The 72,089-nt window shown below is 40.8% G+C and overlaps 1 protein-coding gene across 1 annotated transcript; it reads left to right on the top strand.

Moving 5' to 3' along the window:
• Nucleotides 1–20,434: 20,434 nt before the first annotated feature.
• TFAP2D (transcription factor AP-2 delta) lies at nucleotides 20,435–66,966 on the top strand (the record flags this gene model as incomplete). Its single annotated transcript, XM_083349290.1, has 8 exons — nucleotides 20,435–20,473; nucleotides 21,510–22,007; nucleotides 25,397–25,457; nucleotides 46,177–46,342; nucleotides 46,807–46,925; nucleotides 56,188–56,329; nucleotides 60,584–60,697; nucleotides 66,747–66,966. 8 exons carry the CDS (start codon nucleotides 20,435–20,437, stop codon nucleotides 66,964–66,966), a joined length of 1,359 nt encoding a protein of 452 aa, XP_083205416.1.
• Nucleotides 66,967–72,089: the final 5,123 nt, after the last annotated feature.

Genomic DNA, 72,089 nt, shown 5'->3' with positions numbered 1-72,089 from the left:
TCCTGCAGATGCTGCAAAAGATCAAAAGCTGTTCAGATCGTATTTACAGTGCTAAAGGCACAATGTGTGTCACTGTAAATGACATGTAAATTACTGGATGATGATTTTACTTCAAGTCAGCTTCTGAGGATGAACTGAAATTCTATTTTAGCTGGGAGATATGGTTTTTCTGATGCTTGTACAAAATCAGCTTTAATTCCCTTTAAATGTCATTCCACAGGTTCTTGCTGTTCAAAAGGCACAGATGATTTATCCTTAATTTTTTTTTCTACTTCATTTTTCTTCCAGAGAACAGTCTTAGGAATAAATTAGATCTGGAATAGCCAAGCATTAAACAGGTTAAAAGAGATTGTGGGAAATTGGCATTTTAGACACTGTGGATCAGCTCATATTTGGTTACTTCTTTTACATTCTTTTTCTTGATGGGACATCTAAGCTTTCTATAGTCAATAACCAGACTCTGTGAAGAGCAATTTCCATTAAACAGGAACTGAACAATACTAAAACATTTAATTCTTTTTAGTATCTACATTGAGATGGCGCACTCATGGTATACCACAGCCTTCTCTAACTTAGTAGCTTTCAGAAGATGAAAATAATAGTTCTTAAAATTTCTAGGCACACTAGCTGAGAATTTTATCTCAGCATATTTGGAAGCCATTAAGTTGGAGACCTCAGATTTTTCTTTTTCTTTTTTTACTTAAGCATGTCCATTTTTTGGTAGCTAATGAAACGTAGTTGTGTTGAACCTAATTGCCTTGTAAGCACTGAAACTGCACTTGAGAGTTCACATGGAGGAATGTTCTTCCAAACAAATGGAATGATATGGTTCATGATGGGTTGGTCTAGATCAGGGGTCAGCAACCTGAAACAGTGAAAGAGCCACTCAGAACCGGTTCCCTCACAAAAGGAAAAACTGGGAGCCGCAAAAAATGTGTGCGCATGCGCGTACATGCGCACATGCGCAGAACAGGGTTTGACTGAAGAGTGGAGCCAAGGCAAGATATGCACCTACCCTGCATATTTGAATTGATTGCTTGGAATTTTTTAGTCCCACTTTTTTTTTTTGGACTGCACATGGCAGAGGACTGGGAGCCGCAGGAGACGCCTGAAAGAGCCGCATGCGGCTCCGGAGCCGCAGGTTGCAGACCTGCGGTCTAGATGATTATTTCTTTTGCAAATCAGCTTTCTATATTTGACTATATGGAATTTCCATGTGTTACTATGAGAAAGTAGCAGACTGTTCTTTTACAGAATATTCGAAGTAGTTGAAAATAATAAAACGATAGATTTCCAAACCATGGCACAGAAATTAAAATGTGTTTTTCACAACCGTATCCATTCTTCATGCTTTATTTTTGTTTACAGATACATTTCAAGGCAAATCTTAACATGCAGAATGAGCAATACACTTCTTACTAGGAAACCCATCTTTGGCCTGATACTTTCATTTTGATATGATGTGACCTGCATTTCTGCCCTAATGTAACTCTCTTATCTAGTCTATAAGTTTTCCCATGGGGAGCAGGCTGAGCGCTCTGAATATGAGAAGCATTTCTGGGTTTTAAGAGAGTAAGAAAAGCACAATAGTGGGATTGAAAAAGCTTCAAGACAGGTGCAGAGTTTATTCCTGCATACTCAAAGTTGAACTCCTCTCTCCCTCTGTCTCTCTCCCAGATATTTGGAAACAAATCTAGTACATTATATCCAGAAGCTAAGGTAAGCTGAAGTAAGACCTACATTCCAGTAAATCAGGGGCTTTTCACCTCCATCAAACTCCCAAACCAGTACTTGTAACAGGATAACTGGGCAACAGATAAATGTTAAAGGGGCAACCATTAGAGAGGGTGAATGGACATGCCTGGGGCAATAGATTTTGAGATATTTTTAAAGACCAGCAAATTGTCATTTATTTAATGCTCCCATGACATAAAGCATCTAAAAAGGCTGAAAGGTCGGGGGGGGCGGAAGCTTGACACATGAATTAGTCTCATTATTTCATCTCATCATGGTATTCTCCTGCTCCCTCTTTACATCTCCTGGAGTCATCATGAACTATCTCATCCACCAATTTTGAGCATGGCCGTTTTCAGAGAAGTCCCTTTCAGTGGTGATTTATTCTAAGGTCTCAGGTTTTTTTTGCAGGGGGCTAGTATTTTTTATTATTATTATTATTTTAATTCCATTTATATCCCACCCTTCTCCGAAGACTCAGGGCGGCTTACAAGCTTAGCAGTAGCCTTCATTCTATGTATATGCCTGCTTATTAGGGCTTTCGGGGGCCCCCAAGCGGCATTATTACAAAGTCAGCTTATTGCCCCCAACAATCTGGGTCCTCATTTTACCTACCTCGGAAGGATGGAAGGCTGAGTCAACCTTGAGCCTGGTGGGACTCGAACCTGCACTAATTGCAGGCAGCTGGTGTTACTTACCTACATGAATGAAAAATGTGGCTCAAAACATGCAGGAGAATCTCTAGCAACATTGTTCTGGATGGCATTGTACACTGATTTGGGGAAAAGAAACATTTGGGTCTATTTGAATACTGTTCGTTTCTGTTTTCATTTACCCCCACGATGAATGTAGATAGAGGGGAATTAAGTGACACTATGGGAATCATGAGGGACGCGGTGGCTCAGTGGGTTAGGACGCTGAGCTTGTCGATCAGAAGGTTGGCAGTTTGGTGGGTCGAATCCCGAGTGCCGCGCAGCAGAGTGAGCGCCTGTTACTCATCCCAGCTTCTGCCAACCTAGCAGTTCGAAAGCACGTAAAAATGCAAGTAGAAAAATAGGGACCACAACGGTGGGAAGGTAACAGTGTTCTGTGCGCCTTTGGTGTCTAGTCATGTCAGCCACATGACCATGGAGACGTCCTCGGACAAGCGCTGGCTCTTCGGCTTTGAAACGGAGATGAGCAACAGTCAGAAACAACTATCACGCACGTGCGAGGGAACCTTTACCTTTACCTTTACTATGGGAATCATAATGCTCCTTATACAGTGCTATCATTTTTTCTGATCCACAATAATAACATCAGATTTATAGATAGATGATATTCCTCTGACTTGCTTGTCAGTGCTATTTTTCCACACCTGGCTGTGCTTGCCTTGAAGGAGAGATGGTAGCAAAGTAGAATACTTGTGACAGGAAATCTTCTCCCAGATGTTCTCTCTGGCCCATCTGATATTCCTTCTGTTGTTGCTTCAGAGGTCTATACCAGTGTCTCTCAACCTTGGTCCCATGAAGATGTGTGGAATTCACCAGCCAGCATTTCCCAAGCTCTGCTTGTAGATACAGAAAACCAAAGCCAGGAGCTTTTATACAAGGTGTGTGCTTTATCACTACATCGTGGTTATTCCTTCCTATTAATGATCCTTAGTGACTGGATTTTTAGAAAATTGTGTTAAGTAGCATTGGGCACCCAGCCTCCTGGCATATGGATTCTAATTAAACACAATTATTGCAAATACAAGATAAATCATATTTGGTGGCTATGAATATAGATGAGATTGCATTAATGCTCAGAATCTTGCTAAAATCCAGTTCATTAAACAACTGAATGTCCTTTATTTGAAATTTGGTGAAGGAGGGCTAAAGGAAGTCAGTAACTCTGATGTGGCAAGATGGTGGAGCAACAGTCAAACCTTCTAACATTTCAAAATTGTTCTAGCCACTGAGCTCCACTGCCTCCCTGGGCAACTTTTGCAGATCCCTATAATCAGTCAGAGTCAGTCTGCTGTAGGGAACAAAGGATTCCCACTAACATCTTTTGTTTTACTTGAAAAGGCCCTTTGATATTTCTATGCATCCGGCTCATTTTTTTAAAAAAAAGCCTCTTCCCTCTGGATACATGGGATATTAATATGATCCTTGTAACAAGCAGAAGAAGAAATAAAACATCTAGGTAAATACGGCAAATGAGATTAAAACCCTTAGCTTTCTGATCAAACTCTGTGACACAGAGTTTCGAGCAAATTAAACTAAATATGCCAGTATTTAATGACTAATCCTTTTAAGTATTTTAATGCCCAAATGAAGATTTCTTGGGGGTGGGTGGGGGGAGAGGGGAAGCATATGTGGTTTCCGTTAGAGCTTGCCTCCGGGCGTAGAATTGAACAGATTGTTCCTCTCTTTCTTTAGCTCTCTTAATTAATATTTCACTGCTTTTGTTTTTTCGCGGGCAAGCACCACGTGGTTGTCTGGTTCTGAATGGACAGCTCCCTGCTGAAGCGGGGGGGGGGGCTGGCAAACAAGAGGCAATCTTGTGTTGCAGAGCTAAGAGGTTTAATAAAGGAATTGCTCCTGCAGAAACCAATGGGGATGTGGCCTTGTGGGAGGGAGACCGACACAGGCATCTTCCAAGGATAAGGTTTAAAGGCAAATACACCCAGCAGACTTCCATCTATCTACCTACCAACCAATTTACTCCTCCACAATCCTCAATCAGGGCTGGTGTTTCTTGAAGACAAGAGAAGGGGGCAACTTTTCACACTTTTGGAAATATTCTTCCAGAAATGAAATGGCTTGACAGGGTCTCAAAGGCAGGAAGGATGTTCCAGAATGAGCAGATTTTCAAAAAAACAGAGTTTTTGCAGACTGACCTTTTGTTTTGGGCTGGAGAATTAGAAGTAAAGTTGCTTTTCCCTAACAATCTCTAATCAACAAAGCAGGGGTTGGAGAAAGCTGGTTGTCAAATTAAATTATCCACAGCTTGACTGTTGCAGCATGCTCTGTCTGGGGCTTCTCTTGAAAAGTGCCTGAAAGTTACAATTGGGGGAAAGTACCATATGGCAGTTTGGCTGCTAACTTCTGCAAGGTAAATTGTCTCATGAAGTCTGTTCCGAAAGATACACTAGTTATCAAAGGTTTGTCAGGCACAATTTAAGGTTTTGATATTGACTTGAAAGGTGGGATAGAAATCTAAATCATAATAACAATCTACTCTCTTGGCAGCTCCTTTTGTCCTTCTAGCTTTCCCTTGTTCCTTTCCTTTGCTCAATTCATTTCTCAAGCTTTCTATTGCTAAATGATTTGGCTATCAGTTTTGTCTTAATTTTAGTATGTGGGTGTGTATTTGAAAGTTCCCTTGAGCAAGTGCTAGAGTAGAATTGTAGTTTATGAATTAAACACATAAATAAAGGAAAATATGGACAATTTTAAAATTACATGAATTTGATTTTTGTCAGGGACCAGATGAACACACACATAATCTCTCACAGACACACATAACAGAAGCATGTGATTTCATCACTTAGGTCCCAGTTCATTAAGTAAACCAAATTTTATATTTGCAAGTATATAAACATGTAAGCAGGTTTATACTTCCTCTGAATCATTCACAATGACTCACTCTTGAGGAAAGTGTCACACATGGAATGAATTTAGACAAAAATAACACCTGGATTACAAGTGGATTGTTGTTGTTGTTGTTGTTTTAGAGTGGGGAACAGTGGACAATTTGCATAAGAAAGCATTTGTGTTGGTAGAAATGCGAATTGAAATGATCATCTTGAAAATGATCGTGTAATTTTCTTTAATTTTCATCAATTAACATACATCTAATTTTTAAAATATTTCCTTCACTCTATTTCCGAGCTGTAAGAACACATTCCCATGCACATTTGACACACCAGGTAAATAAAACATAGTCCTCTGAATAGATAGTATGTGCTTATGTTAATTCCAGGATTGCACATGTTTATCTAAATTTCCAAGTTTTATTAAAAAGCTGAAGTTATTACCACTTCAGTGACAAAGCTACAGATCTCCAAATCTGTATTAGACACAGAAATTATCAAGACTGCATATTACTTTTGTTTTTAAGATATGATCTGAAGGTAATTCTATTGAACCTTAGAATCAGATTGACTTTCCAAATCAGATCAGTGAATCAAATTGAACACCCTCAGATCAATATAATGATTCAGAATGGTTTTGTGCTTATTCAAAAGATCCTTGTTAAAATCTATCTGGAAAATCAAATCACTGCTTCAAATTGACTCAATTTCTAAATCAATTCAAATCAAGACAACAATTAAGGCTAAAATGAAGCCAATCCGCAGATCCTTAAAATGATAACATCTTCCAAAATATTTCCCCAAACTGATTATTTTTTTCCCTTGTTGGTCACTTCAAGTGGTAAAGTAATTGGAATATCAAACACAACTGTAAAATATTTTCTTTTCCAGTTTTTCAAAGATCTATGTAAGAGACTGGTAAAACTTTAATGCAGATAATTTTGTAGCTGTCTCTAGTTTATAGTTTAGGATTGTAATATATGCACAATAGGTACCTTTCTTCCATTCCCCCTTTTTTAATTACAAGAAAAGCAGAAAAGAGGAATGTATTATCTTTTGACGTTTACATTTCTTAATGTCATATATTTCTCTGTGAAATTCCATCTCTATCAGTAATGTAATTTTCTTTCCTATGAAAATATTATACTATATTGTAGACAAACAACATCTGTAATATAGAAAGATGCATCTGCATTCTCCGTTGCCATTTCAAGAGATACCCTTTTAAATATACCTATAGCAAAGGAATTAGAGATCAAATATTTTTGTTTGTGTGTATGATATAGCCTGTTCTCACCAGATGGCATGTCCAAGTTTAACTGTCATGTAAAATTACTTCCAAATGATGTGACTGGTCCCCTTAAAAAAATCAATTCTCAGATATTTATTTTCTATTTCTTCTTTCACTCTAGCACAGAATCTCAAAGACATGATTGCAACCCCATCTTGATCCCATCTCAAATCAGTGGAAAGAATTCTATTTAATATGAGCTTTGGCCAAACCCTTCAAGACTGAGATTGCTAAAGTTCTAAGGCTTTGATCATTCAGCCTTCATTCACAAGAATCCACCAGGTTGTCAACAAGACAATTGGCTTATCTACTGACATTACAAAACTGACTCCATAGTTTGTATTGTCAGCACACAAAATAAGATATTGCTTATTACCCCCAAAAAAAGTTATTTTTGAAGTCCTTCCCTTCTTCCTGTTAAAACAAAAACTCATATTCAGTAATGATCACTTGCTGATTAAATGAAATTTTATTGCTGGGTCGCTGAAGATGTGGTTTTTTTCCATATTGTATTTAATTCTTAATTTTAAGTGGTAATTCTCAGGGAATATCTTGATTTTATTCGTGAGTTATGATCAATGGGGAAATTAAAATATGTTTTAAAAACATAAATACATATCCCCTGATGGATTCCACTATCTCTGAAGTAGCTGGTTTCAGTCTGGGAAATGCAGCATATGCATTTTAAAAGCAAAAAGTCAAGGAAAATATGTGCTATATATCTTGGATTCTTGAATCAATAAAAGCCTCATGTTTCAAACCATGAATAAATATGTATTCAAATTTTGACAAAAACACCACCTTAATCATAGATTTATTCAAGCTGCTCATACCCTTGGGAGAATAATAGCTTAAAAATATTAATAGCATTGCCCTTCATGTAGTGAGCACTTACTGACAAAGCCTATATCTAGAGCAAAGCTACAAAAATCTGGCAAAATACATCCTTGTGTGAAATATTGCAAATGAGTCATATGCAAAATGCAACTATTTATTTGAAAGGAAGACACCCCTGAATCTAACATGATCCTCCAAATAAAAGATTGGAGAAGAAAAATAATAAATACAGACAAAAACCATATACAATGCCTATTTTTTCCTACTTATCATGTTAGCTTGGCTAACTTATGTCACACTTGGGTGATCATGTCTCTATTGGACCTATCTACTGTATGTACTGTACTTGTTAGAAGCCACAGCCCAGAGAGAAGAGAGAGGGGGAAAGAGAGGGGAAGGAAGGAAGGAAGGAAGGAAGGAAGGAAGGAAGGAAGGAAGGAAGGAAGGAAGGAAGGAAGGAAGGAAAGAAGGAAGGAAGGAAGGAAGGAAGGAAGGAGGGAAGGAGGAAAGAAGGAAAAAATGACTTTAAAATAAGACATCTAATTGATAAAATTAATTGATCCCCTTCTGCAAGTGCCAATCAGTCTCTTTCACAAACCCAAGCTACTCTTACATACAGAAATACACCAAAACATTGTATTCCTTTCTTCCCACAGAAACAGCAAAAACAAGAAAGTGGGAGGAGGGTGGGAACCCAGAGGGAGGGAAGGAGCAGCTGCAATGAGAAAGAAAATAAAGAGAAAAGGGAGAGCAAAACTGGATGGAAATGAGGAGAGAGGAAAAGGTAGTTAGATGGAAAAGGAAAGACAAGAGAGAGAAGCCCTCTCTTTAGGGATTACAAAAAGGGTTAAAATTCACCAGGAAAGCAACCCTTCCCAAGCAAGGGCTAATCTTCAAGTTAATCTTCAAAGGCATCTATGCTTTTCATCATCTTTGCACTTATAGCCCAATCCTTTGTTTTAAATAGCTTATCTATTTTTAATCAGGTAATAGATGGTGATCCCCTCCCCAAAATACAATTCACAGGTGATTGTTTGAGAGGAAAAATATTATGTGTTTTTTATATTGCCAGTTAACAGGGCAATATCAAAATGTTCCATATTTATGGATGACTGATAATCTCAGACAAATTATGGAAATCATAGCATTCTTTCACCTGTGTGTTCCTTTCCTAACTAGATCTCAATTGGTAGACTTATATGTAGGTGGATCTCATTATTCACTGAGATTCCTTTGACTCCTACCACATTTACCTGCTGCCAACAAACATTTGTGAATGCCAGTACTGAGCCAGTATCTTCAAATGAATTATTTTAAATTGATGCCATAATTTTGATGGTGTATGAGCATACCGCAGTGCTATGAATTTAATTAGGTATATGGTTTGTTATTACTGGTAAGCATAATTCTCAATAATCTAAATAATCTTACGTTGATCACAATTTACAGATGTTTTTCTTCTCAACTACCACAGAGAAATGTAAAAAGTGGATCCTTAAATTGCATCTGGAAAATAACATCAGTCTACGGAGAAATCTATTACGAGAAGTATGACCAATTTCTAACTGAGAACTTGAAAGAGTCTATGTGAAATCTTTTGTTATGACTCTAAGTTGGTTTTTCATTTTGAGTAATTGGGTCCTTCCTTCCTTCCTTCCTTCCTTCCTTCCTTCCTTCCTTCCTTCCTTCCTTCCTTCCTTGAATATTAAATAAGTCAAGATAAGAGCATGTTCTTCCAAAAGAATTGAAAGCCTTTCTAGATGAAGGTCCTTGAGAATTTAAGGGCAATGTGTCAGCACATCAGCACCCACTGATCAGGTTCCTCTGCTCTTTCTTTTTGGGAAGTATGGGTAATGTCAAATTCTTTTATTAGTTGATAATCTTGAGTGACACCTTTCCTTCTACAATTGCTTATGGCTTGGCATAATGGATGAAACAGTTATCCATTAGTGGGTTTCTTAGAGCATCTTCTTCTTGTTGTTGTTCCATATCCATTATCAGACACTGGCAATCATGTTGGCAATCCTGTTTTTTATCAGTAGCCACACAAAAAAGTGCTGCTGAGTTTTGTCCAAACCAGTCCTTTAGATTTTGAAGCCATGATGTTCCTCTTCTGCCTGCCTGGACCTTGTTTCCCTTCAATCTTTCTCTGAAGGATTAAATGGAGTATGCCGTATTTTTCTGGGTGTTGCATCACATGTCCGAAATATTCTAACTTTTGTTTTTTAATTGTTTTGATGATTTCCCTTGGCTTTCCCATGCAGCTTTTCACCTCCTCATTTCTTAGAGCATGCCTATGTGATAATTCTGAAAAAGGCTTCCATATTTGATGTATATGGACCTTCACAAACCTCTCTTGAGTAGATCCTTTGCCATTTTTCACTATTCCAAGTCTCAGCTATTGGATAATGTCAAACTGTTATTCAAACTGGGCAATGTCAAGCTCTTTTATTACTTGATAATCTTGAGTGACACTTCCTTTTCTTCAATTGAATAGAATAGAATAATAGAATTGGAAGGGACCTTGGAGATCTTCTAGTCCAACCCTCTGCTCAGGCAGGAAATCCTATATCATTTCAGACAAATGGTTGTCCCATCTCTTCTTAAAAACTTCCAGTGTTGAAGTATTCACCACTTCTGGAGGCAGGTTGTCCTACTGGTTAATTGTTCTAACTGTCAGGAAATTTCTCCTTAGTTCTAGGTTGCTTCTCTCCTTCATTGGTTTCCATCCATTGCTTCTTGTCCTGACTTCAGCTGCTTTGGATAATAACTTGACTCCCTCTTCTTTGGAAGATATTGGAACACTGCTATCATGTCACCCCTCATCCTTCTCTTCATTAGACTACACATACCCAATTCCAGCAACCACTTTTTATATATTTTAACCTCCAGTCCCCTGATCATCTTTATTGCTCTTCTCTGTACTCTTTCTAGAGTCTCAACATCTTTTTTACATCATGGTGACCAAAACTGGATGCAGTATTCCAAGTATGGCCTTACCAAGGCATTATAAAGTGGTATTAACACTTCACATGATCTTGATTCTATCTCTCTATTAATGCAGCCTAGCACTGTGTTGGCTTTTTGGCAGCTGTAGTACACTGCTGGCTCATATTTAAGTGATTGTCCACTAGGATTGCTCATGGATTAGCATAATGGCTTTGCTATTCCAATTCTCATCTTGCAAATTTTGAACTAACCTGCATTTAGCACTGTCATAGAAAAGGCTACATTATGAATTCAAAGAAGTATGATTTACAGTAGGTTTTGTGACCAGATTACTAGTAGTATCTTAGAATTAGCAATTTAGAATCTTAGGAAAGATTCCCAAGGCCCAGAAGATTTGGATATTTTTTTTTTAAAAAATCTTATGCTGGAGGAATGGAATGTCCAGACAACCTAGAGAAAAGATGCCAAGAATCACATGTAAGATAAAACATGAAGAAATATGCACTGATATTTGCTGCAGAAGAAAACAATTAAAAACCATTAAAAGTGAAGCAATTTTGTCGATAGTTATAATCAGCTGAAGGAGGGACCTGAAATAATACAGGTTAAGAAAAGCAGTGACATAAGCAAGCAAGTTAAGCCAACAATTGATGTAGATGGAAAATGAACAAATGCGGTTTTCCCACATTTACTGTATGTAGATGCTGTGGAAACATGATAACAGTCCTAACGCACTGAGTGGGCATTAGCATGGGAAAGACTGAGCAAATGCATACAGGAAATATTTTTTCTTTATTTTTCTAAAATTGTTATACCTGAAATCTATTTCTATCAACCCAGTCTGGCATTGCTTTAATGTTAATCCATATTCAGGAACAGAATTGTATTTTAACTGCTATCAATGGACTGTGTTTATGTCAAACCTGCAAGGTAGAAGGGATGCTAACCCCAGCCAAGCATCAGACTGTACATTCTGCATCTGTCAATATTCCTAAGAACAACTTTGCTGAGGAGCAAAGAAGGAGGAGGAGGAGGAGGAGGAGGAGGAGATATAACCAGCAGAGGAAAAATTGGAGAGATCAGGTTAACTGTTTTTTCACTGATATATTCAGTGCTTTAGAACAGAGGTCCCCAACCTTTTGGGAACCAGGAACCAGTTCCACGGAGAAAGGTTTTTCCATGGACCAGAGAGTGTGTAGTTTTGTGTGCTGCCTGCATCCCACAGATGGAGCTTTGCTTGTTAGTGTGGACCGGTTGCTGGCATGCCGCGGCCCACTACCAGTCCACAGACCGGGGGTTGGGGATCCCTGCTTTAGAAGCTTAAGATGTATCTTCTTTGACTCATTGCAGTTCCATTCCTCCCAACTACTTTCTCTTTTTCTATATTGCATGGACCTTCTCTGTTTACATCATTCAGTGTACACAGAATGAACATTTTCATTTCATTTCTATGATACAGTACCTCTAGTTTGACTTTATAGACTGCATTCTTTTGCTCTTTTTATGGTCTTATCTTGGCTTTATTGTACACTATTCTCATCCATTTTAAAAATATTTTCTCCAGTTTATTGACTAGAATTAGTAAGCCACAAATAGATGAATAAATACTGCCTCAACTGGTGATGTGTGTTATTTCCCCCCCCTTAGGGTGAACTCATGGGTTCTGTACACTTTATTTAATTGAAGCAAGATCTGCATAGAGTAATTTCATTGTAAAACCTATAAAGTAAATTCCAGATGTGAATGACCATCAATCTCAGCATCACGTCATCCACATCACATTCTCAAAAGAATTTAATTTTTACTGCACATCATAAGTCATGCATGTCTTTCAGTGAAGTGCTCTAATTCATACATCATTCCATTTGTTCATCATACAGCATATGATGTGACATCCCTTTATGAACAGTCTGTGAAACCCATGATGTAGGGCAGAGATGGCAATAGGTGAACCTAAAAAAAAAATATACTGATTTTTCACACTCCCATCCAAAGAAGAACAAATGTTATTGCATAGTACAACTATTACTCCTAAATAAGATATTACTGATATACTAGTAGAATTGATAAGAATTAGGTGAGAAAATCTCCTTTGCTTTCTTGGAAAAAGGGAGAGGTACAGTCAGCTGGGGAGGAAGAATGATCCTATTGCAAAATATAAACTTATGTTTCTAGAGTTACAATTAATCTTATTTCTGACCTTTTCTCTACTAAACAAACCACTCTTTTTATTATAACTATGAATATATATATATATATATATATATATATATATATATATATATATAATAACTATTTATGTATGTGTGTGTGTGTGTGTGTGTGTGTGTGTTGGGGTACACACACACACACATATACATACGTGTGTGTGTGTATGTATATATATATATATATATATATATATATATATATATATATATATATGTATGTATGTATGTATGTATGTATATATGTATATATGTATATATGTATATATGTATATATGTATATATATGTATATGTATATGTATATGTATGTATATGTATATATGTATATATATGTATATGTATATGTATATGTATATATGTATGTGTATATCAGGGACGCGGTGGCTCAGTGGGTTAGGATGCTGAGCTTGTCAATCAGAAGGTCAGCAGTTTGGTGGGTCGAATCCCGAGTGCCGCGTAACAGAGTGAGCGCCTGTTACTTGTCCCAGCTTCTGCCAACCTAGCAGTTCGAAAGCACATAAAAATGCAAGTAGAAAAATAGGAACCACTAAGGTGGGAAGGTAACAGCGTTCCATGCGCCTTTGGCGTCTAGTCATGCCGGCCACATGACCGAGATGTCCTCGGACAAGCGCTGGCTCTTCGGCTTTGAAACGGAGACGAGCACCAGCCCCTAGAGTCGGAAACGACTAGCACGCATGTGCGGGAGAAACTTTACTTTTTTTTATGTGTATGTCTCCCTTCCATTCATTTGTATCCTATTCTCTGACTCCCTGGAAGTTTTCTTGGCAAGGATTTGTAGAAGTGGCTTGCCATTGCTTACTTCCTAGGGTTGAAAGAAAGTGACTGGCCCAAGGTCACCCAGCTGGCTTTGTGTCTAAGGTGGGACTATAACTCATGGTCTCTTCCATTTTTAGTTTGATGCCTTAACCACTACACCAAACTTGCTTTCCAAATACATTTATTGGGACACGTGTTTCATCCCAAAGACATTTGCTTAAACAGAGTGCTCATACGTGACAACATTATCGAAATGGTGAAATCTAGAAATGCCTGAGGGAGAGATGGAGTAAGTAAAGAGTAGTGCAGAAAATTCAAGGAGAGAGTATATCCCCTCTAGTGCTGTAGGTACATTAGGTATCTCTTCAAAATGACACCCTGCCAGTTTCACATTATGAAATTCATATACTTGTAATTTTGAAATAGATTGTTTAATAGATTGTTTAACACCAGTCGACATGAAAAGGCTTGATAAAGAAAGTATTACCTAAATAATATATCCAGCATAATCTGATTTTATGAGAGGACATCAAAACTCATATAATATAAAACTATTGGGTGTTATAATACCTTTTTTCTGTTAAACATGAATCAGCATTTCTAGCATCACAGAAAATAGGAAAATCCTGTCATGTGATGACAATTAACTTTTAGGATCTAGTGATGATGCAGTTTAAATTTCCTATGTAATTTATTTATTGGATAATAATAATTTAATTTAATTTAATTTAATAATATTTCTATACCGCCCTTCTCCCGAAGGACTCAGGGCAGTGAACAGGGCAAGAATAAAAATACAGGATTACAAAAGTTAAAAAAATGATTAAATAAATGCCCATATACTAAAATACATCTTAAAACCCCAATAAAATAACAATAACAACCCCCCCCCCCCAATCCCCTCATCAGGCCAGGCCAGCTTGTTCAAAAAAGTATGTTTTTAACTCGCGGCGAAAGGAGCGAAGATTGGGCGCCGTCCGAAGCTCAACCGGTAGCTGATTCCATAGCTCCGGGGCGCCCACAGAGAAGGATCTCCCCCTGGGGGCCACCAGTCGACATTCTCTGACCGGTGGCACCCTGAGGAGTCCCTCTCTGTGGGAACGCACAGGGCGGAGGGAAGTCGATGCCAACAGCAGGTGTTCCCTAAGGTACTCCGGACCCCTGCCATGTAGGGCTTTGAACACCATTACTAGTACCTTGAATCTCACCCGGAAGGCAACTGGCAACCAATGCAGCTCACGGAGCAAAGGTGTAACGTGGGAGTATCGGGAGACTCCCAACACAACTCTCCCGGCTGCATTCTGTACCAGTTGGAGCTTCCGGGTGGTCCTCAAGGGCAGCCCCATGTAGAGAGCGTTGCAGTAGTCTAGTCAAGAGGTCACGAGCGCGTGAGTGACCGTGCATAGATCATCCCGGCTTAGATAGGGCCACAACTGGCGCACCAGGCGAACCTGGGCAAAAGCCCCCCTAGTCACAGCTCCTATGTGGTCTTCCAAAGTGGTCTTCCAAAGTAATAACTCCTCCAATCCTGAGGATTTCCTAATCAAAATGCATTATAAAATGAGTCAACGATACCCTTTATCTCCTTTAATTTTCAGCTTCATATGAATTTGGCATGCCTAATAAGGCCAATTGGTGGTATCTGGAAAAAACATGATTTGCTGCCATAGGCAGACCACATTTTAGGTCTTCTATATCTCTACGTAAAGATCTTTTACATAACTTTATAATTCCTGTTTTTAAATACCTGGTTTTACTTTTTTTTTCCGTTCAATTGCTCACAGATCAAAGCTTTCATCTGCCAAGCAGGTTGATGTCGCCACTAAACAAGAAACTAGGAGGAAGTCAGTGCACTTGTTTGCCCTCTTTTGTTGGAGTTATTTTCTCGTGGCCAGGGTGCTTGGACATGCTTAGGCCATCACCCTTAGACCCGGCTTTCTTTTCCTAGATATTAGTCAGGAGGGGCCCCTCGAGGGAGGCCTTACATTTGCCTTTTCAGGCTTCCTTCAATCAAGGGAGATGTTCCCTGTTGAAGAGCATCCATGGATCCCTCCCCGCTTGATGATTGTAAAGTGGTTTCAGTTTTATTATTCTTGGTCAAGGCGGTCAAGCGGGTGGTAGCTGCACCGCTCCAGATAATTCTGGATGAAATATCTGAAATGATACTTTAATATCCTGATTTCTGCTCAGGGTATGATATGGAGCAGCGTTGATCAGGTGGACATTTTTTGTTCAGGGGGTATGAAAGTGGCAGTGATTTCTGGCTTGTGCTTCTTGATCTTTGGACAGCTTTGATACCGTTGAGTATAATGTTCTCCTGTACCACCTTGTGGACATGGGGATGGAGGTGTGATTTTATCATGGTTCAGCTTCTTATTTTTTATTTTAATTCCATTTATATCCCGCCCTTCTCCGAAGACTCAGGGCGGCTTACAAGCTTAGCAGTAGCCTTCATTCTATGTATATGCCTGCTTGTTAGGGCTTTCATACACCCCCCCAAGCGGCATTATTAAAAAGTCAGCTTAATTGCCCCCAACAATCTGGGTCCTCATTTTACCTACCTCGGAAGGATGGAAGGCTGAGTCAACCTTGAGCCTGGTGGGACTCGAACCTGCACTAATTGCAGGCAGCTGGTGTTACTTAAGGAGGCATTAGCCCACTGCTCCACCGAGGCTCTTGCTCTTCCATGAGGATAGACTTTCTGACAGAGAGGATCACTGCTCCACAGTCCTTGAACCACAAAACCACAAGGTTCCATCCTTACCCCAACCCCCATGCTTTTCAATAACTCAGTGAAGCTACTGGAAGCTCTTAGTGTGGATATAGAGTTGTGTGCCATCTGTACGTAGATGACTCTTACATCTGCTTCTCTTTTCCATCTGAATTACCATAAGTATGGCAATTGTTATGTGGGTCAGCATGTGACCATGCCTGATTTTCTGTAGCAGTCATTAAATGAACACAGCAGTCATCAAACAAATGCCGTGATCATTAAGGAAATGCTACAGTCATTAAATGAATCCATTTTATCCAATGGCCTTTTTTTTTGCTGATAACTGGAAGTAAACATTGGGAACTGGCAAAAGTGCAGAAATCATTGTTAAGAATGTTCATCCCATACATTTAAGTTTGAAGTGAGTCAATGTATTGTTTGGATACTGCTAATATTTATGGATTGTGTAATGTAGTTCGGGGTAGTAATATATCTTTGTAATTTTTGAACTTTTATGAATGTTTTTGATTTATGTTGCTGGTCTTCTCAAGGAGTCAGTGGATTATAAATTTGATAAAGAAACATAATAATCAGAAAGGAAGCAACACTAATATTTTCCCCACTTAGTGAGACTACTTTATCTTCCTTGGATTGCATGTTGATGTATGTTTGCTTATTTTTATCCTGCCTTTATTGCTTTATAAATGATTGAAAGTGGTGAACATACCTGATACTCCTTCTTCCTTCTATTTTCCGCACAACAACAACAACCTTATGAGGTGGGTTGTGATTGAAAGGCTGACTGGCTCAAAATCCCCCAGACAGCTCTCATGGCTAAGGTGGGACTTGAACTCACAGTCTGCTGATTTCTCGGCCAGCACCTTCACCACTGCTTCAAACTGGTTCTCACATGTTGTTCTGATAAGAAAAAGAACACCCAATCGGATTTCCATTTCAACACCAACAACCAACACCTTTGCCACCGAAGCACAGGACTCCCTCACACAGGACCGTGCTGCTCCCCTCCTCATCCTCCTGGTTCCTTCAAAGTCCCTTCTCAGAGGCTGCCCAGATGAAAACTCTGAAAACTTCGGGAGAGGCTGCTCTAAAGTAGGCCATTCATTTATTACCACCGATTGCGCGTCCCAGCTTTGCAGAACTGCTCTTGCAGCCAGGACAACACAGAAGCGAATCAATTAGCTAAGTAAAAACTGTGGTTCGTTTCTTTAGAAAGATGGCTTTGGGTGTAGTGAGTGAGAAACCATTCTACAATTTTTACTCATTAAATGCCCTTGGATGCGGACAATTTTCGCATAGGGGGAGTGTGTGGGCAAGATGGGACGATTTCCTTCAAAGCGTGGCAAATGCAGCTGGCAGGACTGAATCTTCCTATCCTCCTCAAGAACCCAGGTTATTTGTTTCAACCCCTGATTTCCCTCTCTTTTGCCAAGGAAGCTGGAGGAGGAGATTGGCAAGATCCTTGCACCTCCTCTGCCTTGTTTTGGCTGCAGGGAAGTGAAAGCTGCTAACCAGCCTAAACGAAAACAAGGAAGATTAAAATGTAGCACTTTCTTACTTCCTTTCCAGTTGACTTTTTCTTCTTCCACTCTCTCCCCCCCCCCCCGTCCCCCCGCCCTCGCTTTTCTGGGGGACGAAATAAAACTTCCTGTGACAGCAACGATTATTATAGGAATCAAATTGAGAGGATGCTCAACTGCAGACTGGGGAGCAGATTCTTCTGGAGCTGCTGGGCGCTGAAGATTTGGGGGCGCCAGTTTTAGAACTCTGTGGTTTCATCTGGGTCCTACTCCCAAATCCTTTTCCTCAAGACTGCCTTTAGGTTGATCTGGCAGATTTCCTTTTCAGTCTAGTTGAGGAGGAAATCGGAGTACGACCGTGCCAGATCAAAAGCGTGCTTCCTCAGTTCCATTGAAAGAAAGGAAGCCCCATTGAAACAGACGGGCCTTCTTTCCAGAGGGGAACGGCCAGGCATCTGAGATTTAAATTCATATAAGAGAGCACCATAAGGGTTTACAAAACTGTTTGCAAAGTTCCGAGTTTCTAAGAATTCCTACTCAGAGAAAATGCTTAAAAATCCAGATTATACAGGGACGGAGCTGGGCAGGAGAGAAGCCATAGGAGGCTGAGGTTTGAGCTGGGGCCCCTTCAGGTTTCCAAATTGGAATGTCGAATCATTGTCATTCTCCTAAGATCAGGTGGCTGTCCTGATCTGGGCCACCCAGACGTTTAAAAGACGAGGTAATTCGAAACGAGTCAGCGACCGGGTTGGGAAGAGGGCTGCAGTTTGGGACGGGGAGGGAGGGAGAGAGCCGCGGACCCTTACTCGGGAGCAGACGGACAGAGGGATTGTCCGCTGGGGAAATGTGCAGAAGTGGGAACACACAACTAGAAGCGCCCTAAAGCAATTGCAGGGCACCCTCCCTGCTCGATGCCCCCGATGTCTTCGCCCATGTTTATTAGGCAAACCTCGAACTGCGCCCGAAGGCTGAGCAAAGATCATCGGAGTCCCATTCATCGATAGCTTTTCAAGAACAAAATGCGAGGCGGCCTCATTTGTCTCGTTTTCTTTCTTGTGAACGGCTTCAGCGAGCACTCCTTTCGCCGGGATCCTTCCTTTCTTCGGAGAAAGCTGGCGAAGCTAAAGGGGTTTGACTAAGTGAGCTTTTAAGAAAGGGCCTGTCTGGAAACTCGCCTCGCCCGTTTCCGACAACGCATTGCCATTCCGCTCGTGTGCCCGGGTCCATTTGTAGAAAGGAAAGCTGCTTGAGTGACAGCTCCGGTTAGCCGGCGCAAACAGATAGCAAGGAACCCTCCCTTACCTCGGACCTTCAAACAGAGCCCACCTGTCTCTTCGCCCGCGGCTTCTGCCGAAGGAAAAAAAAACCCTTCGCGGTTTAAATACTTAAAAGCCAAGCAAATTAAATGGCAATTAAAAACCGGTACCACCCGCTCCTTATCGCCACTACTAGCAGTATCAGCTCGCCGGCAGGTGCCCACGCGCCTGCCTTCTTCACCCAGGCGCCGCCATAGCGCTCAGCGCAGGGCCAAGGCTGGCAGACGCCTCGAAGCAGGCAGCGGGGCTGTGGGGGGGTGCTTCTGCCGGGCCACCTCCCGAAAGGAACTTGGCCGATTGTAGTGAATCAATATGGGGGGGTGGGGGTGGGGGTTAGGGAAACACAGGCAGCTTGGATGAGCGTTCCACCAAACGAAATAAAATCTGTGGCACGGCCAGTACATCTGTCCAGTGTTCACATTTCGATGCGATTTCCACCCTACGTTCAGCCTGTGTGAGACTGTATGTGTAGTAGGTCAATAAAATGCATCGCCACAGCACTCACGTTTCAGAATAAGTTCTTCCTTTGAAACGCTTTCTTCCAAACACAGTGCGATTCCATTGCAGGATGTCCCACGTTAAAAGGTTAGATTGCGGTGGGGGGCTTAATTTCGATTCCCTTCTTTTAAAAACCAACTCGGTTCATTGGTTTTCTAATTTGTGGAGGGGGGGGGGCAGGGGGAGAGAAATTCAATTACATACAACACAAATTTCTGCCCTAGTCAAAAGTGTGCGTGTGTGGTTTTTTTGGGTGTGTGTGTGTGTGTGTGTTGGGGAACCACACAGACCGCAAACACAGTGCGCTAAAAGAAACAACTTACCAATTGAAAAGGATCCTTTAGCTTAAATTCATCTATATTGTTTCATGTAATAGATCCAGATCTTTCCAACCATATGAATTTTAAAAGGTCGGTATGGAAGTGCTGAAGGTGGGGATCCCACGTTACCCTAAGTACGGGCGAGAAAAAAGCGTTCAGAAAGAGCGAAGGGGAAAAATGTATAAAAACGTTGAAAGAACCTCCAGTTCCTTATTAGGCGAAGATACAATATTTATTCCTTGTCTCCAGGGATGAAGCTGCTCTATCTATTGTCCTCCCAGTTCTCAGTGCTGATGCTTAATTTTCAAAACTTCTATATTACCAAGGGACCTACGACATCAGCCAAAGAAATACCCAGCAAGTACAAAATCTGATCCGGGGAGCCGCTTTTGTGCAGAGGGGAAAATTGTTCCTACAGGTTTTTTAAAAGGCTTGTATGGCGGAAAAAGGGCTGGCGATCTCGACAAGCAGATTGGCGAACGCTTTTGCATTTAGACAGAATATATATATATATATATAAACGTGTCTCTATTTTTTCCACGTTTGGGGGAAACGGGAGACGACGGCAATTTTTCTAATTTTTTTTTTAAAAAAAGAAATTATACTTGGTTTGATGGTGGCTTTGGTTCTTTTCTTTCCTTTTAAATTTGGAAAAGGAATTTAATTTTACGCCTCGTTCGAAGAACGCAAAATGTCAACTACCTTTCCAGGACTCGTCCACGATGCGGAGGTATTTTGTGTTGTGTGGGCGCGCGGGTGTGTGCGCGTGTGAGTGTGTGTCTGTGCGCGTGTATGCTTATGCGTGTGTGTGTGTGTGTGTGTGTTCGAATGAGCCTCTATGTGTGCGCGTGTGTGCGGCTGAGTTTTTCTGCTCTTTCTCTCGCGCACGCTTTCTTTTGTGTGTGTGTGTATGTTAATCCACATTGGACCGTTACATTTAATTATAATCCGGTTTCAGAAAGAACTTGGGGAAGGAAAGAGCGAAAATTCGTTAAGACATCTGTCGCCGGGAACAGGCAAAGGGGCAAACCACTGCCGCATTCAAACGGTTGCCCGGACCAAAACAGACTGAGCGGCGCGAGAATGTGCTGAAATGTTGGCAACGCTGGAAAAAAGTGGTCCGAGAGACAGCTGGGGACCTGGGAGCCCAGCAACCCACAACTCCCCTTCGGATTGTCGGAAGGGGAAGTTTGGGTATGGGCTTGTTACGGGACGGGACGGAGATCTTTTTTAACCAGAAGGGGTGAAGCCATTTCGAGAGCTTCGCTACAGAGCAGTGCAACCTGCGCTCCAAAGTAGGGGGGCTGCGTCTTTAGCCCGAAAAGGCGCCGATCTGCGCCTGAGACTGGGGCCGGGGGGGGGGAGAAACGGAGCGGCTTTTGCGTTGGGCGATTTCGCCAAAGCAACCACGGCGAACGCGGGGAAAGCGCGACTTTTTGGCCAGGCGGTGTTGAGTCTTGCTTTCAGGCGCAGGTTTTTACTCTCCTCCCCCCTCTCCCCCCCAAACACACACACACACACACACACACACACACAGAGACGTTTTAATTTTGTCTCCCTCCTTTAAAAAAGAAACCAAAGCAAAGTGTAGCTCAGAGCTGCCTGGCATCAACCCAAGGTACTGTATAGGTGAGGGGCAAGGCTAAGGAAACCGGGCTGGGGCCGGGGAGAGCCTTAGACAGGACGGGGTACTTCGGGCCGCCCCGCTTTTTTCCCCATGCCCGGCCTGCCGACCCTGGGTTACTTTTTCCATTCTGCTTTTTCAGATACGTCACGATGGATCAAACAGTTACCGTTTGATGCAGCTGGGATGCTTGGAGTCTGTGGCCAACTCCACCGTCGCCTACTCTTCCTCGTCGCCGCTCACCTATTCCACCACGGGCACTGAGTTCGCCAGCCCCTATTTCTCCGCCAACCACCAATACACTCCCCTACACCACCAGTCCTTCCACTACGAGTTCCAACACAGCCACCCGGCGGTTAACCCCGACGCCTACTCCTTGAATTCACTCCACCACTCGCAGCAATACTATCAGCAGATCCACCATGGAGAACCCGCCGACTTCATCAATTTGCACAACGCCCGGGCGCTCAAATCCTCCTGCTTGGACGAGCAGAGGCGCGAACTTGGGTGTTTAGACGCCTACCGCCGACACGACCTCTCTCTTATGAGCCATGGCACCCAATATGGGATGCATCCAGATCAAAGGCTCCTGCCGGGACCAGGCCTTGGGCTGGCGGCCACGGGAGCGGACGATTTGCAGGTAAATGGCATGCGCTGCCTGGGCGCGCGGAATCGCCCCGATCCTTCTCTACTTCCTCTCCCTGACACCTTGCCTCTCGTGCTCTGGATCAGGATCTTCCAGCCCTGCCCTGCCCTGCCCTGCCCTGCCCTGCCCTGCCCAGACAGACTAGCGCTCCCTCGTCCGAAGCCCCGTCCTACGAGGACAGGGGACCCAGCTTAAGGGCCAGGCAGGACGCGTCGCGACCGGGGGGGGGGGGGGAAATCCGCCGTCCTCCAAAGGGAAAGTTAAACACAGAAAGTAGACTTCCTATTAAGTCCCAAAATGAAGAAACGGCCAAAGATTACCGGACAAGACCAGAGGTGTAGCTAGCAGTAGCTCTGAAATGCCAGGGTGTGACTATATCTGAACTCCGAGTCCAGCCAGTTTCTTTTACTTAATCTTTTCCTGGTCTTAACATCGGCGGGAATTTGTTTCTATGGGCGCCTTAGAAACGTAAACAATAAAAGACCTCCCTACATTTCGGCTTACCTCTCAGCTCTGCCTACTTCGAAGCATATAGCTGTTTATGTTTGCTTACACAAACATATTTTTCCGAAATATTATTTCGGAATTCACACACACACAGAGAGAGAGAGAGCGAGAGCGAGAGCGAGAGAGAGAGAGAGAGAGAGAGAGAGAGAGAGAAAGAGAAAGAGAAAGAGAAAGAGAAAGAGAAAGAGAAAGAGAAAGAGAAAGAGAAAGAGAGAGAGAGAGAGAGAGAGAGAGAGAGAACTGGAAAAATCAGCCGAGCAGGTTGGTCAAGAGAACTATTTTCCCGGCTACAAACTGATAAAGTGGATTCTGGTTACCGCGCTTGACACCGTGATTATTTAATGTCCCGGTTTTCTTATCACTCTTTCTTCCCTCAAACTATATAAATTATAATAGTTTTCTATTAAATTATCCCTTCCAAACATGTTAAAAAGTGATTCTATTTTCAGTGAAAAACAGAAAAGAATTTTTAAGCCGAAAGTGAAAAAGGACGGGTTAATAAGCTAACTAAATGAAAGCCTCTCACACTCATACACGGGCGGAATCTCCACAAGGATAAAATCCTCAGGGGCCATAGACTCCTTAAAACCTGACTTTCTGCGCTGAAACTCACCCAATAATTTTCTACGCGTCTGTTGCCCCCTTCCCACCCACCCCCGTTCCGTTTTCAACAAGAGCTTCCCTTATGTTCCTCCTTCTCCAAATCTGCCATTCACTGTGTAGCTTCACTAAGACCTATTTACTCCCCCTTTTTTATAACCACGTCTGCTGCTGATTTTTTTAGCTGTACATTTTTTTCTATGCCAAGCACAAAGCCTTGTATTTTTTTTCAAAAGAAGGGATTAGCGTCGTTTGCAAGGAAACCCACAATGCGTAAATCCTGTGCGAGAAAGCACCATAGTTTATCCAATTTTCGACTTAGTGCCATTCAACTGGTCACTTGTGCAATGTCATCCGACCAAACAACGTTTTCCCCCTTCGACCCTCCCTTTTCCCTCTCCAGGCAGGAGAAAAGCAGATTCATCTGGAAGAACCGTTTCCATTTTTTAATTTGTTTATTATTTCTAGCTAAGAAAGGAGAAAATAAGATCAATCTTCTCCCCCTTTTAAATAGGTATGCTTCTCTCTCTCTCTCTCTCTCTCTCTCTCTCTCTCTCTCTCTCTCTGTGTGTGTGTGTGTGTGTGTTTGTGTGTGTGTGTGTGTGTGCTCATTGGGTAGTTGATCTATGCAAGATTGTTAAAAAGCTCAGCTCAACAAAACGTTTCTCTGATTCTTCAATTGTACTTGCAGCCTGGCCAACATTCTAATCAGGATACAGAAATGCTGGTTTGTTTGGACCATGCCATCATGGCTACTTCCTTAATTGCAAATCAGGAACAGAAGTACAAAAAGAGAGAGGGGACTACTGTAACTTATCTATGTAGCTCTGCCTTATTGATGCTTTGTTCATTTCTCTTCCAGGTTTTATAGGAGCAAATAATCAGATTTATGACCCAAAGTCATAAAGATCCAAAGTGAAAGGGCTCAAATAAGAGTGTTACTCTCAAGTCTTCCAGTCTCTCCTCCCCCTTCTTTTCCACTTTCCTCATCAACATATGTCTCATTTCTAATGCAACAAATGTAAATATACTTTCCCCTGCTCAGAATGTTAAGTGAAAGTCCAATAGTTTGGAAGGCTGTTTAAGTCAGCCTAACAGATGCAAGGATTCTTGGAACCACAGTGGACATCTTTCAGTCCCCTAAAAAGATTTTCCATGGGCAACAAAAGAAACTGTCACACCTTTTCCCATCATTGCTTTAATTTATGCTCAGTCGCCCAGTTTTGTCCATATTGATTTCATAATCACTTTAAGGCAGAACATTTAAACTCAAAAGAGGCCTTGGGAAAGGAGGGATTTTTCAGGCCAGCATCAAGAGGGTGAAAAAGGGGTGGGGGTGGGGGTGAAGGACCACAAAGGTGGTTTTTGTAAAAGGGGTTTTTTTTTGGGGGGGGGGGGTTGGGATATGATTATTATGTACCAACTCTTCCTCCACATGAACTTAATTCATCACAGACTGCTGCGTAGGTGAACCGCTTTTAAAAGCTTATTCCGTAATTAAAACCTGATTTGTTTGTAGAGGAAAGTATGTGTCTTTCTTGAAATTTGCTGTACTAAAAAGAATTGGGAGATGTTGTTGGACAGAGCATGTAGGTACGCACAATATACACACATAAGGAAAGGGTCTTTAAAAATAAAATTCTGAGTTTTTTCTTGCGTTTTAAGACAGGCCGTGATGCTCACTTTATGTACTTCTATGGGCAGTACCTAATCTATCTTGGTCATTTTCCTGTTCAGTTTAAGACTAGAACTATATTGTTTAGAAGGATCCATTTTTATATGGGTACACCCCTCCAATTTAATTCCATTCTCAGATCTGTCCAGGGTCTTTTTCTAATTTGATTCACTGTTGGCAATTTTGTGACACAGAGATGCTGCATTTCCAGAGGCCCTGCATATTTTATAGGCACAAATAGGCAGAAAATCACTTTCATTTTTATTTTTATTTTTTTTTTCATCTGCCAAATATCCCTTTGGCAAGTTCTGTCTGTGTCCATGCTACTCGCTTCCTCTTTGTCTGCCTGCCAATCAATCACTCCGTCAAAGAACTGTCATATTAGAGAACAGAAAAGAAGAAGGAGAAAAGACGGCTTATTTGTTTTGAGCACAAGCTTTTCTAAGGTCTCTCCTTCCCCGTCTCACAATTCCAAAGGAGAGTTATTGTATCCATTGCAAAGACTGCAGCTTCTGCTAAAATCCCAACCGTTTCAGCCTTGCAGCTACGCATTTTACCTACCTGGATTTTTCAATCTGATTTTTTCTCTTCTTTATTCAAGGGTTCGGTGGAGGCCCAGTGTGGGCTAGTACTGAACGGACAAGGTGGGGTGATAAGGAGAGGTAAGCACTTTTTTAAAATATATATTTATACGTATATCTCCTCTTCACCTCCCACTTAAAAAAAACACCAACCCAAGTCGTTTGCCTATAGCCTGAAACGCGGGACCAGCTTTGTGGGACAAGGCAGGTGTGCAAAATTTAGTTTTAAAAAGCATTCGGGGACCTTGTCTGTCTTTTGTATTCCTGCAACACTCTCTCCCCCCCTCTTTGCTCTCCATCAGTGGAATCTTGTAAGAAACCTCAGAAATCATACTGAGGAGGGGAAAAGCAGGTTTAAATGATCTGTATTGCTTGGAGGGCTTTTGAATTCAGACATGGCCATATTGAAGTGGAAGGTTCAAGAATGAAAGAAAGACCTGCTCTCTTGACGACTTAATGATGGGCGGTGTTGTGTGGATCTTTTTACACCTGCTGGCTCCGTTTCACTGTTTTGGTAAGTGTCTTGTTGCCTTCCAGTCATGCTTGTGGCTGGAACAATTTGCACCAGGAAAGAGAAAGCCAGGGGAAGGAACGAGATGACTGTTAGCAATTCAATCAATTCTATTTAAAATCGAAGGCAGCGTTTGCAAATGAAAATACTGGCAGGTGCAGGAAAGGTGCAGCAACAGACGCAGAATGGGGAGTTTCTGCACTCCAAATTCTATATTCCTATCATTGTGATTTAAGTGTCTGGAGATATATTTGTTTGAATAGGAGGTGTCAGTTCACGTTCTTATGTCACCATTTTTTAAACAGACATAAGAGTTACTTTGTCAGAAGGTTTAGAATGAAGGAGAAGGAAAATATCAGAGCAGCACCTGTTTCAACCTTACCGTGATGTGAAATATATTTGAAGGAAAATAGGGCTTTTAACTTTCATAAATTGTAGAGAATGAGGTGATCTCCTTCTCCCACTAATCCACTCCACAAGGTCTGGAATTCACAACTAGAAATGGGGAGAGACAACCTTTAATTGTTGGGTTGGAGGTTGGAATTTATGCCAGGTTTATGTTAGGCTTTTAATTACTCCTGATCCAATCCCTGATAGCAAACAGAATAATGGTACAATGGTTGAGTTTGTAGTAGGTATGTTCATTGACTCAGCTGGAATGTATGCTCGTTAAATTAGTTATAACTTCAAGTAAAACAAATAAGGCCAATTATAAGTTAATGAATAGACTAAACTGAAAGTAAATGTAAAGAAATACCTATGTTGCTTTATGGGTGTCATCCACTTGGCTCATGTATACAGATAAGTGAATTTCAGATTTGCTTTTGTACTATATATGTTATGAATTCAGTTCATTGTCATTGTGGAAGAAATTAGTGGATTGAATTTCATTTCTAGGAAGAGTGGGCCACAATGAACAAGAGGGATATTCACCTTAAAGTCTAGGTTAGATCTGTGAAATCATGATTGCTCATAAAGGTAATATGAATTAAAGGTAAATGTAAAGGTTCCCCCACATGTGCTAGTCATTTCGGACTCTAGGGGCCGGTGCTCATCTCCGTTTCAAAGCCGAAGAGCCAGCGCTTGTCCGAGGACATCTCTGTGGTCATGTGGCCAGCATGACTAGACGCCAAAGGCGCACAGAACGCTGTTACCTTCCCACTGTAGTGGTCCCTATTTTTCTACTTGCATTTTTATGTGCTTTTGAACTGCTGGGACTAAAACAAGCAGAAGCTGGGACTGGCAGTGAAATCTCTTTTAAAACCAAACTTCGAGCATTCTAAAAATGCATTAATTGGGAAAGACGATCGGGATAGCTTTTTGGTGCTGAAATGGACAGCGCCTTGACGAGACATTCTTTGATGATTGCTTTGGTAACTACGCCCTCAAGGTTTTATAGGTCTTTCGCTTTTAGACCTTTGAACAGTGGGGATCTGGAAGGCTTATTTCTAAATATGTTATGGCTTGCCTGTTGTATTTCCCTAACTATAGGCCAATGGAGTCATCCATTCTAAACCATAATCTCAATTGTAAATCCCTTCCTTCCGTCTTTTGACCCCTTCTTCCTCTGCATACAAGGTTTTTGTTTTTGTGTTTGGAGATCCACAAATAATTTTATCAGAATAAATAAAATACTTTTTCCCAAGGGTTAGTTGCAGTTTAGATATGAAAGAAAGGGTCATTTATCTGGCATAAGCCACTTGAAATAATTAAAAATGACTTCTTCGTTCTCAGTGAAATAACTATTTCCCGCTGTAAGAGGGAGGAAGGGAGGTTGAATTCCTAGGTACTCAACATATCAGAGATAAACAAATGCTTTTGTCTTTTGGGCTAGACCATTACTGCCAAAAGAGAAAGAAATTGTCTTTCCTTCAACGCATTTGTAGTGCTTGACTGCACGCTAATTTCCCATCTGAAGGAGATTTTTCACTAGTCCTTCAGATAGTTAGTACCAATGCAATTTCTTTAAACTCTTTCCTGGTAATTACTGGCGCTACTGATTGCAGGAAAGAAAGAACTCTACTCACTCTTTCTTTCCCTCCCTACTTCCTCTTCTTTTTAAAATGTAGCTGAATTATTCAGTGATGCAAAGAATGATAATAAAGAAATCCTGTCTGAAAATGAAAAGCTGTTTCTTGACTAATCTTAAAAGCTCACGCTCTGGTTCCATGAGCCATCCATCTGCCTTCCGAGGGAAGACAGTGCTGTATGTTTTAAATGTGTGCTTAAAGTGCATAAGACATACTGCATACCTTTTAAAAACATGATAGAAATAATCATAACATTTAGACTGGCCGTGAAATTTTCAGTATGGAACTATCCACTAACACTTTAAAACATATAGGTAGGGGGCTACCTTACAGTTTGAACTCTCTGTTAAGATAGATTAGGGTAATTTCAAAGAAGGGAGGCACTCTACATTTAGAAGGCACGCACGGGGTAAGGAAAGAAAGAAAAGAAGACAACGGTTTCACTTAGAAACCAACAAAAGGAAAAGAGGGGGAGAGAAAAACTTGTTTGATTTAAGGAAAACAAGTAATTTGAATTCCCAGTTTGAGGGGGGAGGGGTGGAAGGAGAGAATAATACAGAGACTTGGCTTTAGAAACGAATAATTATTAAACAGATGGGGGAACTGACAAGAGTGAAGCCTAAGCTATTCATGCGAAATAAAATGGTGGGATACGATAGATAGATAGATAGATGATAGATAGATAGATAGATAGATAGATAGATAGATAGATAGATAGATAGAACCATTTTAACCCCGGATTTATCTTGGCTCTGGGCTGCTGCACACAGGATTTTCCTGTGTTCTTGGAAACCTGCTTTCCTGCTCCCCAGCACCTCCATCCCACCCAAGAAGTTGCCTCCTGCCCATCTCTTCCTTTGACTTGGCTGGTCCGGGGGGGGGGGTAATTCCTGTTTTTTGTTTTTTTTTGCCTTGGTCAGTTTGTTGCTTTCATGAGAGTCGGGAGAGGAGGACCTTTTCCTTTTGAAGATTGCGGTGGGGGGAGGGGCGATTGGGACGGCAGGGCTTCAGTGTTGGCCTGCTAATTACCAGCCAGCGCCAACAGTAGCCACTGATTAGATGGCCCAGCTCCCACCGCTATCACTTCCAGTTAATGACGTTCAGGATTTCGCCTGGAGCTCCGCTCCTTGCACCATCGCAACCAATAATCTTTACTTTACCTGCTGTGGGCGTATCGATAGCTTCTCTAGCCTCAGGCATCAAGCTTTGATATGCTAATCTTTCTGAGGACCCAAATTCTGCAGAGATCATATTAATGTTGTACATACAGACTGGCACAGCTTTGCCTTAAAAGTTGAATATTCAGATCGGTTGTTTCAAAAGGAATCACTTGCAAAGATACGAATTTCCTATTTACAGAAGATGTCTGAGAGGGGGTGAAAGAAAGATCTCTCTCTCTCTCTCTCTCTCTCTCTCTCTCTCCTCCAGCCATTCCTTCTCTTCTCTTCTCTTCTCTTCTCTTCTCTTCTCTTCTCTTCTCTTCTCTTCTCTTCTCTCATTTTTAAAAAATCCTCTAATTACAAATCTAGGGCTGAAGTTTGTGTGTGCATGCCTATGCGTATGTGTCTGTCTATCTATTTTCCCTTTTTCCTTTTGCCTACTTCTTCTGTGGAGCCATTCTAGAAATGGGCAACTTCCTAAATATAGAAGAAAGAAATAAAAAGAGAAAGAGAGAAAGAAAGAAAGAAAGAAAGAAAGAAAGAAAGAGAGAAAGAAAGAAAGAAAGAGAGAAAGAGAGAAAGAAAGAGAGAAAGAGAGAAAGAGAGAAAGAAAGAAAGAAAGAAAGAGAGAGAGAGAGAAAGAAAGAGAGAAAGAGAGAAAGAGAGAAAGAAAGAAAGAAAGAAAGAAAGAAAGAAAGAAAGAAAGAAAGAAAGAAAGAAAGAAAAGAAAGAAAGAAAGAAAGGAAAAAATGAAGAAAAAGGAAGGGGTGGGGTGGGGTGGGGTGGGAGGAGAGGGGATACTTAACCCTCCTGTGTCGTTTTGTGAAATGGCAATCTCCCCCCTTCCCTACCCAAAAGAGAGAGAGAGAGGGAAAAAAACCCTGCCTCTTGTTTCACTTTGTGATCGTCTATCTTTCCCTGCCCCAGGCTAATTTCAGCAGCTTAAATACTGCTATCGCCTCTGGGCCATAAAAAGAAAAAGGGGACCCGGGCTATCCACACTGTCTCTTTCCCGATTGCCCTTGGCAACGTGAAATACAAACTACTTTGAATCAAAACATTTTGGAGAAATTAATATGATCTGAACTCTTCCCGTTTTAAGAGATCTTGAGTTTGTCAAATCGCTTAGAGGTGACTGACATGAAAAAGCTGAGGTATTAATGTGGAGCTAGAAACATAGTCAGATCTTATTTGATTAAAAACATCTTTTTTTAAAAAAAAAAGTCGTATAAAAAGGCTGAGCATTAGTCACCAAAAAGCAGCCTACCCAATAAATCACCTCTGTGGACAACCCTACGTTCCTGCCTTTGTTGTGTTTACTTAAGGCGCAAGCTATTCGGTTTTGATTGTATACCTTTTCATCTGCAATTTTAATTTGAGGCACTTAATTATGAAAACTAAGCCTAATGGTTATTCGGGGGTGGCGGGGAGAGGGTGGAAGAGGGGGAGAGAAAAGGGAATGAAGAGAGTTTTTCAGCTTGAGGTGGGACTAAAGCTCCAGAGGGCAATATCTCAGACCCAGCATTTTACCAACATGTTTTGCTTCTACATTCATTCTGATGGGAGGACGTAGCGCGACGATGCATATATGCCGCATTAGGAACATCTCCACTTCTCCTCCACCCAGCCGCGTGTGGAAGAGAGGGTTAAGAAAAGGACGCAAGCCGGGCAGGGAAGGGAAGCGGTTGGTTGGTTTTCACCGAAACTTAACAAGACATTTGGGCGCAGTTTTTCCTCCAGATCAGGGCTGGAAAAAGGAGGGCAGCCGATGTGAGGATCGAAGTGATCCTAGGCCAGGGGTCTTCAAACTTGGCCCTTTTATGACTTGTGGACTTCAACTCCCAGAATTCCTCAGCCAGCAAAGCTGGCTGAGGAATTCTGGGAGTTGAAGTCCACAAGTCATAAAAGGGCCAAGTTTGAAGACCCCTGTCCTAGGCCCTGTTTCTCGCCAGTAAGGCTGGCAGGCTCAATTCGCGCAGGTACACCAACGCGCCGTCTGCCGCCTCTATGGCTTTGCGCTTTTGTTTCTTTCCCAGATTTCGGAGCCCTTTTATTCTCCGGACGCTTCTCAATGCCCGGCTCTAATGAACGCCTCTCTCTTTGGGTTGGACGCTTCCTCTTCTTCTTTCGGTTTCCTCGCCTCCCGATTTAGCGCTATGCTCAGCAGTTAAATCTAAAAACCGCGCGGGGAACAGCTCCGATGCGTGGCTGGACTTCCACCAAGAAACCCTCCGTCACCTTTAGTCAGTGGCAGGGCCCTGAGCCCTTTCCCCCTCTCGCCTTAGGATCCAGGGCGCAAGGCCGATCGCCTTCCACCTCGCGCGTTTGGTCGGAAGGCTTAGTTACGACTTGGAGCTCGGCGTCAGGGCAGGAGAAAACAACGACCCCGGCCCCGCTAGCGCCACGCTTCAACGGCAGCCTTTGTGCCCGTCGCCCCAATTCCCTCCCCCTCTCTTCAACTCTTGGCTGCCCGCATCCTGATAATCCCATAATACGTATAATTTGCCTTTACTGTATTGTCCTTGGCGCGGCTGCCTCTTTTTTCAAGAAGCTGTTAATCTGCGTCCCATGAAAAAGCCCGACGCGCTAGGTTAATTAATAGCTCCAGTCGAGCAGATTTCAAATGAACTCACAGCAAGGCAGGGGAGAGAGAGAGAGAGGGAGAGAGAGAAACAGAGAGAGAGGGAGAGGGAGAGGGAGAGGGAGAGGGAGGGAGGGAGAGAGAGAGAGAGAGAGAGAGAGAGAGAGAGAGAGAGAGAGAGAGAGAGATCTGACCTAAGGCATAACACCTAATTCTGAAAAAATTGAATTAAGAACTCCTTGGACTATTGTCTTAGCAAATTCTTTGTGGTGTGCTTTGATGTGTCATGTTAGACTTTAGAGGAGAACACTGTAGCTTAATAACATTGTAGGTAATCATGCCACATTTAGTTATTTATTTACCGTATTTGTACACCATCATCTTTCACAATTAACGTTCTTTTTGAAAGAGTTTAAAATTTATACTTTGTATTGCAGGGTTCATTAATGTGTGGTTTAATTGGAATCCTCAGATTTCGTGATGTATCCCACAAGATGCCATTCCCAAGATGCCATCACTCAGCCTGGCCATCTTTTTAAGGGGTGGTTGTAGAGAAAGTAATGAGACAGCAAGGACAGAGGGGTCTGGATTAAATGGATGATCCAGATCTCTTCCAACTAGATCTAAGTCCAGGCCCTGGCATGAGATGAGAACCACGTTAGCCACTCTGGTGGATGAACTATATTGGGATCTGGAAGAGCATGCAGGGACTGACTGGCTGGTCGGGGGAAGGACGAGAAGACCCTTGGGAAGGGAGCGGGAGGCCAGCCACGATGCCGCTGCTGGGTTTTCCGACGTGTTTGGGCTGGCGGATCAGAGGAGGTTTGGTGGGTCACGTGAGCCTTCGGGGCAGAGGCAGCAGGGGCTTTAAATTCATTGGATCCCTTGGCAAACAGCATTTGGAGAGATTTCTTTCACTTTCCAGCCCAAGGATGCAAGAGTTCTCAGCTCTGAATCAGCCTTATGCATGCAAATCCACCTTTGGAGGATTGTAAGCCAAACTGAATGGATAAATGTCTTTCTGTGTACATCTATAGTATGTGCATATAGCTAAAGAGAAAGAATGGGAAGTAAGCTGGATGCTTGTGATCCACAGTATATTCTGTTGTTTGGGAGGAATTCAGAGAAAACGTCTAATTAAATTTCTGTTAAAATCAGTAAAATAAAATACATAAAAAAAGACATTCAGGGAATTCATCATGCTCTCTACTTCCACCCAAAAGTACAGAAAACTGTAATTTTAAGAGTGATTGATTTCCATAGGATTGAACTTCTCTAAATATTGCCCAATAAAGTCTTAGAAGTCAGTAAAATTTAATTAACAGAAGGGCTGCCTTTCAAATGGAGGTGTTACAAACTTTATCAAGAGGCAAGTTATGAAATAATCGATAACACATTCGACCTAATTTGAAGCAGGTAGGATTCGCTTTGAAACAGAAATATTACAACATTGAGGTTCAAGTCTATGCACTGTTATTCTGATCCAAAGTGCAGCTAGGTTTGATGCCCCTCTGTAGATCAGGTTAAGTGGCAGCAAATACTTGCATATATGTAAATTTGTATATCAAACTCAGATTTACATATCATGCTGAAGAAGCATGCTTCCAAAATTCTCATTCTCTCCCCCCCATCAGATGTAAACGTTTAGAATTAGATGGAGTGCCACTTGTATTTGAGAAAGCTTTTGCTTATTCAAAAGAGTGTTCCACAATTTTTAACAGGTTCCAAGTCCTTCAGTTCCCACATATCTTTATCTTAGTATGCATTTTCATTGCACGTGTGCATATTGATGAAGCACTGCAAGAAATAATATTCATGGCATTCAACTATGCATGATGTGTACCAGCAGGTCACAGCATAAAAAGAACCTCCGTGCCATCACAAAAGGATCATATCAAGGCTGTTCCAGACAGTATTTTATTCCTGTTTGCCAGTATATAGCTGGAAGGGATATATGATATTACACCCCACAGGCTAAGTCCATTTAAGGTGATCTTTACTCAAAAAAAAAAGGAATAGGGATATCACAGGCAAAGAAAGAGTCAGAAGGAGACCATTTTTACTGATCAGAGCATGAGTTTTCCCCTATAAGGAAAAATCAAGAGGTCAATCCTTTTTATTTAGAATAGAGATGAGGATTTGTGACCTTCCAGACATCGGTTGAATTTGACATTGTTGAATGTTGAGTTTCCAATATCCCTCAGTATTGCCACAGTTGGCTGAGACTGACGGGAGTTAGACTTCATCCACCCCACCCCCACCCCCCAAAAAAGAATGATCTCAGTCTTCATTGAACTGTTTTGTTATTACCCTGATAACCACAATGCCCTTTTTCTTTCTGCTCTCTATCTGTCCCCCTGGATCAAAGGAAGATATCAAAGTGAGAGCAGACCCCTTTTTGCCCCTGCAAATCTTGAAAACTGGGACAAAAGTTTGGAACATGGCATCGGAAGCATCTTTTTTTTTGAGCAATGCTGGATGCATCTTGGTGCCTGGTCAAGGTGATCTGGCATTGAATGGCACCTTTCCATTTCTTGGCAGCCTTTATAAGAAGAGACCTTGGCTGAAGCTAGAGAAAATCTCAAGGGCCAGCTAGACCTAGCGAGAAAGTGACGCTGCTGTGTCAGCGATCAATAAAGTTTCTTAAGTGTGTTTATATGCTTCTGGGCATCTATATTGGCGTAAAAGAAAATCTGGCACACAGAATGGTGAATGTAAAAAACAACAATGTTACTTGTAGAGATTTCTGGCACAACCTTTTCCTCATTCATCCTTTTTATTGTTTGTAATGCTATTATCCAACACACCAGAAAATGTACGCTGAAAAAAAAAACACCTCCTAACAGCACTGATTGAGGACAATTCCCAAACAAATCAAAACAAATTTGCAGCCTTAATATCACATTTTAATTCACCCAATTGATCCATTATAGAATATTTTAAAACACTTTTCTAATTCTTTAAAATGTACTGCTCTCTTAAATATACTTTCCTTTCTAATAACTTTAATTATAGTAATTTATTTTAAGAGTTCCTTGATCACATTTATTTATTAGATTTGTATGGCTGCCCAGGACTGTGCTTTTAAATGGGTGGCCTTACAAATCTTTTAAATGAAATAAATTAAATGAATGTAATCACCAAGGTGATACTATGTAATTTAACTTTGATTTATCATTTAAACTAGTGTGAATATGTGTCTTCAGAGTCAGCATTAATCCCTGGCCACTGCTGTAGTTTTCTGAGAAATGGTTTGCCACTGCCTTTTTCTTAGGGATGAGAAAGCACGCAAGATCACTCAGCTGGCTTTGTGCCTCAGGTGGGATTAGAACTCATGGACTCCTGGTTTCCAGCCTGTTGTCTTAACCACTACACCAAACTGACTCCCTTTTTTAAACTAGTGCACTAACCAAAAGTAGTAACTGGCTTTGCATGAAGAAGTTATCTTTTTCTTTACTGCTCCTCTCTACATATCTACCAACTGGATGTGTTTTCCCAAAAGCACAAGGTAACTCTGGATAGCAGAGGACTGGATCAGGGACTGGACACTGCCTCTCCATCATTGGTACCAAACAGCATCCAGCAGGAATTGATTCTGTCTTGGAAGGGTGAGCTGCCCCTATGGACAGGAGACGATGTAATATGGTCTCAAAGGGAAAGATGCTTCTGTCACCTAGTTGCTTAGAAGCTTTCTGCTTAATTCAGACACCTGAGAGCAGATGTAATGGACTTTTGATGAAAATATGTGAAAGGGCAGAAACAGTGGTGGGATTCAGCCGGTTCGCACCAGTTTGGCAGAACCAGTAGCTAATTTTTTGTTGCCCAGGCCCAGAATGGACTTCCGGAAGCGGCATCCACAAAGAGAACCAGTTGTTCACATATTTGAATCCCACCACTGGGCAGAAGTGTTAGGTAATGGAAGAGGTGTGTGTGGCACAGGTGCTGTGTGAATCCAGTCTCTGCTGGGGGAGGAATCTGTAGCTGAGCCTACCGCACAATCAGGCGGGATCAGAAAGTGTTCCACAGAGTGAACTGCAGCATTTGGAAAGGAGAGATCAGACGTCGTTGAGGGCAGCTGGACAAAAGTCCTGGAATTCTAAGAAACTCAAGAAAGAAAGAATTCTTGTTTCTTTTTTCATTCTTCTCTGTAGACTGACGGCAAGGCCAAGAAGTGAAAGTGAAGAAGCTGCCTAATGGAGTGAGCATATCAAAACTGTGACAAGGAACACCTGTGTGAATTAGGGAGGAAGGAAAACAATTAAGCAGCTGTAAAAAAAAAGATCCCCATAGGAATATCTTTATAGAAAAGTCTTTATGCTTGTTAAACTAATGCCACTGTGTGTGTGTGTGTGTGTGTGTGTGTGTGTGTGTGTGTGTGTGTGTGTATATATATATATATATATATATATATATATATATATATATATATATATATATATATATATTAGCATCATTAAGCACTGATTATTTACTGTATTTAAAAACACTATAAGAAGTAAATATCACTGTAATTTAGAGAATAATAAAACTGTATGTCCCATTCCTTTTTCCGTCTCCTTCCCTCCAACACTTCACAATTCTTCTTGGGAATGTAGGGCTACAACATTTGATTAAATATGTGTAAATTTAGTTTTATTTTTGTCTTCCTCCACTGCTTTTTTAGCATATTCTAGTTTGATGAAGGCTTCTAAGGGAATTCAAAAGTACTATTTGGCGATATTTTAGTCCGTTATGATAAAGATATCACTCAATTGAATGAAATGAAACTCATGTGAATAAGAGACATCAGTGGGGATTTAGAAAATGTGTTTCAGTTGAGTTTGGCTATTTAAGGATAGGGAATGAAAGAGCAAATGTATTGCAACATAACAAACAAAAGCAGATGCATTCATCATTAGGGAAAAAAAATCCAAAATATTTTTATTAGACAAATGTGAAATTTAGAAAATAGCTATAACCTTTTGAATTTCCAAATGGTATTGATTGCAATTAATTGTCTTTGTCACAATTAAAATCTAGAAGGAGACCAAGAGTTTGGGGAAAAGTTTATGGTGACAATTATTCCATTGGATGGAAGACACAACTGAATGTTTTTTTCTTTCTTTTTTCAGTTTCTTCCTTGTCTGTCTATTTCTTATTTTCTATCTTTGTTCTGGTTTATTTTGTATATTGTGTTATGTTGAAAATTTCTAATAAAAACATTAAAAATGCCGAAAGGAAAAATGTGGCAGAAAAAAAAAATACAGCTGGAGTTCAAGCCAGGGGCCAGATATGCAAAATGGGCTTGACAGGTGCAAACGTACCAATGCAATTGATCTTTCCATTTTTGAATATACAAAATATAAAAGAAATCATATTTTATTTGGGTGACATAAGTAAATCCCCTTAGACTAAACAGTAGATATTCTTTATAGCAGCTGATACTTTAAGATGTGGAACTGAATATGGCTAAAGAAAGCCTAAAGAAGAAGGCTAGAGCTGAATTAGAGTTGTTTTGCAGACAGCTGGAGCTAGTAAGATTATGATGTAAGTTATTATTTTCCACTCATTGCCAGTTGTTGTAAGTAGACTGGGCATTGTTGCAGTATTTCAAAACAGTATAAAATTTACTCACTGTGCTTAGTCAGACGGGAAAATAGGACCAAAAAAAAAATAACAAGTTCACCTGGGGGAGTTGTGTTTTTGTTCTACCATCTTCAATTTTTCTTAAGGGGAAAAAAAAAAAGACCAGGAAATGGTTCACTGCCAAATTTGCAGGGCTAGAACAGCACTTGGAAGCATCTCTGCTCATAATTGCAAAACGGGTTAATGTCAAAATCTTCTGTAACTTGACATGGAACACATTGGTAGTCAAATCAGAATGTGTGGTTCAGGAAAATGAAAAAAAAAAGAGAAAGTGAGAACTGGGACTCCACCATATACGAAAGGAAACAGCAATATTCTGAGTCCATTAAGGTGGGCGTGCTCCAGAACTGCTTGTTTTTTTCCTTCCAGAGGCATTTTTTCCCTTCCTTCAATGGCTGGGCCCTTCAGTTGGTACTCTGGTTACTCCGGGCCCCTCAGCTGGTACTCTGGTAACAACTGCATGGTACCAGAAACCAAAAAGGCTGCTTAGAACTTCAGATTTCAGTTTACCAAGTTAACTGGCAAATTGCCTAAACTGATAAGATTTCCCTTTATTTCAAGATGTGTCTTTGTTCTCACTGGCTGAGATCCAAGGAAATGCACAGCCGCTTCTTCAGGCCCAAGGCAGATTTGGCCTTGAGCTTGTCAAATAGTAGTAGACATTCCATAAGGGGACTGCCTTTAGAAGCCAAAGGGGCTTTCAGAGGTCTCGATCATACAGCTGGGGGCCGGAGGGGGGGAAGAGTGAGAGAGAAAGAGGGAGGTGCAGAATAGGTCATGTGAGCGGGTGGTCCAAAAAGGCAGTTCATAAGTCCGCTAAATTCTGAAAGTGTATCTAGTACACCTTTGGGGATTTCAACCCTTTATTTTTCTTCGCTTCTTGTACCATTTCAAACGATACCACTTTATGAGCCAGTTGTGTTTTAAATTTTTGTCGTAGTAATTTGCACAACTGATTGCATTTTACCAAATGCTGAAGCTTTCAGTGAAAAAGTTTGGAACAAAATGTTGTTCATAAATGGTACAATTATTAATTCAGCACACATTGTACAAAAAGGCTGGACTACAGCAAAGGAATATTAATTATTTAATCGATCCATTTCTATCTTGTCTGTAAAATCTGACTTAGTTTGTCTTCGACATTGCAATATAAAGAACCATGCTGCAGGTGATATTCTACTTGCATGCAAGTATACAAATAAATTGTATTGCAAACTATATTATGTCTTTAACTAAGCTCATTAAATACTTTTTGATTGAATGAAATCCAGTAAGTAGGTTAACGTCAACATGTGCACAATATAATAGTTAAATATTTATTTATTTATTCATTCATTCATTTATCCTTTATTTATTAAATTTATATACCACCCATCTCACTGTCAAGCAAGTCTGGTTTTCCTTGAAATGCCAATTTCTATTGCAGATGAATCAAATACACATTAGCAAGACATATTTGTTGCATTTACACTGTTTTAAAGTCAAACTTGGTTATACTGGGATATAATTTCAACTAACTTAGTCTGGAACTAACATTTGTATCTCTTTGTAAATTCTTATATTTATTAAGAAAATTGGATTTCAGAAATCATTGTTTTTATTTATCATGTAATGCAAGATGTGTTCCATTCTAGGAAATATCTTTTTGATCATTCCATGTGTTTCTTTAAGTGATTCTTGGAAGTATATAAGAAGTTTTCTTATGGTGCTTCTCATTATAGAAATTCCTGGGACACTTACAATGACCATGAAGTGATTCTAGAGTAAAACAAGGTAAAAGTAAGTAGAAATTACACAGCTATAGACTAAACAGGATAAAAACAAACACTTAAGTGGAAAGCGAGAATTAGGCTGGGGAAGGCCAATATCAAAGGATATCAGGAACACCTGGAATTTGTCAACATTTGGAAAGGACATTCGTGAACAAACAAGTCCCATCTCTTTGTCATGGGCAAGTATAACACAGAGAACAAGATCCCTTCCCCTAAAAAAAGACTGTATGTGCTTGGGAGTCTGTTCCTTAAGGTCCTTCACACTGACTATTACATATGTTTGAGGTCGTAACCCTATCATTCTGAAGTAAATTAAGTGAGACCTATATACTATACTATATACCTATATTGCTAAGCACATTTGATTTGTGCTTAGATTGTAAGCCGCCCTGAGTCTTCGGAGAAGGGTGGGATATAAATGGGATTAAAATAAAATAAAATAAATAAATACTAAGGACCAGGGAGTCCTCCCAGATGTGGCCATTATTTGACCCCAAGTAAGGTCCATACAATTTTTCAGTGGAAACTCACATAAAAAAGAAATGTTAAAACAGTTCCACCCAACATGGCCAAAAACATGAGGAGTATTGGGATTTGTGGTATAGCAACATCTGGAGACCACAATTTCCCCATTCCTATGATATTAGCCTATTGTGGTGCAACAATTGAATGCCTGCTTTGTATGAAAAGAACAATTAGAGAATTGAAAAGAACAATTTGAGAATTGCTGTCTTCCAGAAGTTAAAATGCTGTCATCAATAAATCAGTGAGAAAGCTCTGTATAAAATAATAAAAATAATTGATAGTTGATCCTAAAAGGCAGAACCTGTCCATCACTACAATATCTTCACTGCCAGTTCTAAGGCTGCTGGTTCTGAAGTCAGCCTGGCAACTGCTGAGCAGAATTCTGCTTGACTGTGTATGGGAGTGTATCAGCTCAGCCAAGCTGTGCAGAGCAGATATTTGCTCTTCACTGAGTTACATGTAGTCATCAACATGTGAATGTAATTGAGCTCTGAATTATGGCTGTAAGTTGTTGGGGTCATTAAATGAGTCAACATGTGATCAGGCCCAATTTTTATGACATTTTTGTGGCAGTTAAGTGACTGCCACAGTGATCAAGCAAATCCATTTTATCTAATGGATGGGTTTTTTTGTTTTGCCAGAAACCAAATGTAAATGCCAGAAATAAAAACAAAAAACAAAAAAAAACCCCATGGCCACATGATCTTAGGATACTGCACATAGCTGTAAAGAAGAACCAAAGGTCAAGCATCCAAAATGCAATCATGTGACTCTGGCAGTATGACTTCATAAGTGGCTTTTTGGGGATCTGTCATAACTTTGAACAATTGCTAAGTGATTGGTCATAGGTCAGGAACTACCTGAATTGAAAATATGTGAATGAGAGAAGGTTTAGTTTAGGTTGTTTTACACAGAGTGTCCCCTTCATGGTGCTGGAGAAGACTCCCTTGGACTGCAAGGCAATCAAACCGGTCAGTCCTAGAGGAGATCAACCCTGACTGCTCTTCAGAAGGCCAGATCCTGAAGTTGAAACTCAAATACTTTGGCCACCTAATGAGAAGGAAGGACTCACTGGAGAAGAACCTAATGCTGGGAAAGGTTGAGGGCAAGAGAAGAAGGGGACGACAGAGAATGAGGTGGCTGAAGCAGTAGGCTGAGGTGGCTGAAGCAGTAGGCTGAGGTGGCTGAAGCAGTAGCCTAAATGGACTCCAGAAGATGGTAGAGGATAGGAAGGCCTGGAGGAACATTGTCCACGGGGTTGTGATGGGTCGGACATGACTTTGCAACTGGCAACAACAACATAGAGTGTGGGGAATAAATAATATCTTACCATTTCCTTATGTTTCTGAAATATATATTAACAGAACAGATGGATTGAAACAGCCAGATGACTCTGCTGGGGAAGGAGGTTGATAACTGGATTTTTGCCTTTTTCCTGATATAGAAAAAGACATTATATAGATGCAATAAAGCACATTTTGCATGTTAGAAGATGCTAATATCAGTAAAAGCAGATGGGTTTGGAACCTTTTTTAGAAGCATTGGATCAGACCATAAATCTAGCAACAAAGGTCATAGAATAATTTACATTGTTTTCTTTATCCCTATGGAACAGTGCTGGGGTATATAACCCATAACATTGGTTAGTTTGGGACTGTTTTGCATTCTTTGAATCAGGAGCTCAGTAATCACTATAGTTTTTATGCCATGTGTATCCAAACACTTTGGTTCCTTTTTTAAAGTGAGCATTTTCCCACAACAAAAGTGAATAGCTTGAATTATAAAGTACCGTATATACTTGAGTATAAGCCGACTCGAGTATAAGCCGAGACCCCTAATTTTACCCCAAAACCTGAAAAAAGTTATTGACTCGAGTATAAGCCGAGTATAAGTATAAGCTTGGCCCCTTCTTAGCAACATATCTATATTCTGTGCCACGACGAGCCGCTCGTTGACTCTGGCAGCATCCCGGAGCTGGCTCGGCCGTGGTTCGCAGGGTCCGCTCATCAGGCTGCCAGGCTTCCTGGCAGCACATCCCCGCAGGGAAGGTCTGCTAGGGAGGCGGCAGTCAAGCGTTGTTTCCCTCCTCGTGCGTGTGTGTGTGTGTGTGTGAGAGAGAGAGACCTGCGGGAAGGGCTGGTAGAGGTGGCAGCAGTCCGGTGTTTCCCCCCCTCATGCATGCGTGCATGTGTGTCAGACCCGCGGGAATGGCTGGTAAGGAAGCGGCGTTCCCCCCCCCTCCTGTGTGTCGGGCCCACAGGGCTTGACACACAGAGAAACACAAATGCCGGACTGCCGCCACCTTTACTAGCCATTCCTGCGGGTCTGACACACACACACACACACACACACACGCACGCACGAGGGGGAGAAACAACGCTGGACTGCCGCCACCTCTGCCAGCCCTGCAAGCCTCTGCCGCCCCGGCGTTGGTGGTCGAGCTCTTCGGAGCCGGCAGAGAATCTCCCGCAGGAGGAGGTCGCGGCTTTCTCTCTTGCTTCAGACTGCAAGGATTTAAACTCCAGGAACAAATCCCGATGGAAGTTTTTTTAAAAAAAATACTCCTCCGGGTCGGACAGGGGACCCAGGCTGAGGTCTAGGGGTAGTGGGGGGGGGCTCGCGGACATAGATGGGCTCAAGTGGAAGCCAAGCAGCCCTCCCGAATCTGGGCTTCTGGACGGAGCAGCCGGTGGTGCGTTTCAAAAAGCAGAAAAGTTGGATTTTGAACATTTTAGCAGCGCATCTGCACCCGCTGCTTTTAGAAAGTACGAGGACCGGCAACTCCACTTCTCGGCTGATGCAGCGGGAGGCCGTGGGTCAAGCAGGCTACACTTCCCCGGGCGCTGCAACGGCACCCATTTTCCCTGGCGAGTTTTCACTACCTGGCCCCTGCAGAATCGCGGCGGCGCCCCCGGAGAAGCCTACCCCGAGGCTGCGGCCGATTTTTCCTTCTCCAGGCCTCTGCCGCCCAGAGCGATGTTTCTCCCCCTCGTGCGTGCGTGTGTGTGTGTGTCAGACAGAAACGGGCTCGACACACAGGAAGGGGGGGAATGCCGGAATGCCGCTTCCCTACCAGCCATTCCCGTGGGTCTGACACACACATGCACACACGAGGGGGAGAAACAACGCTGGACTGCCGCCAGCTCTGCAAAGCTCTGCCGCTCCCTTCTCTCAGCAGCCTGTTCTGAACGAAGGGACAGTTCTATTTTTTTGTTCACTGGAGTATAAGCCGAAGTGGATTTTTTCAGCCTGAAAAGTGGGCTGAAAAATTCGGCTTATACTCAAGTATATACGGTATTCCGTTTGAATATGGAGTTGAAAGTTGGTTGCCATATGTAAAAAGAGCAGTATATAATGGAAAATATAGCACATGTAAGAATAAGTGAAATCTTATGAAGCAGGGTGGGTGATAAGAAAGTACTATATCTGTTTGGTTATTGAATCTATTCATAAGGAATGTTTGTGGTAATATTAGAGGTGTGTTGTTTTGAGATATGAAGGCACATGTCACTTCGTATGGAGATGCCCTTTGCAACAAATGTTAGATAGGCTGTATGATGCAGTGAGATGTATGGCTCTGGAAAGTAATATATCGACACCTAAAATAGTTGTGTTGACAGAGAAAAAAGAGTAAACATTTGAAAGATATAGAAAACTGGAAAAATAGACAAAATAACTAAAGTCATACATCTTGATAAAATGTTTATTGGAAGGATGGAGAAATTGGAAGAAGTGAATATGTTGATAAGTGGACAATAGACAGCATGTGGCCTATTGTGAGGAATGAATATTTGTCAAGAAAAGCAAAATGATTGTTTGTATAATTGTGCTTCTGCTCACTTTACTATATAACGGGAATAATTAAACAGGGCAGGAAAAACATAAATGTAAAGTGAGTGCAGTGGGAATGAGTTCCTTAAGTATGAATGATACAAAAAGAAGAGATAGGTTGAGAAATGAATCTGTGTGAATGAATGTGGTCCAGATAAAAAAGTAAATAAAACTATGCTCTAGTAATTTGATTGTGTGGTGAAAATAAATAAGGAGTGTATCACAAACAAATAACGAAGGAAAAGTAAATTTATTTACTCAAGTTTGCGTAGCTGCCTTTCTAAACAAGTGTGGTGAATTAAATATACCGTATATCAAATATAAAAACAATTATAACAATAATAAAATAAGTAGGAGTTAAGAAAACATGACACTCCATAATTACTAATATATCCAAAAACTGTCTCTCTGCACTTATTCCAGGCCTCAAGCTCAGCCACAAAGACAGATCTTTAGCCCTCATGAAAAGCTTGTAGGGTTCTGATCCTGATCTCCAGAGGGAGAATGTTCAATTGGATGGGTGCTGTGGCAGGCAACGCTCACCTTCAGGTCCTGCCCGCCATAGTTCCTTAGTTGACGGGACCCAAAGAATGTCCATCCTGATGGACTGGATTGGGCAAGTAGAAACAATTGGGAAAGACAGTCCCTCAAGTAGACCAGTCCCAATCCAAGAAGGGCTTCAAAGGTGACAAGTTGCACCTTGAATTGCCCCTGGAAGCACACCAACAAACATTATGCCTTGTGTGCTGAGTATTCACCGCCATTTATTACTTGTGCTGCTGCATTCTACACCAGCCAAGTTGCCAAGAGGAAGGGAAGACGCAGAAAGCTAAGATGTGCTCATTTTATTACTTTTTACTATCCTTCATGGTATTTTTAGTTTTTAATTTGTTCTGTCACCTTTTTAATGGAGGATGGGTTGCCAAATGAAGTGAACAAATAAAACAATCATGTAAACGCTTCTCTTCTTTTAAATCAGTGATGTTATGGAAAGAGAGGAAGCAACCATAGTTGTGTGTTTCTGTGATCTTTCTCGCCATATTTGTGTTTTAGTATAAAGCTGTTATTATTTACAGCTAAGAATTAGGTCAAATATCTGAAGTTAATATTTTTTAATGATAACAAATTGTATGTCTTTATTTATTATATTTATACCCATCACAATAAAAAGACTATTAGCAGCAATGAGACAGCTACATATAATACATCAAAATAAAATAAAAAAGATAAAATTGATCCGACCAACATCACACACTTCCAAACCAATAAAAAGCAGTCACTTCATATCTCAAAGGTTTCCTGAAATAACTCAAAATGTCGACAACACTGATTGAATTTTTAAAAGGAGGCTATTTCTGGGTGCAAAAGCATGACAGATAGAAATGGCATAATAAAGATGGACCCTTAAGTCAGTCTTGACTCCTGGCAACTTCCTGGACCAAGATTTTTAGAAGTGGTTTGTCCTTGCCTTCTTCCTAGGGCTGAAAGAGAGAGGCTGGCCCAGGGTCACCTGGTGGCTAAGGCAGGCCTGGGATGGATGTATGGACTAGGGCACTCAGGGTCTCTTTTTAATCTAAAGGGCCATGGAATTGTGTGCCACAACCTTTAAACAGGCATATGGAAATTTAGGTCTACAGCTTATGGAAACAAGAGGAGAAGAAATAACACAGTGTGTGACAACATCTCACAATTTAAGGGCTTGCACCAGACACTGAGACACAAGAATTATAACAGGAACATTTGGATTATGGCATCATTCTGCATATGGCATTATGTGGGCATAATTGCAATTTATTGTGGATATTGCAGTGTGCTAGACATCTCTTCCCAGCCAGCATTTTCTCCCTTCTTCTGATACCAGCAGTTACTTTAAATGGAAGCCCACATGTGTGCGGCTTTCCTTTATAGGGACTCACTATAGAAGAAATAAAAATCCCCACCCCAAGTCTAAATTGTATCTCTATTTATGAATTATGAATTACTTTTGTACTTTAAAAATGTCTCAGTTATTCTGCTTATTGAGATGTGCTTTTGAAAGTGATAACGCTCTCTGCAACGCTCTCTACATGGGGCTGCCCTTGAGGACCACTCGGAGGCTTCAGCTGGTGCAGAATGCGGCCGTGCGAGTTGTGATGGGGGTCTCCCGATACTCCCATGTAACACTTCTACTCCGTGAGCTGCATTGGCTTCCGGTTGCCCTCCGGGTGAGATTCAAGGTGCTGGTGATGACCTATAAAGCCCTAAATGGCTTGGGTCCGGGATATCTGAGGGAACACCTGCTGCCGGCATCAAGTTCCCTTTGTCCAGTGCACTCCCACAGGGAGGGTCTTCTCAGGGTGCCACCGGTAAGAGATTGCCGGCGGACGACACCCAGGGATAGGGCCTTCTCAGTGGGGGCGCCTGCCCTTTGGAACCAGCTGCCAGTGGAGCTGAGGACTGCCCCCGACCTCCGTTCATTCTGCCGGGACCTGAAGACCTGGCTCTTCGAGCTCTCTGGCCCAGGCTGAGGATTAATCTTATTTTAATTGGGGTTTTATTTATACAGGGACAAATATTTTTTTTTAAATTTGTTTTTAACTTTTGTATCTTGGTTTTTTAATTACCCTGTAAACCGCCCTGAGTCCTTCGGGAAAGGGCGGTATATAAATGTAATAAAATAAAATAAAATAAATAAAACTGGCAAAGATTTCAGTGTCATCAGTACCATTTCAGCTGACAGGTTCTTGGGCTGAACCTCTTATAATGTACTTTAATCTCCATTTCAGGTGGTACGTGTGTCGTCAATCCCACGGATCTCTTTTGCTCAGTTCCTGGTCGCTTATCGTTACTCAGCTCCACTTCCAAATACAAAGTGACCATTGCAGAAGTGAAAAGGCGATTGTCTCCACCAGAATGTCTCAATGCCTCTCTTTTGGGAGGGATTTTGAGAAGGTAAGAAACAAAAAGCAAAGGGCACCAGGCCAAATAAAGATCTATACACTAGAACAAGGGTCCCCAATCCCTGGGCCGTGGACCAGTACTGGGCCCGTGGCATGCCAGCAACCTGGCCACATAAACAAGGAAAGGCCCCATCCACAGGATGCAGGCAGCACACAAAGCCATGCCCCCTCCAGTCTGTGGGGGGAAAAAAACCTCTTTCCACATAACCGGTCCCTGGTGGCCAAAAGGTTGGGGACCTCTGCATTAGAAGATGGAAGAACAGCATCCATATCCTTGCTTATTGTTCCATTTTAATTATTCTTGTAGAAGAAAAGATATTTAGTTGCAAACTATGAACATGCAGCTCTTAAGCAGAGATTGGGGCTATTTGTAAATAATCAAATAATTGAAAACAAATGCCAGCAAAGGTAAAAAGAAGATTGTCTTCACCTTTCTCCACATTTCTTTCCTGATAGAGCAAAATCCAAAAATGGAGGGCGGTGTTTAAGAGAGAAATTGGATAGGCTGGGCCTCAATCTACCTGCCGGGAGAAGAAAAGCAGCTAACGTCACCCTCTTGACATCCTTGGTGGAAGGTGAGATTTATTCTAACCATGATGTTAAGACTTTTCGCCTTCTGCTCCTGAGTTACATTTCTGAGTATTCCAAAACAAATGAGAAGGTTCTTAAAAATCACTTAGACAAAGTGACTGTAGGAATCAGGCATTTAATATAAGTGGCATGATTGCTGAAGATTCCTGTAGTAACCCCTTCTAAACTTTTGTGTCAGGTAGAGAAATAATTGGAGAGAGGATGACGTGGGATGGGGGAAAGAAGGAGAAATTTGGAAATTAATAGAGTCATGCTGATATTTATTGTAAATCCTTAGCAGGATGCATGCAATTGCAAAAGTTAATTGACAAAATAGTTGTTACGGCAAACGAAAGTTTTTGTTCACACATGTCTACATGTACGGTATCAAGCAATATGTAGGAATAAACCAATGTCCATCCTCCAAACTAGGATTTAGAACAGAAACAAAATTAACACTCAGATTATATTTTAGCAGCTTAAAGAATATTATCCACTTTCATTACTGGGATTATCAGTTAACCTATATACGAGAGACACTCTTTAGGAACCAATGTGTTTTTCTTATAAGAGCAATTGAGAAAGAAAAATTCAAGAATGATGTTTTGTCCTAGCAGTAAGGCTAACTTTTGTTTCAGTAAGATAGCATGCTTTTTTTTCAGTCCCTCATCACAGCATCCAATTGGGTCAACTGATAAAAGATAAAGCAATTTTAAACAAGAAATAATGTATAGCAATTTTGCAGCTTTAGTTTTGCAGGAGAATGGGTGGAGAGTAGAGAAGGGAGTCTTGTGTTTCTCCATCATTGTCTCCATCTTTCTCATAGAGGACAGGAGAATAAGAATACATCTATGGCTTGGGAAAAAGTGTTTTAAAATTTCAGCCTTTTCCACAAATCAGATTGTTGCTGATATGGGCTCTTAGGATTTGATTAAAAAGCTCAGCACACAACTCCAGATTTTTGTAGGCATCAAAAGTCTTGTTCTCTTAGCCTCACTTGATAAACTTAACTAACTACACTGGGGTTCCACTGTGAATTCCTCCCTCCTCTCAAGTCTTGATCATACAGAAATGTCATTTGCATTTTATACTGCAAAGCAAGATCATTTGTCAGGTTATTAGCTGGCTTTTCTTGGGGGTGATAAAATAGTTTGACTTTTATCCTTTACCTTTGTCCATCTGCACAGGGATAGATAGTATATTGCCATCGTCATCCTCTGTAGAACTCTAGCATTTTTCTCTACATCAACTATCTTCTGCAAACTTCTTCAGATTTTCCTTGTTTTAACAAACCTTCAGCACATTTTTTATAACTTTAACCATAAATCAATAGCTAAGTTCACCTGGGTTGCCAGCCACTACTTCCATTCCAGTACAAAGTGATATGGTGGCTACGGGCAAGTAGGATGAGTCAACAAACAACTTCTTCTTCTTCTTCTTCTTCTTCTTCTTCTTCTTCTTCTTCTTCTTCTTCTTCTTCTTCTTCTTCTTCTTCTTCTTCTTATTATTATTATTATTATTATTATTATTATTATTATTATTATTATTATTATTATTCATCGCACAGTTAGCTAGATGTTCAGACTGGATTTGGCATTTTGGTTTACCTATCGAGTCCTTACCAAGGACCTGGGATAGGCAGATGTGGATGTTTGATGGTATTATAGATATCATCGCAGGATAGAAGCAGTTCCTTGTAAGGCTGCCTTTTGCAATTGACTAATAGTGAATTTGTTTATTATTATTATTATTATTATTATTATTATTATTATTATTATTATTATTATTATTATTATTATTATTATTATTATTATTATTTCTGAGGCCTTCACAAAGTTCATTTGTACTTCTGTTATAGATAGTAATCTCTAGGTCAGTTCCCTATCTAGGCAGAAATGAGCAATTAGGTGCTGTTTTCCTGAATAATGCAGCAGAACAAATTTGTATGATTACAGTGTCAAATACCAGTTTGCCACTCTGTTGAGAGTATTTCATTCTTTCTAACCAAAGTTGAAGTTTGTGAACTGTGATTGCTGTGAATTTTTGATCCCACATACCCCTTTTCCCTTGGTAAAGAACTTTTTGAAAGATAAAAGGTTCAATATACTTCGTTCTAAAATTATTGCATTAACACTGCTCTCAACCTCACATCAGAAGCCTCAATGCACAGAACAAAAGAAAAATTCCTCTTAACACACCTACACAAAGCTCTCTTTAAATCTTGAAATGCCTGTTTACACTTGGGAGTTTAGTGAACTTTATTGAGCTGCCTCCAGATTACAAGTAGAGAGTTTTTGCATTGTAGCAGGGATATCCAGCATCAAAATAGTGAATACAACTGGGTGATTGATGACCCTCCCCTTTTAAGGTGAGTCATATGTATCATGTACACAAACATAAAAGAGACAGGGGTTTGATCACCTAGCTGCATTCACCATTTTGATGCCATGGACTCTACACACACACTGAAAATATCCCTGCTTCGTTTTAAAAATGAGATACTAATCAGCCATAGAACCCCACAACTCTGGGGAAGATCTTACTTCCATCTTGGATGTTGGAGGTTGTTGAACAGTTTGCACTTTCTGCTCTTCCATCTTAACTTCTTGTTAATCTATAAATATAACCTAAGTAAGACATCAAGTCAGTAGCGTAACCTAAATAAGACATAAGCCATCAACAGACACATAGAAATAAACCATATTTATGCACTTTCAAAATAGACAATAAAAAAGCCAAGAAAAAAAACTGGAGCACATCCTCTTTAGCAACTAACATGTAAATAAATAGGGATTAACTTTACAAGCAGAAAACAATACCCTAGTCAAGGAATTGCCAAGGAGAAAACAACACCCCACCAAAACTGGCATGGCAAGCTATTCTATATAGACGGAAAGCAGACCCCACAGTCAGTCACACTGACTGTCTCAAATAATTGGCTAATGTTCCTCATGTTCTTCTGCAGTAAATAACATCATTCAAATGTGGTTCATAGCATTTTCCTTGGCCTAGAAGTATTTGGTCTCTGGAGAGTTGTAGGAGTTCTATTATATGAAGTACAGGTATTCCTTATACAGTGACAGTTTGCAGTTAAAGTACACTGGTGATGAAAATGTACTTTTGCAACCAATCCTCATATTTATAAGCTTTGCTGGTCTGTAAAGCAAAGGAAAGCTGAAGATCATATGTGAAATCATGGATTCACAATAGTAAAACCATTCTGCTTAATGGCTGAGTTGTGGCTCCCAGCTGTGATTTCAAAATGAAGACTGCCTTCACAGAAGAAGCTTTCACTTTGGGAGTTACCTTGAGAGCAATTTGTCCATAGCCTTTACTTAAATCCAAAGTAAATAAGTATTTTCTGTATGTTACTTATTAGATTGTTTATTCTTAGGCCAGGCTAATTATGAAACAGTTGCTTGCTTAAGAAGTGTTAGGTCTACACAAAACTTAACTTCTTTTTTTTTGACTTACGAACTAACACTATGGGTGAAGACCATTTTATTAGGAGATGGTTCAAGAACAGATTTATTTTTTCTTCTTTCTTCAGGGCATCTCTGAAATATGATAAGATTTACCTCTGTTTCTGAGCTCTACTAATATAGTAGTGGCTGGCTTGTTTGTAAAAAATATCATTGAAGTCTTCTTAGATTTGCTTTTTGTGGTGAAATTAAGCTGAGTTCTACCCATGTCTCAATGCATTGGGCACGAGTGCGTGTGACAAGCAGGTTTATAATTGCTCTGCTGAATAATCCAATTTATGAGGTCATCATTCTAGACTGGGCACTTTCTTTCAATCCACTGGTTGACATGACAGACTGTGGTTTCTTCACCCTCAAGTCTATTTTGCAGGTTCCACTTCGTGGAATGCATTTTACATTCCTGGCAGGCAACAGAAGCAACATTCTGTCTGCCCCTTCTAGTGATTTGTTTCTGGCTTTTATATCATACCTGCATTTTGCATAGTCAGTAGTAGTTTTGGATGTTCTTTGTCTTGTCACCTAGTTTCTGCAGTTTTTCTCTTTGACTGAGAACTTTATTAGGAACTTTTTTAGTCCAACTGTCCTTCCCCCATCTATGATTCTTCTTGGTTATCTTCCACACAGCAACTCGAAAGGGCTGATTTCTGTGGAAAACCTGTGACTCTTTTCTATATAAGGAAGGCACACGTTCCAGTTTCTGAATGTTTTTCAAAGTCTGATACAATCATTCAGTTAATCCATCTGTCTGTGGGCTCTCCTGCTAGATATCCCCAGTGCTATATATAAATGCTTTAGCAAAGCAGATTGGAAGTTTGGGGCTTGATCTGTGAAAATCTCATTAGGTACACCCACTCTACTGAGCAGTTTAAGCAACTCATTGGCAATGACTTTTGTGGTAACTGCAGAAGGGAATTGCTGCAGGGCATCTCATAGCATAATCAGAAATTACAAGGATAGACTGATTTCCTTTTGCTGACTTTGGCAAGGGACCAGCGGTGTCCATAGCAATTCTAGAAAATAGAAAGGGGGACAAAGGGATTTTTTTCCATCGGTGTCTTGTTTTGTCCTTCCTTGGGGGTCTCCCCCAACTTTATAAGAAGAACCCAATTTTTCTCCACAAATCATGATGTGCTACTTGCTCATCACTCATCAACCACTGCCCTCCTACAACTTTTCAAAGGGTCTTTTTTTCTTGGAGAGGTCTAATGTCTTCCTACCATTTGGGCTTTAGAGACTGGATTTGCGCCTGTTCACCGATCACTCTTTCTTTATGTGGCTGCTTCTCTGGATCTAGGATAGCAATATCTCAGAAAAGAATTCTGCTCCTCATTGTTTTTATTATTTTTGTAACTATTTATTATAAAACCTCTTTCTAGTCATTATAGCCAAGCTTTATTCTTCTAGGACTTTGGGCTGAATGCATCCTATATCATCTTTTCTCAAGTAAGATCATAGTCTGTTGTGAACTGAGTTTCATGATACATTACAGAGGTGTTCCTGATTAAGATATCAAACTGGCGGTTCCCCAAGATTACCACCATTTTATCAAATAAGCCCAAGCCAGCAGGCATTTAAAATAGTAAATGTTGTTTAAGTGTTCTGTCAGCAGCTTTTTCTTGAATAAAGTTCTTTCACATATTTATATGTCAATGGATCACAAGACCACCCCTCTTACTGTGTTAAGATAAAATCAAAATGTGTTTGTCTTGCATTCAGATATAGAGTTTTCTAATTTCACCTTTATAACTAAGTTCCTAAGCTATGTTAGACTTAAAAATCCACACATTTTCTTAATTTTGCCATGAAATGTTCCCATTAAAAATGCATGTAAGATAGAAATCAAATGTATCAACACATACACAGCGGTAGGAATATTTTAGAAGAATTGGGTCCCCCACCTGCCTCTTTCACTCACAGCTCGGCCGATGCCCTGGTGGAAGCCTGGGAAAAGGCAGCCACGGAGGCACTCAACCGAGTTGTACCCATGCGGCCCTTGACCCGGTGCAGATCCCAGTGGGCTCCATGGTTTTCTATGGAGCTCCGGGAGATGAAGCGTCAGAGACGGGGCCTAGAGAGCTGTTGGAGGTCCAGCTGATCCGAATCCAACCGATTGTGACTAATGTCTTTTATGAGATCTTATCTCGCTGCGATGAGGACGGCAAGGTCTAACCACTTTGCTACCCTCATCGCGTCTGCAAATAATCGCCCGGCTGCCCTGTTTAGGGTGACCCGCTCCCTCCTTAATCAGGAGGTGAGGGAGGAGCCCTTGCAGGGTCATGCCGAGGAGTTTAGTCAACATCTGTTGGACAAAATTGCTCGGATCCGGACCGGTTTGGACTCCGACTGGGCAGAGTCTGACGATGAGGACATGGGCAGTCTTGTTGATGTTATCTGGGAGGAGTTCGATCCTGTGACTCCTGAAGATGTGGACAGGATGATGGGGAAGCTGAGCTCCACCACGTGTTTGTTGGACCCGTGCCCCTCCTGGCTGGTTTATGCGGCTCAGGATGGGACACGAGGCTGGCTCCAGGCAGTGATAACTGCTTCCTTGAGTGAGGGTAGTTTTCCCGCCGCCTTGAAGGAGGCGGTGGTGAGACCCCTCCTCAAGAAGCCTGCCCTGGACCCAGCTGTATTAAATAACTTTCGTCTGGTCTCCAACCTTCGCTTTCTCGCGAAGGTTGTTGAGAGCGTGGTGGCGCATCAGCTCCCTTTGTTCCTGGAGGAAGCTGATTATCTGGACCCATACCAATCGGGTTTCAGGCCCGGGTACAGCACAGAGACGGCATTGGTCGCGCTGGTGAATGATCTCTGGCAGGCTCGGGACAGGGGTTGTTCCTCTGTCCTAGTCCTATTAGACCTCTCAGCGGCTTTTGATACCATCGACCATGGTATCTTGCTGTGACGTCTCAGGGGGTTGGGAGTGGGAGGCACTGTTTTGCAGTGGTTCTCCTCCTACCTTCTGGGTCGTTCGCAGTCGGTGTTGGCAGGGGGGCAGATGTCGACCTTGAGGCCTCTCGTTTGTGGAGTTCCTCAGGGGTCGGTCCTCTCGCCTTTCCTGTTCAACATCTATATGAAGCCTCTGGGTGAGATCATTCGTGGTTTTGGAGTTGGGTATCATCAGTATGCTGATGATACCCAGCTTTTCATTTCGACCCCAAACCACCCCAGTGATGCACTTGACGTGATGTTCTGGTGCCTGGAGGCGGTCTGGGTCTGGATGGGGAGGAACAGGCTTCGACTCAACCCTGACAAGACTGAGTGGCTGTGCGTGCCAGCATCTTGGGAAATTCAGACTATTCCACCTCTTACTATGGGGGGTGAGTTTTTACCCCCCGTAGATAGGGCTCGCAACTTGGGGGTCCTCCTAGATTCACAGCTCTCCTTAGAAGATCATATAGGAGCTGTGACTAGGGGGGCCTTCACCCAGGTTCGCCTGGTGCGTCAGTTGCGGCCCTATCTGGACTGGGATGCCTTGCGTACAGTCACTCATGCGCTCGTGACCTCTTGTTTAGACTACTGCAATGCTCTCTACATGGGGCTGTCCTTGAGGACCACTCGGAGGCTTCAACTGGTGCAGAATGCAGCCGCGCGAGTTGTGTTGGGGGTCTCCCGATACTCCCATGTTACACCTCTGCTCCATGAGCTGCATTGGCTTCCAGTTGCCCTCCGGGTGAGATTCAAGGTGCTGGTGATGACCTATAAAGCCCTACATGGCATGGGTCCGGATTACCTACAGCAACACCTGCTGCCGGCGTCAACCTCCCTCCATCCAGTGCGCTCCCACAGAGAGGGCCTCCTCAGGGTGCCACCAGTCAGAGAATGTCGACTGGTGGCCCCCAGGGGGAGGGCGTTCTCTGTGGGCGTGCCAGACCTGTGGAACTGCTTACCGGTTGAGCTCCAGATGGCCCCCGACCTGCGCTCCTTCCGACGTGATCTAAAAACTTATTTATTTGAACAAACCGGCCTGGTCTGATGGGTTTGGGGTTTGGGGTTTTAACATGGATTTTAACTGATGTATTATATCGGGCATAATTATTTAATGTTTTTAACTTTTGTATTTCGTATTTTAATATTTATTGCCCTGTACACCGGTTCCACAGGTCTGGCGCGCCCACATGGAACGCCCTCCCCCTGGGGGCCACCAGTCAACATTCTCTGACCGGTGGCACCCTGAGGAGGCCCTCTCTGTGGGAGCGCACTGGACGGAGGGAGGTTGACGCCGGCAGCAGGTGTTGCCGTAGGTAATCCGGACCCATGCCCTGAGTCCTTCGGGAGAAGGGCGGTATAAAAATTTAATAAATAAATAAAATAAAATAAATTGGGTATATTAGGTAGAATGCTAATTTGGGCTGGGCAAAATGCTAAAATTAGGCTGCGCATTCTATATGTCTCATCAGCCAAGGAATGTCAGATGGTTGAGACTAGATGATGTGCCTTCTCTGCCACAGTTTCTGCCCTCTGGAACACTCTCCATTCAGATTTGAGGCTGTCCCCAACCCTGTTGGCCTTTTATAAGAAGACCTGGTTTTGTGCCCAGGCCTAAGGCCCCAAGTGTGTGAAGGGTCCTGTTTTATGGTTGTGTTGACATCCATGATGACTTTTTTTGTTGTTGGCTGCCATATATATTTAATTTTGTAACTGTTTTTAATTGTTTTATGATTGTTCGCTGCCCAGGCTCAGTTGTTTGAGATGAGCGGCTTTAGAAATGGAACAAATAAATATTTATGCAAATAAAACTGCATTGTTTGGAGAGATACACATTAAAACAAATACAAATGCTTAAACAAATCTTGAGTATGATGAACTGAATTTGAGTCACACAGATGAAAAGTTGAGGAAATATCAAATTCATCCAATTTATATAAGAAAGAAATGGTGAGAAGCTAACATTGGCATATAGTTGCTTCACCCATTTCTGATATTCACATGGCATTCCTCTAACGTGCATTGGCTTCTTCAAAACTGGATTTCAATTTTCAAGAAAGACTATCAAGGCATGGAGTACATGCCTGACACCTGGGTGATGGGATGAAGAAAACCATGTAGCTCAAGGTTGGCTTTGGAGGTGAGGATTTGTTTTTGGTCAAGCCACTGGCACAACTTGAGCAAATCGTCCAGCATCTCTGTGCCGTTGGCCTATTTATAAATAAAGACACTTCATAAGAGCAATACATGAAAGATCCAAAGGAAGCAAAGCAGTGACAAGACACACAGACAATACATGAAAGATCCAAAGGAAGCAAAGCAGTGACAAGACACACAGACACACAGAGTGCTTGTAAGTGTTTAAAAGTAACAGAAAGTAGTAGGAAAATACAGTAGAAATGTGGTAACAACTGGGGAGGAGGCAATTGTTTCTAATTCTCTAGTTACTAAACGAGCATTCCAAATCCTATTCTCTCTGGGAGGTGATTGAAAGAAGTTCACTTCCTTCTTTGGGCAACTTCCATTAGATCCCTCTCTTAGCTTTTAGCTAGCAGTTTTCATTCCATCTGACTGTAAGCACTGGAAGAGATGGAATGGCAGCAATAGCTCATCTAAGAGATCAACTCCATTTCTTTGTGTTCAGGTGAAACCTCCTAGTGAGAAGAACTCCTACTGGTTTTCCTCCTTGCTATCTATGAATCTTAAAAGGGGGAGGGGGTTGTCTTCTCGTGGGCAGTGATATTCTTAAATCATTTGTCTCAGGCAAATACCAAGAGTCTTTTTAACTAACCAAGGTTTTAAAAGAGCCACTTAAAATACCTGCTGCTTTTAAAATCAGAGTTATTTTGTTTGGTCATAGGAGAAGCTTTGCATTTGGCCAGGGATTTTGGCTACACTTGTGAAACTGAATTCCCAGCCAAGGCAGTCGGAGAACATCTCGCCAGGCAACACATGGAACAGAAGGAACAGACAGCAAGAAAAAAAATGATCCTAGCAACAAAGTAAGTTGTTTAAACACTGCTTTGTTCACACGTGAGTCTCGAAGCTAACTACTTATTTTAACCCTATACTAGGCCTCCAACGCAAATGGTCTTGAAGTTGGGTGGATTTAACAAGTCGAAATAAATAATTAAAAATGAAAGCATAGAAGATAAAATTTATTTGTATTACTTTAAGGTGTGCACAGACCCAGAAGGATGCATAAAATAACATTCCTTCATATATACCTTAATGTAGTCAAGTATGCATCGGTGGTAGCTATTCTGACCATAGTTACTAATTCATTAATTCACGTTGAATTGATTGAGATTTATTGAGAAAGAAATATGACAAGGGATATGCTTTATAAATCATTTCTAATAATATATTGGCAGTCAAAAGAAAACATTTTGAAAGGTCTATGCAACAATGTCAAGTATAGGACGCCAAATATGAAGCCGCTGGGTGAGATCATTCGTGGTTTCGGGGTGGGGTATCATCAGTAGGCTGATGATACCCAGCTTTTTCTTTCCACTCCGAACCAACCCAGTGATGCCCTCATCATGATGTCCTGTTGCCTGGAGGCGGTTCGGGTTTGGATGGGGAGAAACAGACTTCGACTCAATCCTGCCAAGACTGAGTGGCTGTGCATACCGGCATCTCGGGTGAGCCATTTTTGTCCATTGTTAACGATGGGGGGGTGAGGTGTTACCCCCCGCTGATAGGGCTCGTAACTTGGGCGTCCTCCTGGATTCACGGCTCAGTTTGGAAGATCATATAGGAGCCGTGACCAGGGGGGCTTTTGCCCAGGTTCACCTGGTGCGCCACTTGCGACCCTATTTGGACCGAGATGCCCTACGCACAGTCACTCATGCGCTCATGAGCTCCCGGTTAGACTACTGCAACGCTCTCTACATGGGGCTGCCCTTGAGGACCACTATTCTATTTTAATTGTATTTATTTGTATTGTTTAATTCGTGCTGTAAACCACCCTGAGTCCTTCGGGAATAGGGCGGTATATAAAATCAATTAATAATAAATAAATAAATAAATAAATAAATAAATAAATAAATAAATAAATAAATAAAATCACTTGGCAGGGTATTTTTCCTTATCTTTAAGTGTAGAAATGCTTTCCTTTTCTTTCTCTTGATTTTCTTTTCATGGTAAATAAATGCAGTTGCATCCAGCATTCTACCTCTACTGTTTCATTAGGCTAATTGGATGGCAAAGGACAATTAAGAGAGAATGAGACCTTTTTTTCCCCTCACAAATTTGCTGATGATGACTAGAATCATCAACCATCTAATGGATCACAGTCAAATGATGGATGGTTCTGTGCTCTTATATCATCATTATCCTGTTACAGTTGATTCATAAAGAGTCACTTTTCTTTCTTTCTGAGAAAGCTAAAGCTTTATTTATAAAAATTGGGTAAATGATGTCAGAATTCACCTTCAGAAAGTTCCCCATAGATATAGATTGGGGATTCAAAGCCTATTTAATACAAAAGTTGTTTCAAGTTCAAAATGGATTGTGCCATCCTTATCACAGGTGTTCCAATACTTATTGATCATTCGAAAAGTTTTATGAGCTTGAAACTCATTTAGGTTTGTAATATGTAAGTTTGTAAGCCGCCCTGAGTCTTCGGAGAAGGGCGAGATATAAATGGAATTAAAATAAAAATAAAAATAAAATATTTCTGGAATATTTGAAACAGTTCTAGTAAAATTGGAGCAGTTGGTTTGAACTTCAAGCCAAGTTTTTTCAGTGCTAATATTTTGCGCGTCATTAATGTCAGCAAGTTACATGAACAAATTCTAGATTCTGCAGTTAACAAGGACATGAACCAGAGAACTGAGCTGCTGCTACAGCAATTTGCTCTTGCAATAAAACATAGAAATCAATTATTTGTTATCAATGGAGTTCTTATTTTGTTATGTAAATGAAGCATTTGTCAAACAGTTTAAGAAATATTGATAAACTGTGCACAGATATTCTGGATTTAAGAAGGTATTCTTGGGGGAAAAAAATTCCATACATGCTTTCTGTAGTAATGTAATAATCAAATCACCTTAATCATAGATGTGAATCTAGTTTGATTTACAGGTAAATTCTACTGATAATTCTCAGCTCAGTTCTAGAGATTATCAAATTGTTCATTGAGAACATACAGTATTCAAACAAATATTTCCAGGTCTGCTTTATATATTTTTTTCCATTCAATTTTGTATTAAGTTATGGGATATAGTAAGATGTATTTCATCTCCTAATTCATCATTTTTTGTAGTACAGTGGATAAAATATATCAGTTGCATTGAATGAAGTCATGCTGTTGGCATATAAACAAAAGACTCAGGTAATTCCATTGGCTGCAACAGGGACTTTAAAGTGGCTTCTTCACAACTCTGTGGTTCATTTTAGGATTATAATCTGATCCACAAACCATTCAAGGTATATGACATAAAGCAGGTTTATGTGCTCTTACGGACTGTATAGGGTTTAACTTACAAGAATCCAGTCCAATTTGTTGATCAATCAGGCTGCCTACATTATATTGCACTAGTTCTAAGTATGTGCTTATACCCAAGGACAGAGAACAGCCATGTCCACTAAGGCATGTCTTTGTATTTCTCGGTGGCCACGACTTGAAACCTGGTGACAAGAAGGAGGTTACTGCAAAGAATATATACACTATCAAAGGGTTTCATGAAAGTAGCAAGGTTTCTGTTTCCTTTGAAAGGGAAACCTCTTTTCTACTTGATGTGTAACCTCTCTTCAAAGGATCCCCTTTGGCTATATCAGCATGCCACAATCCAAAAAAAAAATCACCAAACTGACTTAAAGTGGCAGAAAACAAGCCTCCCCTTTTTATTAGGCCACATGCAGACATTACAATCAGAATTTCTAAAATGCACAAACATACCAGAGGCAAGCTGGCCTTATTATAAAGGGCTCTGTAGCTTCTCAAAGGAGCCATAAAAAAACAGTCACACTGCCGTGACCAAACAGAATCTTAAAACATTTACTAAGACAAAAGCAAGCCAACTGGTGCATCTGCATATGTGGCCATGAACCATTTCAAGGGGAGCCTTTTCTGCCAGGAGAGAGATAGCTTTGCTTAATCTGCCACCTCTGAAGGAAGGCTCGCTCACTCTAGCTGGTGCCATTACAGCTTCTCAGGCTGTAAATTTTTCAAGATGGGAATAACAGAATCTACATGGGTTCTGCTTTCATTTCAAAGTAATACCCCATCCTATTTAATTTGATTCTTTTTTTTTGAATATACAGCTTTAAGAGGAAATAATGAAAAGGATGAGAAAAGTCATTTGCCAGACTAGAAATCTATGGGATGCCATCCAGACTGTGTCTTGGTGGCTTCTGGCTGAAGAATGCCTCCATTTGAGGGTGCGGGTGTGGGTGTGGATTGTGATAGTTAGACAATCTTTTCTGGTGAACCCCGCCCAGTAACTTACCAGTTATGAATGATGCTTCTCAAGCCAAGAGTCCTACTTGGCTCTTGAGAAGCAGGTTCAGGACCAGGGCGAGGGGAGGGGAGAGGAGGGGAAGATGAATACATATCAAAAAGTGAATGGAGCCAAGACAATGAATGAGCACGGCCAGGGCACTCTCTTTAAATTAACTTCAGTTTGATTTTTTTTTTAATTCAACACAATTGATATGATTCCTCCCCACTTCTTTAATAATGTTTGCCTTCTGGCACATTAAAAAATGACAGTTCAGTGGCCACTTTTGGATGGGTTCAGAGGGAGCTGCCAAATTTTTTAAGGATGCATACTTCTGTGGCGTCCCAAATTATAGACCTTGTTCTTGGTAATCTTAATGTTTTAGGACATCCAGAATATTTTTTCCTGTAACAATCACTGACAAAGGAAGAAAGTCAGCTATTCTGCTATTCTTTTGCCTCTAGTCTAGTGCAATTCATTCTTATAGTAAAAATTTACATAAATTTACATTGCCTCCAGAAGTTGTGAATGCTCCAACACTGGAAGATTTTAAGAGACTGGGCAACCATTTGTCTGAAATGATATAGGGTTTCCTGCCTGAGCAGGGGGTTGGACTAGAAGACCTCCAAGGTCCCTTCTAACTCTATTATGATTATGATTACGATTACTATATTAATATTAGTATTAGCATTATTAGTTATATATTGGTATAATTTTGCTGAGGGAAGCATGCATGGTATGAAACTTACAGTATTTATTCAATGAACATGGTAAGTAACCTTAATGAGTATGCATCTATTTTGATTCTAGGCAAATATGTAAAGAATTCCAGGATCTCCTAAGCCAGGACAGGTCACCTTTGGGCTCCTCAAGACCTACTCCAATATTAGATCTGGATATTCAGAGACATTTAACACATTTCAGGTATGACCTCCAAAATCTATTTAATGGAGTAACTTTATAAAAAAAAAAGTTCTGAAGTGTTAAAAGTACTTCCTCTGTGCAGAAGTATGCAATGTATTGTATATATGGAGATCATATATAGTCTATGCTATACTTTATAAAAGCTCTTTAATATACATAAATAATAATCTGGTGTGCTGCAAAAGGATTGTGCCAGCTTCTGGCATCTTCAGTGTGCTTTCAGCATGTGCCCACATCTATAATCCCTATTGAATAAAGCAGTAAGGACACAGATCTAATAAGACTGAGCAATTATCAGTAATATGTATGTGCTAGTTTCAGATCAGGTGCATGTATGAGGATGTCTGAATAATTTTTTTCATTATTTAAGTATGGAAGACTGAAGAAGTGCACACTTCACTGCTTTCTAATCTTTGTTCACTGGGTGACAATATGCATAGCTCTTTGGGATATGGCGAAGGAGACCTTTGTGTCTTCTTGCACATGTCCTGTTCTAAGACAAAGATGAGGAAATGAGAGAATACTCCAGAGAGAAGCAATCCAGGGGACAGCTAACATTGTTCAGGATCTATCCAACATCTTACAAGAAGTTTTGTGGTTGGGACCATGAAAGCTTTTCAAACTCCTCTGCTGTTAATGAAGGAAGATGCTCCATTGGTTTAATAATAAGGTTGTGTTTATGTGTGAAATCATTATATTATATTTCTTTCAAATTAGTATGGTCAGTCTCCTTGGGGTTTTTTGATTCTTCATTTATCTCAACTGATAAAATTGTCTAGTTGAATACACAAGGTTTTGTTTCTCAGAGAAACACAAAACTTTGCCCTCAGACTCACATAGGCTAGGATTCAGTAAAGAAGCTTTCCTCAAGTTGGTGCATTCAAAGATGAAGCACCCCAAAATGCATGGGATTGTGGCATATATGAAGACCACACAATTGAGGAAAGCTACAGTAACATAATGGATTGCCCAGATTATTCCTTTAATCCCAGACTGCAGTTTTTCTATAAATAAGCAGTCAGGTGCCCCCTAGTGATCCTTGAAAGAACTAAATGTTTCTTGTTCAAAAGATGTAGACTTGATGTCTCATCCTAAGGAAGCATGAAAGGAAGGAATATTAACTTATACTTTCACTGTTGCCTTTAAAAGAGCATTCTATTTCAAATACAATTCCACTTTTGCCTAAGTAGAATAATGTGAGAAAAATTGCTTAGCTTTTCCCAGATATCAGTTATAAAAATATGGTGGAATGGTACCATGGTTGGCGCAAATACATATGAAGCATTATCTTGTATCTACTCTATGATGCAAAGATAGGCTTGATTTTTCTAGCAATTATTTTGTAAATTCTAGAAGTCGTACAATTTTAAATTTAGTCTACACAGAATATGATCTCCCTATAATAGCATGTAAGTTTCCCCCAATTATTATGTACTATATTGTCTTCAAAACAAATAGAAATATAAGTACTATCCTTAGAACACCCATTTTTTTTTTCTTGATTTAATTGAATTTCATGTGTTTATTCTAATAACAGCCTGTAGAATTTTTGGCTAAGATCAAATGTAGTACTACAAGAATAACTATGAGCTCTAGTTGCCAAATCTTCCTAATAATCTCTTCATCCTCCTTCATCTTGCAGTTGCAAGAGTGACACAAAAACACTAGGTAGACAAATAATTTTCTATGACTTCTGCCAAAGAGAATATCAAGAGGACAGGATTCCCATTAGTAGCCACATGACCAGGTTGCACAGTTTACTGTGACTTTACTTCCAACATCTGGGTAAATGCCTGGAAAAAAGATGCCTGTGCTTTGTTTTCTAAACACATAGGCTTTCATAGTAACTAATTTTTTTGCAAAGGTATATGTTGCCTGCTATGAACACAAGACTATCTAACTTAAAAACCAAAGAAGAGCCCAACTGGATCAATTTATTGGCCATTATGCATCACACCATGGCCCATTAAATATTTTCCAGCAGTTGATAAGCACTGTTAAAAAAAATGATAGCCCTTCTCTGCTTTGGTTTTCTAGCAGCTGATATTCAAGGAATGCTCTCTCTAATTCCTCCATTACATTTTCTAATTCCCCCTTTTGAAGCCATCCTAATTAGTAGCCATTACCAGGGATTGGCATCAGATTTCATATTTCTAAAGCATAGTGTTTACACACCTACTTCCTTTTTTCAATATTGAAATTTAATTTCCATGGAAAACCCTAAATTCTATGACAGAAAAACTTAATCCCATCTATACTGTATTATTTGTCTTACCGTTAGCCCTGAGTATTTCATGCATGCTTTCATGTACCTGAATCATCTCTCTTTTTGCCCCATTGTTTGTCTAAGCTAAAAAGGACAAGTCTGAGATGGAGCCGTTCTAGCCGCCTCATCGTGCCCTTTTTTGTGTCCCTGCTGTTCCACTAGACACAATACGTTTTATACTGGTTTAATTGTAATTAATCTAAAGACTAATCTAAAGATTGTTAGGTGATGAGTGGAAAAAATGGCAGCTGGTTAAAAAGGCTATTTGCAATTTTTTTTAAAAAAAAATCTGAAGGTGTTGTCCCATGTGGATTACTGTAGATTCCCATTTCGTCAACTCCATAGAACGCTGGTAGTTTCTCCGAAGTTGAGGCCTGAGATGAAACACTACAATTATCTTTTAAGATATTCTATGGTGTGCAGGTAGGCGCTGTCGAAATCACATGGTCCATCCCTGGGGCCAGATGCTTTTCATACGAGCAAGGCTTAGCAAAGAAAAATGTGACTCTCTTTGAGCATCATCCATCAGCCACAGTATGCTGTAAATATTTGATAACTTCTGCTGCTAGCGATGCCCAGATTTGGCCATGGTTGGAAACTGGAGATAGACAGATGGCCTCCTCCTCTTCTTCTCCCCCTTCTCTGTGGAAAATGAAAGTATTTCCTTTGCAGAAGACTAAATTGTGTCAGCCTTGAGGGATGGGGGTGGGAGGGTGGGGTAGGATGTGAGATGCCTTGTGGATGCTGTCAAAGAAGAGCCCAAGTCTTGAGGCCAGTTTGGCTGCCTTGACATACCATGAAAGAACAGCATTAAAACATAACATCAAGCTCTGAGAAAACTGCATAATGACTAGAAAAGACTAGCAACAGACCTGACTACCCCCTCCCTTTCTCTTTTAAGATCCCTGAAGATTCTTGGCAAATATGAACAAACTGAGTTCATTTCTCTATAATTAATCTCAGTTTTATCCAGAGGGAAGAGTAGATTTCTAACCTATGCTGAGAACTTGCTTGGCTCATTGAACCCTTTCAGCGTAACCAAGTAGTTGAAATGCTTTTTTTTTAAAAGATAATATTTAATGGCACTGTCTGAGGATGGGATGCCTTCTCTGCCCAGAACTAAGTCAAGTGATGATCAGTTTGCTATTTCTATAAAAGGAATGATAGTGGCCTAGTATGCACTCATTCGTTTGGAACATACAGTATATTGGCCAATGTGGCCCATCAACACAGTTTCAAAAAATTCTGGCAGCAATTCCTGAGATAATTCTGAATGGAGAAAGCCTAGGGCTCCTAGATTTTGGTTGCACAAATCTGGATGATCATTAGAGATAAGGAAAACACAAATTCTTACTAGCAGCAAATGATCAACCGGCAGTCTGTTGCTCTAATCTAGTAGCCCTAAGAAATCCAGTCCAGGAAGTTTTTCTTAGATTCATCCACAAAGGACTGGCTGCAGTACAGAGTCATGAAGACCACAGGCTTCTTCTTGGTTCATCAGCTGGTTTCCTGGAAAAGAGGCCACACATTTTTAAGGGGATAGCCACTGGATACTACAAAAATGCTCCATATATTCTCCCTGCAACATTTAAGCAGAATATGATTTATTATTTAACCTATTTCTATTCTACCACAATTGAAAAGACTTTCTGGAAACTGCAACATTTGCGGTGCTTTCAATCCATTCCCTCTAGATGACAATGCAGACATCTAGGCTGGGATGCAACCAACAGGTTGTCAGCAACTTTTCAGGGAGAAATAAATATCTCACCTGGCCATTAGGACTATTTTGTGCATCACTTTGATGCATTATGTCCCTCACTGGTAAGAGTGCCAAAGCATTTATGCTTTTCATCCTATTGTTTAACATCTACATAAAACCAATGAGGGAAGTCATCCATCAGTTCAATATCATCACTGCACTAACAACCAGTTGTGCATCACCACTCTGGGTCTTATGGATAATGCTATGGAAATTTTGCCTGGAGGCTGTAAGAGATCTGTATAGGACAAAATAGAGTGAAAATGAACCCAGGTAAGATGGAGCTACTGTTTGTTCATCAAGATTCTCTGTCAGCTCTGTAGGCTTAGCACTGAGGGATTAGATCAATTACTTTGGGTACTCTTGGAATCAGACTACTGGATAGAAAGATGGAGGTTATGGCCAGGTGCCAGTTTGTGCCAATAGTCATACCTGAGGCAAAAGGATCTCACAAGTGTGACAAAAGACTTCTTTTATTTATGTATTTATTTGATTGATTGATTGATTGATTGATTGATTGATGTGATGCCCATCTCATCTAGGGGTGACTTTTGGTGGCTTACAAACATTACTTTATGGTTAAACAGAGAAACTTGGTTACTTCATAGCCGGACTACTGCAGTGCACGAGGAGCCTTGAAAGCAGTCCATTCATTGGCAGGTGCTCCCTGCAAAGAGCATGTGATGCTATGGGCTTTCCATTGTTTACACACTGTTTCTGGTGCAGCCCAAGAAGCTCATTTTGACATATGAAAATCTATATGATGCGATGCCTCAGTATCTGCTGGACACCCATCTCTAAGCAGAATCAGCATGTTCAGTGTGATTCTCTTGGAAGAAGCTCTTAGTTACATCTCATTCCCTGTTGCATCACCCCAGCCCTATGGAATAACTTTCCTTTAGAAGTGAGGCCTGCCTCTTCCCTTACCACATTCCAGAATTTAATCAAGACTAAGATTAGCTGGTTTATTTCTTTCTTTATTGCTTTGGTTACTATTCCTGTGCTATTTTATTACATTAATTTTTAGATCATTTTTGTCATCACCATCAATTAATTAGTTACTTTGGTTTACAAGCTGTTTCAAAGGCAGGCAGGGACCTCATGTTTATGAAGAGGTCAACATGTGCTTAGGATCAAGCATCACCATTATGCTAATGATAGTAAATTATACATTTCACTGTCTGACCATCTCAGGGCTGCTTTCCCAGTACCTGGTGGCTGAATGGGGAAGAAACAGCTTTGGCTTAACCCTGACAAGGTTGATTTAGCGCTTTGCCAACTCTGGCTGAGGTTATACTCCCCAAATCAGAGTTGGTGCATCAGCTGGGGTTTCTCTTGGGCTCACAGCTCCTGCTTGAAGACTCTGCGTCAGCTGTGGCCAATATTCATTTCACAAATATTTACTACTTGCACCCTTTAAGTCTAAAATAAATGAAACCCATTCTACTTTGAGGGTGGGGATTATTTATTTCATGGAAACATACCCTTTATCACCTGAGGAGGTAAGTCCATTAGTAACCATATGAAATTTACGCTGAATTTCTTAGAGTGCATTTATGCAGACTTGCATTGCATTGGAGTTCACAGCACCTCCACTGACATCATATCTGCCTGGATATGTTTGTGGGGGGGGGGACAATTTATAAATTTGTAAATAAATAAGTAAATATTTTGGTAGCAAGTCTATCTATCTATCATTTATCTCATATATATATGAAAAAATATCAAAAAAATAAAGGGAACACAAGAGAAGACATCCTACTATTAAATACAGTACATTGTGTTGTTTAAGTGTTTCCTTTATTTTTTTGAGCAATATATATATATATATATTTGAACACCTTGCCGGCCCAAATACGGGCAATCCAAAAAAAAACAACAACCTATGCATATATATATATATATATATATATATATATATATATATATATATATATATATATATATATATATATATATATATATATATATATACATATAGTAAACTCTTCCTATTTTTCTCTTTTTTGCCTGCTTTACAGTTTGATTACTCATGGTTTTGGAACTCCTGCGATTTGTGCTGCCCTAAGCACTTTCCAAACTGTTCTAAGTGAAATGCTGAACTACTTGGAAAAACACACAGCGCACAAAAATGGTGGAGCAGCAGAATCCGGCCAAGGACACAGCAACTCAGAGAAAGCCCCACTGAGGAAAACGTCAGAGGCAGCAGTGAAAGAGGGCAAAACAGAAAAGACAGACTAGCAACATCAGACAGAATTTATTTCCAGAGAACTTTGCTGTAATTTTTTAAAAACAACAACAACAACAACACATATATCTATCTAACTATATCTATATATGCCTGTATATCTCATCTCACTCCTGCGGACCAAAGTGAATGGGGGAAAAGAAAAAAGTTGTAAAATATCCACCAACTCAGACCACTCTAAGGACACCAACCATGTGATGAGACTACCCATTTTTAAGTGTTGCTCTTGAAACTGCTGTTTGTGTGTGTGTGTGCGTGTGCGTGTTTGTGCGCACATGCATTCATTCAATCATTCCAAACATTACACCAATGCACATTTTCCTGGCACTTCTAGACTCGAGAAGGCTGTTCAGGATCATGAAAATACATCATCATGGGATATACTTGTACCGCTGGGAAAAGTTGTGTCACCCCACCCATCTGATGGATGAAACACAAACAAACACCTCTTTTCACTTCTGACATTATACGAAAGACCCCGGACTGAGAAACGAAACACCTCAGAGCTCTTAAGAGTACAATCACTGCATTGTCAGGACTGATGATTGGACGCCTGGGAATGTATAAATGATCCTCGTCAGTGCTATGTCAAAGCCCATCAAGGTCCCGCCCTTCTCATTCAAAGATCAGCCTCAGGATGAAATCACAGATTAGAATGAATGAGCCTGGACTTTATCCCCTTTTTACCTCTGCTTGGTATAGGTCTTTCCCATTTGCATTTCCCTTCATTAGCCCATTTTCATCTCAGCAAGAAATGATATACAGCCACATATTCTGCTGGTTCAAAAGAAAGGGGTGGAGAGGACTATTGTATTATTTTGTTTTCTTGCCTCCTTTTTCATAACATCTCTGATTCAACACCAGATGTTCTCCAGGTGGTGGTAGAGAGCAGGCCCAGGTTATTCTTCCTTGTTTTAGATCCCCAGGAATGCTTGGAAGAATAAGCGTATATGCTGAGTTGTTAAGTAGGTAGGTTCCGGGCATCGTTGACTAGGCAAGATTCTCCTAGCACAGTCTGCGTAAAGGGTGCCCATTGCTGCAGATGTTGTCTGTCTTGTCATAAACAAATTTGAGGGTGTAAAAATAAACTAAGGTGACCATCCTTAGAAGACATACTTGTGTACGGGTTCCTGGCTCTCATACTGCCATGGTGATAGGAGTGATATGGTGATATGCTTACAGAAGCCGTGAAGAGTTTTTTTTTAACCCAGGAGGAAATCAAAACTCCAAGCGGTAAAGTCTGCCCATTCAAGTCACCCATGGAATTTACGTGATAATAATATAGAACTGGGTTGCCATTGTCATCTTCCAACTGGGTTTCTTTAAAGTATTATATTTATAAGGAAATTAATGCCCAGCTTCCTGCTTTGTGGCAGCTTATAGCTATCTAATTTAATCTAGTCTGAAGGACTGGAGTTTTCTACCTAAGTACTAACCTAACCTACTCCCATGAACCTTTTGAGATCAGCCAAAATCAGCTTGGTTAGATTTACTTGTCAGGACTGAGTCACAAATTAGTAGTGGTGGGATTCAGATAGGTGAACAACCGGTTCTCTGTGTGGATGCCACTTCTGGAAGTCCATTCTGAGCCTGGGCAACAAAAAATTAGCTACTGGTTCTGCCAAACTGGTGCAAACTGGCTAAATCCCACCACTGCGTATAGGTGATCTTCATTTAGCAAACACAATTGGGACCAGCAACTCAATCATCAAGCAAAGTAGTCACTAAGTGAAATTGCCACTGTGCTTAAGATCTTACTTCAGTTTTCCTTTGCTTTATAGATCAGTGAAGGTCACAAACGCAAGGATTGATTGTAAAGTTACTTTTTATCACGGTCATAACTATGAATGGTTGCTAAACAAGGCAGTAAGTAAACAAGGACTACCTATATTGAAATCTCATCTAGTATCCTGGCACAGTTCATTCAAAACCCTTATTTGTCTAAGCATATTACTGCCCTGTTATATAAAGCAATTATGGGCCAATATGCTGCCATCTAGTGGGCATATCTTTCATTATGAGACATTTGTCCTCCCCCTCCAAAAAAATCAACCACACAATCAAAATTAAAAAGGTACAAATGTAGTTCCAGCAAAGTCAATGATGTTATAGTAGAATCCAAGCACTAAGCAATAATTGTAATTTCACTCAAATATGGCTAAACATATGATTTTTTAAAAAGAAATTGCAGTCATGTCCTGTGGGCCATATGAATGTATTATTTATACCTTTGGATTCAAAAATGAATTTAATAAGCTTAACCTTGCTAGGTAGAATTTCATGTGTCTGGTGCGGGTAAGAGGCACAAGTCTCTGGTCTAATCTGTCACTTGTTAGATTCTGGCAGCGACCACCGAATAATGATAATAAGATCTGTCAATGACTGCTTTCACTAAGGAATGTTACTCTACATTCAAGAAAGAGAAGATGTTTTCAGTCAGAATGGCTAGGTCACTTGAGATTGTACATTCAACATGTACAAGGGTCCACTTGTTGTTAAAACATTGCCTATTATTTTAGGGGCTTTTCTCTAATTTTGAAATCCTGGCAAAAACTTCATTAAAACTGTATCGTCCTTTCCTGGTTCAATTCATATTTAAATATCTCACTGGGTCTCTAAGGGACCAATTGGCTCTTTCTGTTTTTATTGATTAATAAGTAAGCTCTGTATCCAAAGATCCCTTTTCTCTGTCTAACATGCAGCCATACATAGGACGTCCTTCACATATTACATTTTTATACAATGCATATCTAAAAAAAATAAATAGTGTGGTAACCACTTGTCTGAGACAAAGAGGAAAGCTGCAGCTGAATATAATATAGCCTGAAGCTTCATATCACAGGAAAAAAATTATTTGTTGCTGTCTGATGTGTAGTATGACTGTTTCGCCTTTAACTTGATGATCACACAAACAGATCTAGTGAATGGTCTCCCTCAAACCTCTGTGTAAATACGGCATCCTGTTCATACTTGCTTTCAAAATTTCTTCACAAGCTTGATTGTTTCGTAGAAGCACTACTCTGATGGCACTCTCTTTTGTTTGGGTTTTTTACTTGTATTCTTCTCTACTCTTGGAGATTTTTAATATAAGAAAAGTGTGTGTGTGGGGGGGGAATCCTTTTTTGCTCTGGACACTAATCCACCAGAAAGAGATGAGGATTGTTCTCTATCAGTTGATCTTCAAAGAGATTATACTCCTTGACACTTGACTTATAAAAGGGCAAGAGAAACTGACAGCAAGAGATTTCAGGCCAATAAAAATGCTCTGAGAGGTGATTTCCAAATAATTTTTCTCCTGGCTGGATTGCAAATCAGGAGGCTGGGAAGAGCAGGGGGTCTTCTCACATCAGATAAAGGTCCGATTTCATTTGCAGCTTAAAATGATTTTAATTTAAACCCACGACTTTTCCTTTTGTATCATGGACTCTGTATAGCAATCATTGTACTTGTACAGTATTTAAATGTGAGTGAGCACATGGACACAAGCAAGACGTCATGATTTCCCCCCCCCCCATTTTGTTGGGATCCTTTATAATTTGGCAATGAAATGCATAGTTCTTTTTCTGTTTCTTATATGACTTGTCTATTAGACATGACCCTAAGGAAATATGACCACATTTAAGTGAACATTTCACAGCAATAAAATCAATGCTGATTTTATGTACTTGGAAATAATTTCTAAGCAGCAATAACATGTGAACAGCAGAGGTGTTGCCTTTACCACCATTTCTGGGTAAGAGAAATGCAGGTAGAATTGTGTTGTTTACCAATCAATCTTCCTGCCAGGTTAAATTGCTGCCTTAATGAGCAAACACTGCTTCAAAATAATTAGTGGGATGTGTTAATCTAAGTATCAAGTAGAATAATGAGAAGTTCTCATCTTATTCATATGCATTCAAGAGTCCTACTAAATGTAGTGAGTCTTACTTCCAAGTAACTGTACTTAGGCATAAAGACAAAGAGTCTCTTGACTATTCTTAGCCCTGAAGTCCCAGTTACAGATACCAAAAATAGTAGTCCTGGGAAGACTTCAAAGCTTTCAAAGCATAATATTCTACCTATTGGGTCCGATAACTTTCATGGTTGGGAAACTGAGAAGACATAATGAAATTACTTGGAGGGGGAGGTTATGTTTATTTACAGTACAGTTTGAAGATATACCTCCAGGTACAATAAATTTAACCACGTCGCTTAATGGTTGTGTTAACCCAGCCTACCACCTTTTGATGCTCAAATTTCATCTTCTTTTTTTTCTTTTTCAGTAGTTCAGCCCATCTCTCTAAAATACCACTCAGGAAGGTTGACATCTATCCAGAAACAAAAGAGCCATTTGATTCCTGAGTATAAACTGGGTCAGGAAGGTCTTTTTGCCCTATGTAGATATAAAAAGGTAAAGGTAAAGGTTCCCCTGCACATGCATGCTAGTTGTTTCCGACTCTAGGGGCCGGTGCTCATCTCTGTTTCAAAGCCGAAGAGCCAGCGCTTGTCCGAGGACATCTCGGTCATGTGGCCGGCATGACTAGACGCCAAAGGCGCACGGAACACTGTTACCTTCCCACCGTAGTGGTCCCTATTTTTCTACTTGCATTTTTACGTGCTTTCGAACTGCTAGGTTGGCAGAAGCAGGGACGAGTAACAGGCGCTCACTCTGTTACGCGGCACTAGGGATTCGACCCGCCAAACTGCCGACTTTCTGATCAACAAGCTCAGTGGCAAACTGTCTATGGAAACGGTTGTGGAGGGAGAGAAAGGTACTTTAGAGATATTTCAGATAGAAAGAAGGAGGGATGCAGAGCCATTTCATGTTCACTTTTATCCCCTATGCCAGGGCTTTTCAACCTTCTCACAGATTGTACCACTTTTAGGATACGGCAATATTCTAATACCACCAGTCACCTAGCAGGGTGTCAAAAGTGTGATGACCAAAAAAAGGGGGAAAGGTGATAAAGTACAGGTAGTCCTCAACTTACAACAGTTCGCTTAGTGACTTTTCAAAGTTACTACGGCACTGAAAAAAGTGACTTACGACCATTTTTCACACTTATGACCATTGCAGCATCCACAGGGCCAATCTACATTTGGATGCTTGGCAATTGATTCATATTTATGATGGTCC

This window comes from Vipera ursinii, assembly GCF_947247035.1.
Source record: "Vipera ursinii genome assembly, chromosome: 1".
NCBI classification, from domain to species: Eukaryota; Metazoa; Chordata; class Lepidosauria; order Squamata; family Viperidae; genus Vipera; species Vipera ursinii.
This window is presented reverse-complemented; position numbering and strand designations above follow the sequence as displayed.